This window comes from Homo sapiens, chromosome 10 (assembly GCF_000001405.40).
Source record: "Homo sapiens chromosome 10, GRCh38.p14 Primary Assembly".
In the NCBI taxonomy this organism is placed as follows: Eukaryota; Metazoa; Chordata; class Mammalia; order Primates; family Hominidae; genus Homo; species Homo sapiens.
The window spans coordinates 106,405,575-106,477,663 of NC_000010.11; the positions used below are offsets into that span (position 1 = coordinate 106,405,575).

The following is a 72,089-nucleotide window of genomic DNA, read 5'->3' on the forward strand; positions in this document are numbered from 1 at the left end:
GTTATATAAGGATTGGCATTAACTGAAAGTAGAGAGCTAAGCGTGTATTTCTATTTTAACTATTTTAATGCTTTGTATGAGCCTGCAAATATGGCCTGTTTAATCATTTAGTCAATTTAAATATCTATACAAGTAGATGAGTAATAAATGCCAAGGGAACTATATTGATTCAATTCAATTTGACAAACATTTATTGAGTAATTATTGTGTGCTGATTTCTGCAATAGGTCCTGACTGTGATATGGTCCCAGATCTTGAGGTGTTCACAATCTTGCAGAAAGAGAGAGTTTTATAAGAGAGGCATATTAAGAAAATGCTGTGGATAATTCAGATAATAAATTAATATGGATAGGCATGGGTGCATTTGTGTGTATTCATTTATAATTTCAGATGAAGATAAAGAATGGCTAAAAGTAGGTGAATAATGGGCAAAGGAGGTGGAAGTTCTAGCTAGGTGAGTCATATGAGGATTCTCTGAGGTGGTGAATTTGAAAAAGTGGTAAATAAAGTAAGAGGGGTGAGCGAAATGAAGATGTAGGGGAATAGTGTTCCAGGCAGAGAGACAGCATGCTGCTGGTCGGGAATAAAGTTGACGTGCACAAGAAGCCACAGGAAAGCCAGTGTGGCTGAAGCAATGAGAGAGAAAAGAAGGGTGGAAGAAGACTGGGTCAAAGAGGTAACCTGTGACAAATAAGAAACAGCCTTGTTCAGTCACAGTAAGGATTTCATTCTGAATATGATGGAAGCTCATTGAATGGTTCTGAGCAGATCAGTGGCATACTCTGATGTGCATTTTTAAAATGTCACCCTGGCTGCTGTGTGGAGACTTGATGTGAGGAGGGGGAGGAAAGAAACAGGGAAACCATATCAGAGATCAGGATCGCTGGCCAGCCCAGAAAGGACAGCAGCTTGGAGTAGGATGGAAAGTAGAAGTGGTCAGATTGGGGATATGTTTTGAAAATAAAGCTTAGAGAACTTGCTGATTACATATAAGGTATAAAAGAAAGAGAAGGATGGAGGAAAACTCACTATTTATTTTTTATTTCAACAATTCATTTAAAAGTAGTGCTTGCAATTATCCAGAAAGAGGAATTCTATAAGAAAATTACTAGGGACTGCCATATGTTCTCAATACTGTATCTTTAAGTGAGAGCTAAGCTATGAGTATGATACAGAGTGGTATAATTGATATTGGAGACTCTAAAGGTGGAGGAGGGTCTGAAGAGAGTGAGGGATGAAAAATTACCTATTGGTATTGGGTACAATGTACACTATTTAGATGAGAGGCACACTAAAATCCCAGACTTCACCACCATACAATTCTTTCATGTAACCAAAAATTACTTGTACCCCTAAAGCTGTTGAATTTTGTTTTAAAGGCTAACATTTACAGTTTGGTCTCACTAATTGAGACTATGGAAATCAAGCATACCTGGGTTTGAGTTCAGCTCGTCATTTGCTAGTGGAGTGATCTTAGGCAAGTAATTTCTATTCTAAGCTTCAGTTTTCTCGTCTATAAGAGGGAACAGTAACAGTACCTACTTTACGGGCCATTAAAACGTTTAAAAAGAGAATGCTAACACAAATGCTTTACATTTACTAAACACCCAATAAACATTGATGGAGGTTGTGGTAGTAGTCAGTTCTCAAAAAATGTTAGTCTTATTATGGTTTAGAAACTAGGCTAAATGCATTGAATCCTTGTAATAACTCTGTAAAATAACTGCAATTATTTTCCTCCTGCAACAAATGAAAAGACAGAGGCAGAGAAGATGATGGAGAGACTTGACTGTGAATATACAGCTGGTATGTGGTAGGAATACAACTGCAACCAAAGCAACGGCTGTAGTATCTGGGCTGTAACCAACAATGGCAGTAGAAATAGAGGTGGTAATAGCAACACTGTAGAAGTGTGGTAGTATAATAAAAAGTATTAATGTCATCCTTCTTCAATAAATCATTCGGCAATTCATTTATTTTTTCATAAAATATGAAATGAGTATTTGCTTCTTGCCAGGTAGTCTGTGACATTTAGAAAGCAGTGACTAGCTTCCAGAGAGGCTGAGGAAATGTGTACAGTGTACTCTGAGGTATCAGACCAGCCCCACTAGTGTTACGTGACATGGGGAATGTTGCCTAATTTTCTCAGCTTCTTTGGCAAAATTTCATAGGATTCCCAGGAAGATTAAAAAGGATAATCATGTAATGCACCTAGAATGTCATATAGCATTTGATAAATGTTAAACCTGCAGTCTTCTCTTCCCTTTAAAGTAATTGGGTAGATTTGTATTTACATTTACAAAGTTAAACAAATAAAAAAAGGGTAGATCAATGACACTACAATATGTTTCAATATCAAATATGCAGGCAATATCAAATTCCTTTCTTCCTTTCTTTCTGTCTAGCATTCCTCCTTCCTGTCTTCCTTCTTTCCATCATGCACCATGTACTGTATACCCACTAGAGGTTAAAAATCATCTCTAGGTCTCAGTTTAAATTTCTGCAAAACCCACTACATGCCATTCCTTAATAAAAATGCACCAGACAATAAAGATATGATTAAATGCCACGTTTAGCCTTCCAGAGCGATGACTCTGTGCTGAAGTGATTAGGAACAGTCTCCCACAGAAGATAAACCCTGAGCTGGCCCTTGAGGACAGAGTATCTAGATAGGAAAAATAACCTAGGAAGGGGCAGAAGCAAAAGGTGAGAAGCTAAAATGTGAGAGATGTTTGGTTTCCAATAAAGGATATAACTTGGCTAAATACACTGTTCACAGAGAACAGCCATCTTAATTCCATCACGTTTATAGAAACTTTGGTTTTGTTTTCTTTTTTAAGACGAGGTCTCGCTCTGTCACCCAGGCTGGAGTGCAGTGGTACAACCGTAGCTCACTGCAGCCTCGACCTCCCGGGAATCAAGCGATCCTTCTACTTCAGCCTCCAGAGTAGGTGGACCACAGGCACATGCCACCACAACTGGCTAATTACAAAAAATTTTTTCAGAGATGGGGATCTTCCTATGTTGCCCAGACTGGTCTCAAACTCCTAAGCCCAAGCAATCATCCTGGCTCAGCCTCCCAAAGTGCCAGGAATACAGGCATGAGCCACCATGCCAGCCTATAGAAACATTTTTTTAACAATAACCTTGCAGTGAAATCCAATGCATACGTCAGAAAAAGTGGAGGCACTCTGATTGAAGTTGGAGAAGAAAATCCAGAGACCTTCTCACCAGCTCGCCTTTTGCCCCAGAGGATCTGCAGAGAATCCTTAGCACCTTTGGAAGAAGAAACGTAAAATAAAGAAAAACAGGAGCTCCTTTAAAAGAGTAGTGAAAGTTTAAAAATTTACCCGGAAGCACCCTAAGGAGAATTTTGAATAGAAGTCTGAGTAATCCTGTACACAATGGAAATTGGATGAGGAATTAAAGCCAAAAAAAAAAAAACATAATTAGTTATGTTAAGAAAAAATAATCTGACTTAGATGGAGTCTGATTTAGCAGATTAAAATATTGCTTACAAGGTGATTAAATGAATATAACTAGAGTCTAGTTGTAGTGCCCCACAAAGATTCTTGTAGGGAAACCAAGATTATGTGAATGGCAATAAAGATCTAACCACAAATATGGATGTGCCTCTGAGTGTCTCCTTCCAAAGAGAAGGAAATGGAGCTCTACTACCTTTTATCAGTTTTAGAAGTTTGAATGCTTTTGTATATGAAATCAAAAACTATTCTTCCTTAGTTATTTTTCATAAATTCATGACAAAGTGAACCTACATTAGTTGTTTATATCTTTAACAGTAGTCCAAAATCCCAAATGAAGGCAAAATTTTACTGGTAAATTAGCATTTGATTTGACTCAAAACATGTCTCACTAAACAATCTTAATATGTTGCATTAGATGAATGGTGCTGATAAATTTACCTGTTGAGGAACGCTCCTAAATAAAACTTCTGAAATGTTTTCCCAATTTTTTTTTCCTTCTATTCTCTGTATAGACCATGTGGTAGGTAGGTAGAATAATGGACTCCCAAAGATATCCATGTCTTTTTTTTCTTTTTTTTTTTTTCTTTTTTTGAGATGGAGTCTTGTTCTGTCCCCCCAGGCTGGAGTGCAGTGGTGTAGTCTCAGCTCAATGCCACCTCTGCCTCCAGGTTCAAGTGATTCTCCTGCCTCAGCCTTCCCAGTAGCTGGAATTACAGGTGCATGCCACCACACCCAGCTAATTTTTGTATTTTTAGTAGAGATGGGGTTTCACCATGTTGGCCAGGCTGGTCTTGAACTCCTGACCTCATGTGATCCACGTGCCTCAGTCCCCTAAAGGGCTGGGATTACAGGCTTGAGCCAACATGCCCAGCCAATATCCATGTCTTAATCCCTGGTACCTCTGAATGTGATCTTACATAGCAGAAGAGATTTATAAATGTAATTAAGCTAAAGATCTTGAAACAAGAGAGTCTCCTGGATTATCTGGATGGTCCTGTGTAATGCTGAGAGTCCTTATAAATGAAAGAGATAGGAAGAGTCACAGAAAGAGATGTGATGAAAAAAGTGTAGTCTAGAGTGCTGCTATGTGAGAAACATTCCACTGGCCATTGCTGTTTTTGAAGATGGAAGCGGGGTCATGAGCCAAAGAGTGTGGGCAACCTCTGGAAGCTAGAAAAACCAAGGAGACAGACTCTTTTCTAGAGACCCTACAAGGAATACAGCTCTGTTAACACTTTGATTTCAGCTTAGTGAAACCCATTTTGTTCTTTTGACCTTTAGAAATGTAAGATAATAAACTTGTGCTGTTTTAAGCCACCAGGTTTTTTGGTGATTTGTTTTGCAGCAATAGAAAACTAATACAGAACCATTGCAATGACTTGAATGATGGTTAACAAAGAGAGCATCTTGGAGGTCAAAGAAGTTCATCATCTCATTCACAGAGTAAATTCTTACAACATTTTTTCTATTGGCCACCTCACCCCACTAAAATTTCCCATGACTATCTATGCCCTCACATTCTCAAATTATCTTGAAAATGCTACTTTGAGACGTGAATCAGTTGTGTATTCATGGAAGGTTAAAAAATCATCCTGAGGTCTCAGTTTAAATTTCTGTAAAACAAGATCAATAAAAACATCTATTTTATGGTTTGCTTTTTTGTAGAAGGAAGTGGAAGTTAGATTTAAGCAAAAGTTGTACGGTTTAATATGTGTACTTATCAAAAAACTCTGTTTGCAAGAAAGATAACTGCACTGTACTATGCATTTTGTTAAACTCTCAAAATAAAGACATGGCCTCTACCTTCAAAGAGTTTATAGTCTTACACACTTGGTGCTCAGTACATATTGACCCTACAACGTTGGCAAATAGTAAACTCTCAGTAATAATGACTTGTAGTAAGTTCTTATGGTGTTTGCATACAGTAAGTGTCAGTAAATATTTACCAGCATTGCTGGTAAGGATACATTTAGCTAATAAAGGCATGGTGGGCTACTCAATACTTTTAAGCTGTATTAAATATGTTGTATTATGCAATGATGGTATACAAATATGTATACATTTTCTCCATAACTATACGTAATTTACTTGATCAATTGTTGGAAATTTGCAACAATATGGCCTGTGTAATATGTCAATTGATAGTAAACCCTAGCATGGTTGTAATTATCTGCTTAAACCATCTTGGAAATACTCCTATGTAGTTGTGATGTACTACGAATTGTCTTTTCTGGTACCTGATGTTAGGGAGAGGCCTGAATATATAAATATTGCACTAAAACTAAAGCTAATGATCTGTGACACCTTGTCCTACATGTCAAATCGACATGGGAAATTTAGCAAATGCAGGAAAGTTTCCAAGCAAAGAGCAGATTCCTTACTTTTCTCACTTTTGATTTTTCCAATGTCCATGTCTGCCCAGCAACAGCAACATGCATCCTTCAGAAGCTGCCAAATGAAAACAGGAATACAAATAGAGTGGCACACTGTCACTTAAGTAAATCACACCAGCCTTGAATCCCAGGGAAGGTGGCAGGGCAAGTCGAACTTTCTTGAAGACAAGATTAAAGTGCAGTTCAGGGAAAAGTCACTGAAATGAATGCTTCATATTCGAAGGCAACATATATTTACAGAAAATGAAATCTTGGTTAAAACATTTTTGAATCATGCCTAAGTGTTCCCTATAAACTAGAAAGATTTTGCTTGATTTACTTGGTTCAATTTCTAGGCTTTTTCCCCCTCTGTGCTAATGGCAAGCTATCAATCATCAAAGCTGTAATCAGATTTTGCAGAAGGCCACCAGCATCATTTTCAATCATTTAAATTTTGCCAGACTGCCTCCCTTCTTTATGAATCACAGAGATTAATGTGAAAGGGTTTTTAAATGCATTTTAGGGAAATTAACAAATTATGATTGTTTCTTCTTAACTCACAGCTCACCATTTTACCAAACATTATGCATAGTCTTTGTTATGGCTGCTAACAGTTTTATTGCTCTGAGAAAGAAAAATAGTAAAGGCATCCTGTACTTAACACTGAGATGGCTCTTTGGACAGATAATACATATATTCAAAATAGAAATCATTAGGGAAAGGTGTTTTGGGGAATACATATTTTACCCCCAGGTATTTTCCTGGATAAATAGCTTCCAAATAAGGCTTTGGCTCAAATAGCAACATAAAAATATGACAAGAGTTTTGTCTCCAGGTTGATCTGGTCTTGTCTTCAGGCTGGACACATGGTCACACAAAGGAGTATGTGTGTGTGTGTGTGTGTGTGTGTGTGTGTGTGTGTGTGTGTGTATAAGTTTATCATTTAAGATATATTCAGCTATAAAACAGAAGATTCTGAGTGAGCTAGATAAAACAATATAGTAAATTAATTCTTTCAAATAGAAAGAAGTTAAGAGGTAGAGTAGTATCAGAATTGACTAATTCAGTATCAATACTCTTTCATCTGCTCTCCTCAGTGTGTACAATTGACCCTACTCATGGTCACACAATGTTGCTATGTCTCCAGATGATGCACACATGCATGGCAGCAATCAACAGGAGGAACATTCTCTCTCACTTTCTCAATTCAGTGAGAAAACTCTTTCCAAGAAGCTCCAGGAGACTCCCTTTATTTCCTCTTAGCCATTGGCTTGCTGAAGAGATAAGATGGAACCATCATTCTTAGCCTAAACCAATTACTATTTATTCCCTGAGTTAGAAATGGAATTATTTTAATTCCATGACCATGCAGAAGTGAGTGGATATCTCTACAAAATCACATTTACATTAGAATGTGTGGGGTTTGGGGGCTGAGCATGGACAGGGTGTTTGTGAATGGATGTTGGTTAGAGCAGGCATTCCCCAAGCCCCCAGTACTGGTCTGTGGCCTGTTAGAAACCAAACTGCACAGCAGGAGGTGAGTGGTGGGTGAGTGAGCATTACCACCGGAGCTCTGCCTCAGATCAGCAGCAGCATTAGATTCTCATAGGAGCACAAACCCTATTGTGAACTGCACGTGCAAGGGATCCAGAGTGGAACAGTTTCATCCCAAAACCATCCCCCAACCCACATTCATGGGAAAATTTGTCTTCCATGAAACCAGTCCATGATGCCAAAAAGTTTGGGGACCACTGAGTTAGAGCACTAAAACTATCTGCTATATGAACAATTGATCTTTTTCCAAAATGGAATTGTACTATATATTTTTTCAATTAAAAATATATACCAGATTCAATTAAGTCTCACAATATTTAATTATATGAATATACAACATTAGCTATTTTGTGCATTTGAAAAGTAACCCCATTTCAAAATATTCATTTCCATTGTCCAGAACATTTATATAAATATATATATCTTTAAATACTGATGCTTTTATTTTTTAATTAAAATATATTTTTTCAATTAAAAATATATACCAGACTTCAATTAAGTCTCACAATATTTAATTATATGAATATACAACATTAGCTATTTTGTGCATTAGAAAAATATTCCCTTTTCAAAATATTCGTTTCCATTGTTTAGAATATATATATATATATATATATATCTTTAAATACTGATGCTTTTATTTGTTTGCCATGAGATATATTTGTAGGAGTAAAAATGTTGGCTTAAAAGACATGTAATTTTGAAAACAACAAAGATATTACCAGATTATTTCTCTGAAATGCTGTAATATTTCTGTTTTGTCAAGAATATTTAAAACTACTTTTTTCCTCTGCACTCCTACCAGGAAAATAAGTTTTCACTCTTTGTTTTGCCAACTGGATGGGTGAGCAAATTGTTACTTTAGTTATATTTTAACTTCCACTAACAAAAGTAAGTAACTTTTCATGTGTTTTTTGACTATTTGGATCATTACTTTTATAAACTCTCATTGCATATTTTTAAACAGTTTCCCGACCCATGCCTAAATTCCCTAGCTTATCATTTAATACCATAAAAATATTAATAATAGCTATTTCAAAGGCAGTATTTGATCATTTCAATATTTGGATCTCCTATCTGCCTGACTTTACTATTTATTTTTTGCCTTGGTTTTTAGTCAAATCTTACCTTCTTGTTCATATGATGTCACCATATAGGAGACAGGGCTAATGTGCAGCTCCCACTTGGATGGACAGAACAGTGTATGGAGACTCACACCGTAAACTTTTGCGCCAAGAACCACCACAGGAACATAACAGGAAAACCAAAAGAATTCACAGATCATTTGAAAGAAGCAGCCCGCTGCTGCAAATTTCACAAGGTTACAGAGGGGGAAGCTTACACCTTAGAGCAAGGTCCGAATGGAGCACTGCAGGAGTGAGACTGGCCTCACCAACTGCGTGGGAGCTGAGTGAGGTCTTACACTGCCAGCTATCCCCCACTTCTCTGGTGAAGTATATGACAAAGCAGAGGCAGCCACAATCCCCTCTGGAACATAATCCCTCACTGGCCTGAGAACCACTCCACATGCCCCACTGTAGCCGTGGCAAGCCCCGCCCAAAGAGAGTCTGAGCCCAGACCCACCTAACCCTGCCCCCAACTGACGGTATTTCTCTCCCTGTCCTGGTAGCCAAAAGCAAAGGACATAAACTCCTGGGAACTTTATGGCCCTGCCCATCACGTGAGAAATCAGAATACTTACCCTGGCCAACTTAGGGCAAGCCTAGATCCTCTTACTACTAACCCATCTGGTGCTTTCTTGAAAGCACCATCTTCTGGCTGGAGGCCAACCAACTCAGGCCATCACAGCAACTAATGACGGAATAACCGTGTTGCCAGGAAAGAGAAAATAATATCTAATTCCACTGCCTTCAAAATCCTGGCTAACCAGTGGTCCTGGGTCTGTGGACCTCATAACAACATTACTGCTAGCATAAACAGCATTGAGAAAGCCAGCACACTAAACGTATCTACAACCAAGGACTCTCACAGTGAGAGTCTCCTTCACTCCCCTACCACCTCCACCAGAACGGGTACTGGTGTGTGCTGCTGGGAGTCATAAAGATGGATCACATCACAGAACTCTTTGCAGATATTCCCCAGCACCAACCCAGAGCCTGGTGGCCCCGCTGGGTGGCTACACCCCAAAGGGCATTAACAATCACTGCAGTCTGACTCTCAGGAAGCCCCATCCTTAGCGGGAGGGGGAGAAGAGCACATCAAGGCATCAACCTGTGGGACAAAAGAATCTGAACAGCAGGCCTTGAGTTCCAGACTTCCACTGAAATAGTCTACCCAAATGAGAAGGAACCAGAAAAGTAATTCTGGAAATATGACAAAACAGTGTTCTACAACACCTCCAAAAGATCACACTACCTCTCTGGCAATGGATCCAAACCAAGAAGAAATTTCTGAACTGCCGGATAAAGAATTAAGAATATTTATTATGAAGTTACTCAAAGAGATACCAGAGAAAACTGTAAACCAACTTAAGGAAATTTAAAAACAACACAGGATATGGATGAAAAATTCTCCAGAGAAATAGACATCATAAAGAAAAAACAATCCCAAATTCTGGAAATAAAAGACAGATTTAGAGAAATACAAAATGCACTGCAAAATTTCAACAATATACTAGAACAAGTAGAAAAAAGAACTTCAGATTTTGAAGACAAGGCTTTCAAATGAACCCAACTGGACGAAAACAAAGAGAAAATAATTTGAAAAAATGAACAAAGTCTCCAAGAAATGTGGGATTATGTTAAACGGTTGAACCTAAGAATAACCGGTGTTTCTGAGGAAGAAGAGATATCTAAACATTTGGAAAACTTATCTGAGGGAATAATTGAGGAAAACTTCCCTGGCCTTGCTAGAGATCTAGACATCCAAATACAAGAAGCTCAAAGAACACGTGGGAAATTCATTGCAAAAAGATCAGCTCCTAAGCACATAGTCATCAGGTTATCTAAAGAAGGAAAAACCCTTAAGAGCTGTGAGACAAAAGCATCAGGTAATCTACAAAGGAAAACCTATCAGATTAACAGCAGATTACCTAGCAGAAATTTTACAAGCCAGAAGCGTTTGGGGTCCTATCTTTAGCCTCCTTAAACAAAATAATTATCAGTCAAGAATTTTGTATCCACCAAAACTAAGCTTCATAAGTGAAGGAGAAATAAAGTCTTTTACAGATAAACAAATGCTGAGAGAATTCGCCACTACCAAGCCAGCACTGCTAGAAATGCTAAAAGGAGCCAAATCTTGAAACAAAACCTTTAAATACACCAAAATAGAACCTTTTTAAAGCACAAATCTCTCAGGGCCTATAAAACAATAACACAATGAAAAACAAGGTATTTAGGCAACAACTAGTATGATGAATAGAGCAGTACTTTACATGTCTATGCAAACATTGAATGTAAATGGCATAAATGCTCCACTTAAAAGATACAAAATTGGCTCACCCCTGTAATCCCAGCACTTTGGGAGGCAGAGGCCAGCAGATCACCTGAGGTCAGGAGTTCGAGACCAGCCTAGCCAACACAGTGAAACCCCATCTCTACTAAAAATACAAAAATTAGCCAGGCATGATGGTGGGCACCTGTAATTCCAGCTACTTAGGGGCCGAGGCAGGAGAATCACTTGAACTCAGGAGGTGGAGGTTGCAGTGAGCCAAGATCACACCACTCCAGCCTGGGTAACAGAGCAAGATTCCATCTCAAAATAAATAAATGAATAAAAAATACAGAATGGCAGAATGGATAAAAATCCACCAACCAAATATCTTAAACCAAGTACCTGCTGTCTTCAAGAACTCACCTAACACATAAGGACTCACATAAACTTAAGGTAAAGGAATGGAAGAAGATATTCCACTCAAATGGAAACCAAAACTGTATTAGTCCATAACAAAATGCTTGCTATAAAGAACTACTGCAATAAAGAACTAACTGAGACTGGATAATTTATGAAGAAAAAGGTTTAATTGACTCACAGTTCCAAAGGCTGTACAGAAGCATGACTGGGAGGCCTCAGGAAACTAACAGTCATGGTGGAAGGCAGAGGGAAGCAAGGACATCTTACCATGGCAGAGCAGGAGAGACAGAGTGTGAAGGGGGAAGTGCTACACATTTTCAAACAACCAGGTCTCATGAGAACTCTGTCTGGAGACAGCACTAGGGGGATGGTGCATTAGAAACCACCCCCATGATTCAGTCACCTCCCACCAGGTCCCTGCCCCAATATTGGAAATTATAATTCAACATGAGATTTGGGTGGGAATACAGGGTCAAACCATACCAAAAAGCAAGCAGGAGTAGTTATTCTTATATAAGATAAAACAGATGTTAAAGCAACCACAGGGGGAAAAAAAAGACAAAGAGGGACGTTAGGATGACATTATACAATAATAAAAGGATTAATCCAACAGAAAAATACCACAATCCTAAGTATATATGCACCTAATACTACAGCTCCCACATTTATAAAACAATTACTACTAGACCTAAGAAATGAGATAGATGGCAACACAATAATAGCAGGGGATGTCAATACCTCACGGACAGCCCTAGGCAGGTCATCAAGACAGAAAGTCAACAAAGAAACAATGGACTTAAACTATACCCTAGAACAAAAGGAGTTAACAGATATTTACAGAACATTCTACCCCAAAACTGCAGAATACACATTCTTTTCATCAGCACATGGAACATTCTCCAAGACAGACCATATGATAGGTCACAAAACAAGTCTTAGTAAAATTTAAGAAAACTGAAATTATATTCATTGAATATATAATTGTAGAAAACACAATCCTAAAATTCCCATGGAACACACACAAAATACCCTGCATAGCCAAAGCAAGACTAAGTAAAAAGAACAAATCTGGAGGCATCGCACTTCAAACTATACTACAAGGCTATAGCTACCAAAGCAGTGTGGTACTGGCATAAAAATAGGCACATAGACCAATGGAACAGCATAGAAAACCCAGAAATAAAGCCAAATACTTACATCCAACTGATCTTTGACAAAGCAAACTAAAACATAAAGTGTGGAAAGGACAACAAATTCAACAAATGGTGCTGGGATAATTGACAAGCCACATGTAGAAAAATAAAACTGAATCCTCAACTCTCACCTTATAGAAAAAAACTCAGGATGGATCAGACTTAAATCTAAGACCTGAAGTCATAAAAATTCTAGAAGATAGCATCAGAAAGACTCTTCTAGACATCAGCTTAGGCAAAGAGTTCGTGTCTAAGGACCCAAAAGCAAATGAAACAAAAACAAAAATAGATAGTGCCTAATTAAACTTAAAAGCTTCTGCACAGAAAAGAAAATCAGCAGAGTTAGACAACCCACAGAGTGGGAGAAAATATTCAAAAACTATGTATCCAAAAAAGGACCAATATCCGGAATCTACAAGGAACTCAAAGAAATCAACAAGAAAAATCCAAATAATCCCATCGAAAAGTGTGCAATGGACATGAATAGACAATTCTCAAAAGAAGATATATAAATGGCCAACTAATATATGAAAAAATGTTCAACATCTCCAATTATCAGGGAAATGCAAATTAAAACCACAATGGGATACCACTTACTCCTGCAAGAGTGGCCATCATAAAAAAAAATTAAAAATAATAGATGTTAGTATGGATGCGGTGAAAAGGGAACACTTTTACACTGCTGGTGGGAATGTAAACTAGAATAACCACTATGGAAAACAGTATGGAGATTCCTTAAAGATGTAAAAGTAAAACTACAATTTGATCCAGTAATCCCACTACTGGGTACTACCCAGAGAAAAAGAAGTCAATGTGTGAAGAAGACACTTGCAAACTCGTGTTCATAGCAGCAAAAATATGGAACCAGCCTAAATGCCCATCAACCAATAAGTGAATAAAGAAAATGTGAGAGATATATATATCTATATATCATATATATATAGATATATATATATATATGCCATGAAATACTACAAAATCATAAAACAGAATGAAATAATGGCATCCACAGCAACCTGAATGGAGTTGGAAACCATTATTCTAAGTGAAGTAAATCGGGACTGGAAAACTGAATGTTGTATGTTCTCATAAGTAGGAGCTAAGCTATGAAGGCACAAATGCAAGAGAATAATAAAATGGACTTTGGTGTCTTGTGGGGAAGGGTGGGAGGAAGGTGAGGGATAAAAGGGATACAACACTACACGTTGGGTACAGTGTACACTGCTTGGGTGACAGGTGTACCAAAATCTCAGAAATCACCACTAAAGATGTTATCTCTGTAACCAAAAACCACCTGTTCCCCCAAAACTACTGAAATAAAAAAATTAAAAAGAAAAAAAATAAAAGATAAGTAAATTTGTAATTAATTTCATATCATAATTTAATTGCATATTAGAATTTTACTAAATTAGTATCCATATCTGTACCTTATTCTCACAAATCAAGCAAAAATCTCCTCCTCATCTCATTTTTAACAAAGAATATTTAATGATAACCTGCCTGTGAAATATTTAATGATAACCTGCCTATGAAATATTTAATGATAACCTGCCTGTGAAATATTTAATGATAACCTGCCCGTGCTACAGAAATGATGAACATAACAGTCACAGTTCCTGACCTGGTGGAACTTAAAACCTAGTGAGAGAGGCATAAAACACGCAAATATTTTCGTAAACATTTAAAAATAGAATTGTGGGAAGGGTGGGAGGGGTACAAAAATATAGTTAGAAAAAATGAATTACTATTTGATAGCACAACAGGGTGACTATAGTTAATAACAATTTAATTGTACATCTTAAAATAATTAAAAGAGTATAACTGAATTGTTTGTAACATAAAAGGTAAGTGCTTGAAGCGATAAATAACCCCCTTCTCCATGGTGTGACTATTAGGCATTGCATGCATGTATCAAAACATCTGGTGTACCTCATAAATACATATACCTCCTACACCTCTATGGCAAGTGCTGGAAAGAATAACACCATTTTAAAGCTAAAAGAGAGAGAGAGAGAGTAAAAGATTTAATGGATTATGAGAAAAAGGTAAAGACTCTGCTCATCACAGGCAGAAAGCGGTGATGAAAACTAAAAGTAACATCAACATTCTGTTTTTGCACAAGTAGTAAAAAATGCTCATTTGTTATGAACACTCTAACTAAATGCTTTTCACATTTAATGTGATGACATGAAAGATCTACCTAAGGATGGCTTTGTAGAAACAGAAAAATCATTCCTACCAATGCTCTCTAATCTCCCCACTCTCTAATGTTTTCTGCTATTACTATTATAAATTGCCAGGATGTGTGACTCCTTTCCTCAGACAATACCTCTTCTAAAACAATCTTTCTATATGAAGAGGAAAATGCATAACCCTTATTCATATTTTAACCAGTTGGTTCCTTTCCCATATTTGCCATCTCCTGACTTATATACTCTCTAGATTTGCATGTCTTCTGAAACACTAGTTCTAGAGGACCATGACTTTAACTTGCCAAAATTTCTGCACAGCACCTAGATAAACCTTACGTACTAAAGGGTTTTTTTGTTTGTTTGTTTTGCTTTTTTTTTTTATCATACTTTAAGTTTTAGGGTACATGTGCACAAAGTACAGGTTAGTTACATATGTATACATGTGCTATGTTGATGTGCTGCACCCATTAACTCGTCATTTAACATTAGGTATATCTCCTAATGCTACCCCTCCCCGCTCCCCCCACCCCACAACAGGCCCCGGTGTATGATGTTCCCCTTCCTGTGTCCATGCATTCTCATTGTTCAATTCCCACCTATGAGTGAGAACATGCGGTGCTTGGTTTTTGTCCTTGCAATAGTTTGCTGAGAATGATGGTTTCCAGCTTCATCCATGTCCCTACAAAGGACATGAACTCATCATTTTTTATGGCTGCATAGTATTTCATGGTGTATATGTGCCACATTTTCTTAATCCAGTCTATCATTGTTGGACATTTGGGTTGGTTCCAAGTCTTTGCTATTGTGAATAGTGCCGCAGTAAACATATGTGTGCATGTGTCTTTATAGCAGCATCATTTATAATCCTTTGGGTATATACCTAGTAATGGGATTGCTAGGTCAAATGGTATTTCTAGTTCTAGATACCTGAGGGATCGCCACACCGACTTCCACAATGATTGAACTAGTTTACAGTCCCACCAACAGTGTAAAAGTGTTCCTATCTCTCCACATCCTCTCCAGCACCTGTTGTTTCCTGACTTTTTAATGATCGCCATTCTAACTGGTGTGAGACACGGTATCTCATTGTGGTTTTGATTTGCATTTCTCTCATGGCCAGTGATGATGAGCATTTTTTCTTGTGTCTTTTGGCTGCATAAAGGTCTTCTTTTGAGAAGTGTCTGTTCATATCCTTCGCCCACTTGTTGATGGGATTGTTTGTTTTTTTCTTGTAAATTTTTTGGAGTTCTGGATATTAGCCCTTTGTCAGATGAGTAGACTGCAAAAAATTTCTCCCATTCTGTAGGTTGCCTGTTCACTCTGATGGTAGTTTCTTTTGCTGTGCAGAAGCTCTTTAGTTTAATTAGATCCCATTTGTCAATTTTGGCTTTTGTTGCCATTGCTTTTGGTGTTTTAGACATGAAGTCCTTGCCTATGCCTATGTCCTGAATGGTATTGCCTAGGTTTTCTTCTAGGGTTTTGATGGTTTCTGGTCTAACATTTAAGTCTTTAATCCATGTTGAATTAATTTTTGTATAAGGTGTAAGGAAGGGATCCAGTTTCAGCTTTCTACATATGGCTAGCCAGTTTTCCCAGCAGCATTTATTAAATAGGGAATCCTTTCCCCATTTCTTGTTTTTGTCAGGTTTGTCAAAGATCAGATGGTTATAGATATGCAGCATTATTTCTGAGGGCTCTGTTCTGTTCCATTTGTCTATATCTCTGTTTTGGTACCAGTACCGTGCTGTTTTGGTTACTGTAGCTTGTAGTATAGTTTGAAGTCAGGTAGCATGATGCCTCCAGCTTTGCTCTTTTGGCTTAGGATTGACTTGGCGATGCGGGCTCTTTTTTGGTTCCATATGAACTTTAAAGTAGTTTTTTCCAATTCTGTGAAGAAAGTCATTGGTAGCTTGATGGGGATGGCATTGAATCTATAAATTACGTTGGGCAGTATGGCTATTTTCATGATATTGATTCTTCCTACTCATGAGCATGGAATGTTCTTCCATTTGTTTGTACCCTCAATAAAATTTCATTGAGCAGTGGTTTGTAGTTCTCCTTGAAGAGGTCCTTCACATCCCTTGTAAGTTGGATTCCTCGGTATTTTATTCTCTTTGAAGCAATTGTGAATGGGAGTTCACTCATGATTTGGTTCTCTGTTTGTCTGTTATTGGTGTATAAGAATGCTTGTGATTTTTGCACATTGATTTTGTATCCTGAGACTTTGCTGAAGTTGCCTATCAGCTTAAGGAGATTTTGGGCTGAGACGATGGGGTTTTCTAGATATACAATCTTTGATTTGTTGTTTTCTCAGATTCAAAAGGTTCTTCAAAGGGCATTTTAAATTTGATGTTAGAATGAAGCGTGCCTTTGAAAAATTAACTTTTATACACAGATGTACCATTTGTTCTTGTTCTGAAGCAATATTGTATAAGAATAAAATAATCTTCACTGAATTCTATTAAGACTATATAACATTCTAGACAACCGAAAAGGCTTTTTCCTGGAATTAGATATGGAACATTACAGAACATTTTTGTCTCCTTGGTTGCAGGGATACATCATATGTTAAGGCCAACACATTTATATCTCAAGAAAGTCATGAACCAAATCATCTGGAGTTGAGAAAGTTGTTTAAATGTGTCAGAGAAGGAATAAATTGTAGGCAAAATGTGGTGTAAAGATTAGCATGCAGGAGCTCATCTATGGCATTGGTAGTCTCCAGTGTTCATTTGTTTTAAAGATAAGTCTAATGTATTACAAATAGAAATCCAATGCCTTTAGCAGAGTAGATGCTGACAATCTAAAACTAAGCGAAACAAACCACCTCCAATAAACTCATCAGTCAATGATCATTATTCTTTCATTTTATCATCATATTCTCAGAAACACAGTTAATATTAATTCATGGAACAGCAGGAATCTGATGTTATAAGAATAAAAACAGAACCTGATTTTATAGGATACATTATTCACATAATAAAATGATGAAATGTTCAATACCCAAACCATGAACATGAGCTCAAAACTAGTCACTTGATGAAATTTAAAAGAAAAAAAAAAGAGAAATAGTCTCTTCGTTCAGATATTTACTATTTCAGTAGGAAAAAAAGAAGAGAAAATATTGGCAAAGTATTTTAATGTACTGTTTTAGGTCATTTGTTTTTGTATTTGGAGAGTGTATTTTGAAAGCTTGGATCCAATTGGTTGAAGCTTTGGAGTCATGAGGAATTCTTACATTTTTAATCTGGAAAAGTTCCTCACAAAGGAGAGGATTTAATGTGGGCTTTGGAGTTCATATATGGTTGGACCAGAAGGAGTTTTCTAAAATGTTCATTATGTTCACTTGTCAAATTGCCAAATTATCTCCTTGTTACTACAGGTCAGATAGTAATCCCAAATGGATTCAGTTTCTTCTTCAGCTTCCCCCAATTAAAATTAGCATATGCAAACATCAAAATTATTTTTTAAATTTCATCAGAAGATAGATTTGTTGGTAATTTTATTAGTCTTATGATAAGCTAGAGTCAGAAATGGGCCCCTAATGTCATTTATGCAACCCCACTGTTTTGCTTATGAAGAAACTGAAGCCCACAGGCATTTGAAGTCATACAGTTAGTGATCCAATTGGATGGAATCTATGGTTCTCTTATTCTTAGAGCAGGACTCTTTCCATCCTAGCACACATGTTCTCTAGCTCAAACTAGACAAAAATAAAAAATTTCATGCCGAGCCTTCCGGTCTACGTTTCTCAGGCTCAAGTTTGATCTGCTTTTGAGAAACTATGCTGTTTTGAGATTTTCATGGGCAAAGATAGAAACAGATTAAGTAACTTTGCCTTACAGTCGTATATGATATTTCTCTTAAAACTTGATCTTTATATCTATGTCCCCATTAAATTCTAATAGAGTTGAGTCATAATTTTTAGAAATTACTTGTTTGAAGATCCTCTGAGTCAATACAATGGATTGGGATTCAGAGGACTCATGGTATTATCATGTGTTGGTAACAACCTCTTCCCTCATAGTACTTACATAAGTAAGCACTTACGTAAGTAAGCACTTACGTAAGTACTTACATAAGTAAGTACATAGTGATGTACTTACATCACTGAATCATAATGACTTTTCCAATATACCAAAAAATAGCTAATCATTTCTTGTGACATGTCAGCATATGTTTGAGGGTGGAGGGTAGGATATGACTATGACCTAAGAAATGTTCACAGGCTTATGTTATATTCTTGGAAAAGATGTACTTTACTATCTCTATCTATTTTCATTCATACAGTGCTTAATTTTACTGGAGGCAAAAAAAAAAAAGGACAATGTGAGAAGAAGAGTTCAGCCATGCATTACTTTTTAAAAAAAGAAACTCTGGAAGATTTTTAAGAATAAGATGGCATGAATATTCCTGCTCTATGAAAGCAACAGAACTATTTTCTCTATGACCTCTTATCTAAATTTTACCAGAAGCTTCTGAGGTTAAAGTCAAATTTTATAATTCATTATTTCTTATCCTTAATTGCAGAAATATTTATAAAATCTTGAGTCCAAGGCCATAATTTGGAAGTGTGCAGATGTAGCCCACCCTCATTTAAAGTTGATAAGAAAAAAATGAGTTAAAAAAATAGAGGTATCCCAAATGACTATACTTCATTCCTCAATATTAAATAATAGACATATCCTCACCACTCTACTACAGTTCTGTTGGTTATGGGTGATTAATTCATTAAAATAAACAGATATATGTTGTGTCTTTGCCATGGCCCAGGCATGGTTCTCCTCATATGTTAGTGGGAAAAGACAGAAATAATGAAATAATTGTATCATATTGCAGGTGATGATAAAAGAGAAGAAGAAAAATTAAGCAGGAAAAAGAATATGGAGAGTAAGGCGTCACATGGGTGCTTTTTTATATAAAGCAGTGGGGAAATAACTGTCTAATAAGGTAATGTTTGAGCAGAGATTGGAAAAAAATGAGTCATATATATGCCTGGCAGAAGAGCATTCCAAGAAAGGAAAAGAAAAGCTCAAAGCCCATGAGGTGAGCAGGTGCTTAGCATGTTAAAGGAACAACAGAGGAGGCCAGGGTAGCTGAAGAAGAATGATTGACAGGGCTAGTGGTAGGAATTGAGGTTGGAAAGATGATAGCAGTTACATCAAATTGGACTTTGGTTTTTACTCTAAGTGGAAAACCATTGGAGAGTTTTGAGCAGAGGGTTAACGAATATTTGATGCTGTATGCAGGATGGACTGCACCGGGACAAAAGGTAAAAACAGGGAAACAAGAGTCTGCTGAAGTGACCCACATGAGAAATATGGCAGCTTGGTCCAGGTGGTAGCTGATGAATGTGTGGTCTTTTTTCTTTTTTAAATTTCAGCTCTTGAACATATTCAGTGGGCTCTTTCTAACCTCATAGATCCTACCTACTCAAGCAGCCTTCTCTCTGCTGAATCTAGCTAGCATCAAAAGATCACATAATATCTCATAAACATATAATTATTATTTGTTAATTAAAGATAATACATATTGTTTTAATTAACAATAAAAAAGACCTTCTGGAGCTGGCCATATTCTCTTTCTAGCCTCAGGCTAGGTTGTCACTACTACACTGATGAGCATTGTTGCGGATCTACTGATTCTCAACTTTGTGTTCAAATATACAGAGGCTTCCCTAGGAAGGATGGTGAGGGCAAACTATTAAATTCTTTCTCTTCTCACTATGAGACACATTTCCCATTTAACTCTGCTTGGGCCTCACATTGTAAGGTAGGGGTCTAGGCGGAAAAGTTTCTCCCAGAATGTGAGGGAAAGCCACTCATTCTTAGAGAGGTAGCTAAGGGTATATGTGGGAGACCACATTCCCACGGCTTTTTCCTCTCTTCCATCCTTTTAATCCACACTGGGTTAAAAAGGGTTGGCTTATTTTAACAGCCTTTGTGTCATGTCATTCTAGTATTTAGCAGCGAGACTTTGTCTGGATGTAACAGGCAAAAGAACTTTGGAGAAGTCTCTCTGGTTACCAAACTGATTGTCTTGCTAAAGAAGTCAAGTAGCTACTTTTCCTTATTTGAGGCAAAAAACTTGGGAGGTAGGCCTCGGAGACGGAAAGCTACAAGGAAACATGATTTAAGATCAAAATACATCAATTTGTTGTTTGCTAAATATTATTCCTGGAACAGCTATGATAAATGCTGAATATTGGATCGGTGAAGAAAATGATAATTGTTCAATAAATGGTATATATTAGCTTCCTAGTGCTTCTATAACAAATTATAAAAAAAAACCTTATGGCTTAAAACAACATAAATTTATTCTCTTACAGTTCTACAGGTTAGAGATCCACAATTAGTCTCAATAAGCTAAACTCAAGTGTCCATAGGGCAGTGTCCATTTTGGAGATGCTAGGTTTCCATTTCCTTGCCTTTCACAGCTTTTAGAACTTGGTGGCATTCCTTGGCTCATAGCTCCTTTACCACTTTCAAAGCACATGACTCCAACTTCTGCTTCTGTTACAATACAACCTTCTCTGACTTTGCCCCTCTTGTCTCCCTGTTACAAAGACCCATGATTCCACTGAGCAAAGCCAAATAATTTAGAATAATGTCCCATCTCAAGATCCTTAGCTTAATCACATCTGCAAAATTCCTTTCGCCATATAAGGCAACATATTCACAAGTTCAGGAGATTAGGGCCTAGACATCTTTGGGTGGGTTCTATTCATCACATGACGCAAGATAAATTGCCTAACTTTCTTTCTCTTTCTCTCTTTTAACAGCCTTTGTGTCATATCATTGAATTGAAATTGATCCATCAATTGAAGTGTGAAGAATTGAAATTGATCCATCAGTTGAAGTGTGAAGAATTGTCATCAATTCTTCAGATTGCCATTGATCCATCAATTTCAATTCTATGAATTTCTCAAAGTAAATTTTTAAATACACAAATATATATTGAAGCTAATTTACTGCCATGATTGGTTGCTAATGATTGCTAATGATTGTGATTAGTGTGGGAAGTCTATAGACCTGATAGCTATGATTCTCTAAATTTATTTTACTATATACACTAAATATAGTGTGTGTGTGTATATATATATAGAGAGATAGCAATATCTATATGTAGCAAAATATAGAAATATATCTATATATACACACTATATATATAGCTCTCTCTATATATATAGTGTGTATATCTATACACACACACACACAAACACACCTAATTGTATTTAAACTTCACACTGTATACCTCAGTAAATTATGCAGAGATTAAAATTTGAATGTTAATTATGACAGCATCATTTATAAAATTTTTCTTCCAGGAAGGGTCATGACAGATAGGGTCCAAACATAACAGAAGTCTCCAGAACAATATAGCAACTCATGTTGGTTAATGTTATGTGTCAACTTGCATGGGCCATGGTACCCAGACATGTGGTCAAACAATGTATTGAATATTTGTGTGAGGTTATTTTTGAATGAGATTAACTTTAAATTAGTGAAATTTTAATAAAGCAGATTGCCATCTATGATGTGGGTGGGTTTCATCCAATCAACAAGGGACTGAATACAACAAAAGACTGACCTCCCTGCTAGCAAGAGGCAACTCTGCCAGCTGATATTCTTCACGCTTGTACTGCAACATCATCTCTATCCTGCCAGTCCTCTCTACAGATTTTGGAATTGCCAGTCTCCTTAATCATGTAAGCTAATTCCTTAAAATAAACCTCTTTCGATATATACATCCTGTTGGTTCTGTTTCTCTGAAGAATACAAAACTAACATACAACCTTAAAGGCCAAAAAAACTATATGTATAAAACAAAAAGGATAAATATCCTAAATATATAAAATGTTTTGCAAATTAATAGGCAAAAATAACCCCAAATGCTACAGGAAAATGAATAGAAAAATACTGGGGGAAAAAGAAAAATACATCTAAAAAAAGCAACGGATAAAAATAATTAGAAGTGCTCTAGTTTTCAAAGACTTATTGTTTAAAAAAGCAAAACAAAAGATTGGCAAAGACTGAAAAAAGTGGGAACACCCAGTATTGTTTAAAAGGGAAATCAGTATTCACAACCTATTGCTTAAAATATAAATTGCTATGCTATTTTCTAGGAACATACTAGAAATTTAGTTATACATATCAAGGGTCTAATAAAAGACATTGAATCCATCAATTTCAATTCTATAAATTTCTCAAGGTAAATGTTCAAATATGCAAATATATATTGAAGCTAATTTATGGCCATAATTTGTTACTAATGGTTGCTAATGATTGGGATTAGTGTGGGTCATCTATATATCTGATAGCTGTGATTCTTTAAATCATAGGAATATAAATGGAATAATACACAACCATTAAAAATGTAAGAATATGTCACATATAGAATATATTTTCTATTAAAAACAAAATAATGGGTATAATATATTTTGATGCATTGTACATAAATTTATGTATATACATGGGAAAAATCAGAAAGTATATATGACAAAGTTTTAGGAGTGATCATCTCTTGGTGATATAATCTGAGGTAGTTTTAACTTTTTTCATTTCCTACAACTGTATTTCTTTTTTACTATCCATAGATTTTTTTATTTGCATATTTTAAATTTTCAAAAAATAGGTTAACCTGGAACAAGAATTTTTTTAACGCTATTCTGCATGAGAAATGTAATGTTGTCAAGTTGCTTTAATTTTAAGTTAGTAGTTAATAAATAAAAAATAGGGAGTACAGGAGTAAGGTGGAGCTACCCACTTTAGGAGTAAAGCAGTAAAGAGCACTGATGATACTCTCTGTGACAAGATGTTCTTTATAGTTGGCACTTTGTCTTCCCTGTTATGTAAATACATCATTGGAAGCCTAAGTTCCATTTCAGTTTAAAGAGCTTAGCTGAGTTAGCTCAACTTTTTTTAACAGAAAACTTAATCAAATACTGAGATATCAACAGACCAGGGATGTTTTGATATTGTCACAAACTGAAAATAAAGGGCTCACAAATGTCATTCAAGAAATTAGTGAAAGTTAAAAAATACAATAACTGAAACATTTTAAAAATCACGAGAGGGGTACAACAGCAGATTTGAACAAGCAGAATAAAGAATCAGCAAAATGAAGAGAAGTCAGTTGAGATTATCCAGCCTTAAAAACAGAAAAAAACAGAATGAAGAAAAATGAAGCAATAATTAGAGACCCATGAGACATCATCAAGTTCAACAAGTATGCATACACATTCTGCGGAATCCCAGAATAGAAGAGAAAGAAAAAGAGGAAAGAATGTTCAAAGAAATAATGACTAAACTTTTACCAAACTTTAAGAATAACATTAACCTACACATCCAAGAAGCTCAGCAAATTCCAAGTAGTATAACACAATGCTAACTACACTTAGACACATGATAATTAAGCTGTCAAAAGATAAAGACAAAGAGAGAATCTTGAAAACAACACAAGAGTATCTCTTTATGTACAAGTGTTTTTCAGTAAGATTAACAGATGATTTAATATCAGAAAACATGGAGATAGATAGAAATCTGGAGATAGATAGAAATCAGAAGATAGTAAAATGACATTAAGACAGCTAAAAAGAAAAAGACTGTCAACTAAGAATTTTCTATATCAAGTATCACTATTCTTTAAATATAAAGGTGAAATTAAGAGGCTGTGCAATAAACAAATCTGAGATAAATTTGTTTTATAGCAGAGCTACCATAAAGCCTTGTCTAAGGGAGTCCTTAAGGCTTAAATGAAAATACACTAGACAGTGACATGAAAAATTAAAGAGAACCATTAAAGATAATTATGAAGATAAATATAAAGAACAAATTATAAATATATTTTGGATTTTAATAATTGTTTTTCTCCTAAAAACAATTATTTAAAAAAACAACTGCATAAAATACTAATTATAAAACTGAGTTGATATACATACTTTTATATGCACAAATACGTAATTTTGTGCATGACAATAACAGCACAAAGAGGGGAAGAGGGAATGGGGTTATATAGGAGTAAAGTTTTGGCATATCCAATTGCAAAATATTGCATTAAGTTGGTATTAATTCAAAGTAAGTTGTCATAAATTATGATGTTGATTGCAACCTTCAGAGCAACGAATAAAAATAATTTTTAAAATAATATTGTCAAAGAAATGAAAATAAAATTATACACTAGCACATATCCATTTAATACACAATAAAATAGTAATGAAGAAATAGAATAATAAGAATGTGTGACAAATAGAAAACAATAACCAATGGAAGATGTAAATCCTACCTTATCAGTAATTACATTACATTTAACTGTAGTAAATATTACAATTGAAGTAAACAGAATGATAAAAAGAGTAAAAAATAAAAACAAACATGATCTAACTATATATCATCCATGACAGATACACTTTAGATTCAAAGACAAAAATAGGTTGCAATTAAAAAGATGACAAAATATATACCAGGAAATAGTAACAAAAGTAAACTGGAATGGGTATAATAAATATTAGACAAATCAACTCTAAAACAAAACCTGTTACTAGGGATTAAAAAGCACTTTAAAATGTGTTAAATCTATCAAAGCTTTAAGAAGACATAAATATGGCCAGGCGCAGTGGTTCACGCCTGTAATCCCAACAGTTTGGGAGGCTGAGGCGGGCAGATCACCTGAGGTCAGGAGTTCGAGACCAGCCCGACCAATATGATGAAACCCTGTCTCTACTAAAAATACAAAAATTAGCCAGGCATGGTGGCATGCGCCTGTAATCCCAGCTACTCGGGAGGCTGAGACAAGAGAATCCCTTGAACCTGGTAGGCAGAGGTTGCAGTGAGCCGAGATCACGCCATTGCACTCCAGCCTGGGCAACAAGAGTGAAACTCTGTCTCAGAAAAAAGCAAAAAAAAAAAGAAGAAGAAGAAGATATAAATATATAAACATATAAGCCTCTAACAAAAGAGCCCCAAAATATGTGTACCAAAAATAGGCAGAACTGCAGAACCGGAGGCAGCAATAGACCGTTCAATAATAATAGAGACTTCAATTACCCAGTTGTGATAAATATTGAACAAGACAAAGATAATCAAGGAAATAGAAGACTTTAAGAAAACTATAAACCAATTAGACCTAACAAATATCTATAGAATAGTTCACTCAGCAACAGAATACACATGGTTCTCAAGCACACATGTAACATTCTCAAGGAGAGAGTATATATTAGCCAATAAAAATAAGTCTCAATCTATTTAAAGGAATGAAGTCATATAGAGTATGCTCTCCTACCACAATAGAATAAACTTAGAAGTGAATAACAGAAGAAAATTTCGAAAATTTGAGAAAATGTGGAAATTAACACACACCTAAATAAGCAAGGGGTCAAAAAAGAGATCACAATAAAATCAGAAAATTTGTGATAAAAAAAACAAAAACACAAAGTACTAAAACTTTTTGGATCCAACAAAGACAGTCCTTGAGAAAATTATAAGAAAAAATATAGTAATAAAAAATTATAAGAGAAAATTATAGTATAAACACCACATTTAAAAAGAAAGTTCTGAAATCCATAACCTATACCTTCACTTTATGAAACTAGAAAAAGAAGACTAATACCCAAAGCAAATAGAGGTAGAAAGTAATAAATATTAGAGAGAAAATAAATAAAATAAGAAATAGAAAAACTAGAGATAACTGACATAACAAAATATTTTAAATAAATTAGCAGAACTGACAAAACTTTTAGCTAGAATAACCAAGAAAACAAGAGAAAATCAAAATTAGAAATGAAAGAGGAGATATTACTATTGACCTTAGAGAAAAAGAAAGGATTTTGAAGAATTGTCTTTTTTTATGTCATCAATTAGATAGCTTACATGAAATGGATAAATTCCTATACATACACAAACTACTAAAACTGATTTTTAACAGTTGAAATTCTGGATAGACATATAACAAGAGATTGAATTAGTAATTAAAAAAACAACAAAAATTTCCCACAAGTAAAGGTCCAGTACCAAATTCACTGGTGAATTCTACCATACATTTAAAGAAAAATTAGCACAAATCCTTCACAAAGTCTGCCAAAAATTAGACCAGAAGAAAACACTTTTCAACTCATATTATGAGGCCACTGTTACTCTGATGGGAGGCATCAAAGATTTCAAAAGAAAAAAAACAGATCAATATTTCTCATGAATATTGACACAAACATCCTCAACAAACAAACTAAATCAAGAAACACATAATATATATCATAACCATGTGGAATTCATCTCAGAAATCCAGGGTTGAGTCAACATATGAAAGTCAACTACTATAATACATCATATTAATAAAGTATAGGACAAAATCTATGTTATTAATAAAAGTCAAATACACACATCTCGAAAGGCACAGAAAAATCATTTGATGAAATCTAACACATTTTCATGAGAAAAGCACTCAAAAAACTAGAAATAGGACATGATAAAGTTTTCTCTGAAAACACACAACTATTAGTCGGGCATGGTGGTGTGTGCCTGTAGTCCCAACTACTCAGGAGGCTAAGGCAGAAGAATTGCTTGAACCCAGGAGGAAGCGTTTGCAGTGAACCGAGATCACACCACTGCACTCCAGCCTGGGCGATAGAGTGAGACTCTGTCTCAAAACAAACAACCAAACAAACAACAACGAAAAGAAAACACACAACTGACTCCATACTAAATGGTGAAATACTGAAAACTCTGTCCCTGATCTCTCCAAGATCAGGAACAAGGCATAAATGTCCTTCCTCGACACTTCTATTAACATTGTCACTGGAAGATCTAGTCAGGAAATTAGGCAAGAAAAAGACATAAAAGATATCCATATTAGAAAGGAAAAAAGAAAATTATCTGTATTTGCAAATGGCACAAACTTATATACACAAAATCCTGAGGAATCCACCAAAAAATTTTTAGAATTATTGACCAAATTTAGCAAGTTAAAAAATACAAGATGCATATTCAAAATTCAATTGTAAAAAGCAATGTTTTCACGAAATAGAAAAAAACTGAATTGTATTTCTAAACACTAGCAACTAATAATCTTAAAATTAAATTAAGAAGATATTTTCATGTACAATAGCATTAGAAAGAACAAAGTAGAAGTACACTTATCAAGAAAAGTACAGGATGTATACACTGAAAACTGCAAGTACTGCTGAAGGGAAATAAATGAATATGTAAATAAGTGTTTTCATGACTTAGGAGACTTAATATTGTTAAAATAGCAATATGCCCAACACTGATCTACAGATTTAATGCAGTCACTAATAAAATTCCAACTTCATTTTTGGATGAAACTCACTAGCTGATCCTAAAATTCATTTTGAAATGCAATGGACCCAAAATAGCCAAAACAATCTTGAAAAAGAAAAAAAACAAGGAGTCACTCTTCCCAATTTCAAAACTTACTACAAAGCTACAGTACTCCATAGAGCAGTAGTACTGGGATAAGGAGAGAGGTATAGATCAATGGAATAAAATTGAGTCCCCAAAGGTGTGTGTGTGTGTGTGTGTATGTGTGTGTGTAGATAGATAAATCTTCACACACTCATTCTCTCACATACCACTTACATGTATGTGCTAGTAATGTATATCATTGTCAATTTTAAAAAATATGTTATTTTATTATTTTTGAAACAATTATTTAGGCTATGACTGAGGACCAATGGCCATCTGGTAGAAGAATATTTAAATTTCAAGGTTACTCATTTTGTGTAAAAGGAAAGCAGCCCTGTGAAAGGCTATAAGTGCTTCTATGCAGTTGGTAAAAAAATCAACCTAGATCCTGATCCAAATAGAACTCTTGATGAAATTACATTTTTTCCTGCCTTGATATCAATGGACACTTTCAAGTATTTTTGTTAGCTTTTATATAGATACTTCCCAGATGATAATAGAAAATAAAATTAGTAGTATCCTAGTAAATATATAAAGAAACAATTACATTACTTTTTAAGAGCGGTGAAACGGAAAAATATTATTGGACAGAGAAAGCAATGAATAATGTCTTTCTAACAGCTGGACTATATGTATGAAATAATATAGAGCTTCTTCTTTACCAACCAATGCGCTTAATTGAATTCCACATCATGTGGGATGCACCCTTTTTTCTATCCACTGATTTGGATTATATTATATCATTGTCCTACTATAAAGATGGAGGCACCTTCCTTGAGCTCTAACAACTGAACAGTGAATAAAAAGATGGACAAATTATCAAGCCCCAGAAGCCCAGCTTCTGTAATAAAACCCTTTGTTACTTTTCTAAAGTGATCCTTGAGAAATGCAGATGGGAAACAATACTTTCATTGATGAGAAATGAAAATTACTCTCTCTTCTCTATGATGAAAATTTATGAGAACAAATAGCAAAAAGATAGCATAATGTCAAAGTGTTATAGTGAGAGCAGGTAAGAATATAACAGAAAAGTTTATTTCCACACTGTCCCCCTACCCCAACCTTTGGTTTCTGGTAGGAATGAGTGAAAGTTCTCCTTTTTATTAGACTCCACTGTCAAGTCAGAGCATCATATATTGTTGCAGATTTAAATTGCTATTTTTCTTAATTACCTGGTTCAGATAAGCAAATGCCAGCTAGGCAAATTTTTTCGTTTAAAAGCCTTCAGGAGGTCTCTGCTTATATTAGTCTTCTATTGCTACATAACAAATTACCACAAAATCAGTGGCTTTAAACAAAATACATTTATTTTCTCACAGTTTGTGGAAGTCAGAAGTCTAGATGTGGCTTAACTCAGCCTTCTGCTTTTGGTCTCACAAGGCTACAATCAATAACTCAGGTGAGCTGTATTCTCATCTGAAGACTTGACTGGGGAAGCATCAGCTTCTAAGTTTTTTTCAGTTTGTTGGCAGATTAATTGTGGTTGTATGACTGATGGGCTCAAGCTTTTTGTTGGCTCTTCAGCTGGAGACTATCCTCAACTCCTAGAGGCCACAAATAGTTGGTAGAGGCCCCCTGCAATTCCTGGACACATGAGGTTTTCCAACATCACTACTGAATTCATGAACCCTACAAAGAGTTTCAGTCTGCTTAGGTGGAATCTTATGCAACATGAGTTAAATGGGAGTAACAGCTCATCATCTTTGCTATGTAACATAAACCAACCAGGGGAGTGATACTCATCACCTTTGTCATATGCTATTGTTTTAGTTTAGAAGAAAACTACAGTTCCTGCCTACGCTCAAGGGATGGGGATCACATAAGGGTATGTACACTAAAAGCTTGGGGTAATGGGAAGTAGTCCTAGTGGCTGTCCACCACACTGCTCTTTGGCTATTTTTGCACTCAGCAACTCATAGACAACACTTTAAAGTTTAAAAACATATCCTTGAAATAAGACAGACATTTTCTGGGACTCGTTTTGTGCTGCAATAACTAAAGGGCATTGCTTCCTTCAAGAACATCACTGCAATAACAACCAGACAATTGGGGCTGAAAGGCTGGAGCTCTACAAGCAAGTTCATCATCAACACCCCATTGGTTATATCCATAAACCTCACATCAAAAGCCCCTGCAATAAGAATACAAATGCAACCCTAGACAGAGGCCAATTTAAAGAGACAAACCACAAGCTGCATTATAATCTCCCACGAAAGGGGGTAGTATGCATCCTTACACCTTTGTATTCTGAGACATACTTTATTTTGCTTCTAAAACTTGTAGGCTCAGCCTTTGGTTCCTTGAGGACCCAATTAATTGAAGGTCAAAGCATAGAATTTCCTCTTTATTTCTTTTTTTTCAACTGCAATTGTCTGAAGTTAAAAACTCATGTATCTATGATATTCTAGAGATGAGTGGACCTGTGTTTGTCACCTGTGCATATCTGTAAGGAGACAACAGTGCCCTTCAGGTGCTTGGTTCACTTTAAAAAAAAAAATAGATACTTTGTTTTCTTTTATTTTGAGAGAATAAATTATGCCTCAAACTCAGGTCTCAAATTGATGACAGAATGATTAAAATGTAAGCGTTTGTTCCTGCTTTTGACCTAGCATTGAATCACTTCCAAGGACAACTCTCAATTCTGGAAAAAGTGATCAATTACTAGGAAAGAAAGCACATGGGTCTCTGCTGAAATAAGGGCAGTTGTGGATTAAGAGAACAAGTGAGCTTGGGTTGCCAGGAAACAGGCAACATGATTCATAAGTATTTATTTTTTTCCTTTTAGTTCTTAAAACTACCTTTCATGGTGACCTATTTTAGACATGCTCAAAGACTTAATTCCCACTATTAGGTAAGCCCAGGGAGTTAGTTATTTTGGTAACATAAAGCAGTTTTAAAGACTTTGTAAGCCACTTTGCTCATTGAGAAGATAAATAGGATGGTGGAATGAATCATGCTGTAAACACCTCACCACCCATTATCCACCCCCCACCCGCCCGGAGGCCTTCCCAGGTGAACTCATTCCAACAGGCATTTGCATAAAAGACAAACTCATAAAAACTAAGTGGGAAAAAATTCACTCCAGCAAAAAGAAAGTATGTCCTGGCTTGGGTGGGAGGTGGAGTGGGGTAAGAGAAGGCAAAGGAAATGACTTGAATTACAGGCCAGAGAGAGACATTTCCAATAATTTCCATGGATTGAATTTAAAATGATGTCTATACAGTAGTTCTCAATCTTGGCTGTACACTAGAATCACTCTGGGAGCATTTAGGAATGCAGATACCAGGGCCTAGTCTAGACTAATTATATGAACATCTCTAGAGATGAGGCCTGGCATGCACTGAATTTGAAAGCATCCCAGGTGTTTGTAATGTGCAGCTATGGTTGGAAACCCTTGCCTAAAGCCAGAAAATAACAACTTTTTATGAATGCAAATGACCACCTCAGTGCTCTTTTGACTACATTTGCAAATTGTGGGACACATCCACAAACCAGCATCAAGTCCTCTGCGACAGTGCTCTGAATTATTTAAGTCCTCAAAGTGATTATGACACAGCCCCTTTAGCTGATCCATGGTCCATAGGCTTTTAAGAACCACTGCTCTAGGCTGGCGATTTTGCCTCTTCCTTCTTGTCATCCACTAACGACTGAGGGGTTTAGGATGCACCACTGTGTGTTGGGAAAGTTACCCATTGTTTACTAGATTCACTAACATTTACATTGCTTCTACTTTGGGCTTTTATATACAGAAATATATAATCTTCAGTCCTTGTCCACATTTTGCCAAAAGTCACAAAAGCTGCACATTTATTAATAGGAGCTATTCCTACAGGGATTCAAAAAAAGGAAGAAATCATGGGAAGTTTGTGAGGGCAGAGAAAGCTTCATGGAGTTTGCACACATTAAGGGTAGCTAGGATGAGAATTACCAGTGAAGGAAGCGAGTATGGAGTGAGATAGTTCTAGAAGTGACATAAACAGAGAAATAAAATGCTAGGACATGTTTAAGAAATAGTAAACATGGTTTATGGTGAGGAATAGTATGAGATGATACTGAAAATGGAGACCAAGAGAGGATTGAATGCCAGCATTTAGGATTTTGTCCTACAGGCAATAGATCATGGTGTTACATAACAAATTAATGAAGACATTTTGATGTTCATTAAGGCGGAAAAAAACAACTCTAACCACAAATAGGCACATTTTTTGATCACTTACTGACAGCGATATTAGCCAATGGTTAAATGAATATTACACGTAATAGACTCTGTGTAAGTAAACTTGACAATTTACTCAGAGTCCAGGGTTTGTTCATTTATAGCATTTTTCATCTGCTTCCCCTGTCATATTTTGGCAAAGCAAATACACACATACGCATACACATATACATAATATCATCCACATGCAAAAACATATATAATTACTCATTTGAAGTAGAAAAACAATTTTCTTTATGTTACTTATTCTCTAAAGGGATCATGCAAAGAGGGTGCAATAAAGATGTTCAAAACTCAACAGAGACATTGGAGATTTTGTGGAAAGATGAGTGGATTTTTAGATTGCTTTTGCTACTAATTAACAGTGTGACTGTGGGAAAATCACTTCCAACACAGGGAGTAAATATCTCCAGTGACAGAGAGACAACTATAGCAAGCCAGTGAGTGAGACAGAGAATTAAGTCCTTAATATTTGCAGGACTATACAGCATACAGTGTGTGTTTTTAATAAATTAGTAAATGTAGTTGAGTACTTTTCAATTAATAAACTTACTTTCTCTCAACAGTAAAGTAGTAAAATATCTACTTTAAAGCAAATTATTTGAGTACAAAACTTGGGATCATCTGGCTGACATCATGATTATTCGTAGTTTGCCAAAAATTAAACCTTTACTCTCACTGTGGCCATATTTTCTCTAATACTCTTGCAAAACACAGAGAGGTGCAGAAAAAAAGGGGAAAGAAGAAATAAATATGAACTAGTCAGAACAGGTCATAACACATTTTCCTAAAGCAAGTCACACACTACCAAATTAAGACCAAACCATTTTCACAACACTAGAGGTTTCTATAGATTTACTTAGAATTTAAGCAGCATTTACTGTCATCTTTTAAAAATTGTATGAAGGAATAATTGAAGTGATTGCCTAGCACAGAGAAAATTTTCAGAGAAAGAGATTTTTATTCCACACACAGACAGATATGTACATAAACATATCTAAGTATTGGTGAATAAGAAAGAGAACATTAATAGAAACCAAAAATAATTGATGTCTGTTTTTAAAGAAAGGCTTTAAGGCTCATTTATAAACAAAAACTCTTTTTGCATCCCTTTCCATGAACTTATTCAGTGGATTATAAATTGGTTGGGAGACCAGTACTATGGATGATTATGGGACAAAAATATTTTCAATGCAGTGGTTTATAAGTAGTGAAATCAAACATTTTCCAGAGACTGAACTTCCCTTTGCCCTCATAAATTATTCTAAATGTGAGAAATACACTTGTTTCTAGACATCTAAAACCATTTAGGACATAAGCTTCCTCAACACTGGATAAACTTAAGAGTAAAATTCAGAATGTATTTGCACTACATTCCTTGCAACTCACAACAGTGGCTTTTAACTTATACCTAGTAATTCTTTCATTTTCTTCCATATATTGTCTCTCAAACTTAAAAAATAAAAAACTTGTTTTGGTTTTTTAAAACATTTAAAATATATACAGAAGTAGAGAGAATATATAGTAAGCTACCAATACCCATTACCTACTTTCAACAATTATTAACACATGGCCAATCTGCTATTGGCACCCTGGGTTCTTGCAATCTCCCAGAACAGAAATCAGGAAAGGTCTCCAGACATAGCAGCAAAGAAAAAGAGAAAGATTCATTTAGCTTGTGCACAAGAGACGTCAGCAACAGGAAAGGAAAAATGTGAACTCCTCTCAGAGGCCAGTGTGGGTTACTTTCATAAAACTTTCCTATAGGAAGGGATCATGTCAGGGCATGTATAGAAGGGGTTTCTCTAGAATTTATATAGTGGCTTTACATGCTTCAACATACACCGCATGTAACATTAGCATTTTAAATTTCTATACTTGGGCGTGGTTTTTATTATTAAAATAAGGAAAAGTTCACTATGAGTTGAAACTTAAGCCTAGCTGCACATACAGGGCCTCATGGAAGTCACTAGCCCCCTAAAGCAGATACATGTGGTTAATAGTTTCTTGGGGCCAGGCACAGTGGCTCATGCCTGTAATCCTAGCACTTTGGGAGGCCCAGGCCAGCGGATCACTTGAGGTCAGGAGTTCGAAACCAGCCTGGCCAACATGGTGAAACCCTGTCTCTAATAAAAATACAAAAAAAAAAAAAAAAAAAAACTGGGCGTGATGGCAGGCACCTATAATCCCAGCTACTCAGGAGGCTGAGGCAGATGAATCGCTTGAACCCGGGAGCCGGAGGTGGCAGTGAGCAGAGATCGTGCCATTGCACTCCAGCCTGGGTGACAGAGTGGGACTCCGTCTCCAAAATAAATAAATAAATAAATAAAAATTTTAAAATATAGCTTCTTGGGCCTTTGATGCTGATTATCTGGAGATTAAATAAGCTACAGCTTGAGTAAGGGGCTTTTGTTCTTTTTCTCCAGACCATATTCAAACAGGAAATCAGCAAACTTGCCTGTCTCATTCCCCGCTTGAGAGATTTTATGCTCCTTACTGTTAAGGAGTGAAGGTCTTTTCTTCTGGAGCTACTTTCTGCTGAGCAAGGACATAGTCCCTATATCTGTTCCTAGGTTGAGTAGAAATTTCTTGTGGCTTAGTGGAATGGGCTATATCGCTCTTGGATGTGGTTTCTGGAACAGGCTGGAAGCCTTGCATGACCATTCACTTGGCATAAAACTGTTTTAGTCTAGAAGACATAAATTTTACCAGAAAGTTAAACAAGCATGGTTCAAAGATTAAAAGAAGAAAGACAGCTAATACAGGTCCTAAGAAAGGAAGGAACCAAGTTATAAAGGGTAAGGCTGATTTGACAGCATTCCACACTGAGTCAGTTCTTGCGTCCTCTTTACCAAAAGAGTATAACTACATTGCCTGAATGTTAACCTCTACTTGCTCTGTAGTATTTATTTAGTGGATCAGGCCATAAATAAAAGATAATATAGTGATAGCATGACTAGTACTTAAGGCAAAATGTAGGTGGAATCAGTATGTAACAGTTTATCAAAAAAAGCATCCTTTCAATACAGCATGTTATAAAATTTAGTCAACCCAGGTATTTGGGAGTGGAGTGTGTACGGGTTGGGGATTATAGGATGAATGGGAACAAATGAGTCATTTACTGCCTAAAGGTCTTCAACAAATCGGTATTCCCCAGGTAGGATTGGAGTATTACAGGGGGATTGGCAGGGCTGAATTAGCTCATGCTATAGAAATGTTTCCAGGAAGGGCCATATCCTCTGTTGGGCTTCTGGCCTGCAAGGATATTGGAGTTTGCATGGGTAGTATATGGCTGGCTTGAGTTTTATTTTAACAGGCTTTGTACTGATGGCCTTTCCGGAGTACTAGCGTCCCATACAGACTTTGTCACTTTATTTAGTATTTTCTCTGGGACAGGGGATGGTTGCTGACTTTGGGGAGCCAAAAGGTCCAGTAAAAAATGGATTTCTTTCTCAGGGGATACTGAGACTTGTATGTCTTTCTGTTGGAGGGAGACTGAAGCTTCCAAATTGGATAAAAATGTCATGACCCATTGAAGGAAGGTAACACTCAGAGACATACAGGAAGGAAGGAATGATAGCCCTAGATCCAGTTTCACAAGTCAAAGGAAAGACAAACATCTTACATTTGTATGGTACACTTGTTATCATTAATGAACCAATATTGATATTTTATTATTAGCTAGAGTTTGTATTTATTTAAATATCCTTAGTGTGGATATTTAGGGGAAAATCACAGAGATGAGTGATGAAAGGTGTCATTTTTATCATGTCATATCAAAGGTACATATCTATACAGCTTATCACTATTAATGTTAACCTTGATCTCCTTGCTGATGTTGTGTTTGTCAGCTTTCTCCATTATAATGTTATTTTTTTCCTCTTATTCCATACTTCGCCTTTTGGAAGGAAATCGCCATGTACAGCCCAGACTTAAGGAGTGGATAATCACACTTTCCCTTCTTAAAAATTGGATAATCATGCTTTATCTTCTTGAATGCAGAGGATCCACAAAGCTTATTTGGAATTCTTTGCATGGAAAATGTGTCATTACTCTCCCATTTATGTATTCATTCCATTATTTACTTTTAACAGCGTGGACTTATATTTATTTTATACTTTGGGTTATAATCCAGTATACTCTATCTGTTTTGTATTTGCAATCCAATACGACTTCATTTTGCTTTTCTAAGTGTTTCAGCTGTAGCCCTTGGGAGCTCTTTCAGTAGGCTTCTGTGCCCCTTTGATACATACCTTCATCGCTGCGTTTTATTTTGTTTTTGAGTATTTCCTTACTTTCTAGCACAACAAGATACTCCATCCTCATCTTGCGTATTTTCTGCCACAGAAAATACACGATTTCTCCAAGTATTTCTTGTTCCTTTATTGGAGAATGGTATTAAAAACTAAGCTACTGGGTGTCATTTCTTTTATGCCTTCTTAGCTGACAGAGCAAAGAAACATATATGCATATATTAAACACTCTGAATTCACGTATCTATAAACATATTTATATGTAACCATCCATATCTATATTAAGCCAAACATAAATTTATACTGATGTCTCTAACTCAAATTTATTACCACATGAGTCATTCTAGGCACCTCCCCTTTCTCATCTGTAAACTCCCACTGCAACAGTGACAAACCTGGCTCACACCATCTGCCATCCATTTAATTGTTCAATTCCAGGATACATATATAATAAAATTAGATATGTTAACTCATATCTCTATGGAAAACAACTTTATCAACCGGCATATAGTATTTATGCACAGTTTATTTTGCTTTGTTTTGATAGACCCTACTCAGTTCCAAAGTTACTTAATCAGCACCTTTTCCACAAATCCTTCAGTGAGCTGTTTCATATACTTATAATGCAGTTATACTTTTTGCCAAATTCTGCATTTTATCATGGGCTTCCACCAGCTTCCTAAGTTATTTTTTTAAATTTGCATACATTAAGCTTTATTCTTTGTGCTGTGAAGTTCAATGGGTTTTGACAAATGCATACTACAATATATCAACAATTATAGTACACAGAATAGTTTAATAAACCTAAAAAAAAATCCTGTATCACCAATTCAACCCTCCTTCCTTCCCAAATTTTCTACAAGTCCTGATCTTTTTAATGTCTCTATAGTTTTTTCTTTTCCAGATGTTATATAAGTGGAATCACATAGCATGTAACCTTTTCAGGCGGCCTTCTTTCACTTAGAAATGTGAATCTAATATTTGCCCATGGAAAATATTTGCAAACTACCCATCTGATGAGAGATTAATCACCAGAATATATAAGGAGCTCAAACAACCATATAGGAAAAAAATCTAATAAATTAATAAAAAATGGGCAAAAGCTCTGAATAGATATTTCTCAAAACAAGACATACAAATAGAGAGCAGGCATATGAAAACGTGCTCAACATCACTCATCATCAAAGAAATGCAAATCAAAACTACAATGAGATTGCATCTCACCCCAGTTAAAATGGCTTATATCTGAAAAAACAAAAACAAACAAACAAACAAAAAACAGGCAATAACCAATGCTGGCAAGGATGTAGAGAAAAAGGAACCCTCATATACTGTTGGTGGGGATGTAAGTTAGTCCAACCACTGTGGAGAACAGTTTAGAAGTTCCTCAAAAATTTAAAAATTGAACAGCCATATGATCCCGCAATTCCACTGCTTGGCTTATACCCCAAAGAAAAGAAATTTGTATATTGAAGAGACATGTGCAGCCTATGTTTGTTGCATCACTGTTCACAATAGCCAAGAATTGGAAGCAACCTCAGGGTCCATCCACAGGTGCATGGATAAAGAAAATGTGGTACATATACACAATTAAGTGCTATTCAGTCATAAAAAAGAATGAGATCCAGTCATTTGCAAGAATATGGATGGAACTGGAGATCATTATGTTAAGTTAAATAAGCCAGGCACAGAAAGGCAAGCATCGCATGTTCTCACTTATCTGTGGGATCTAAAAATCAAAATAATTAAACTCATGGACATAGAGAGTAGAAAGATGGTTACTAGAGTCTGGGAAGGGTAGTAGAGTGATGGAGGGGAGGTGGGGATGGTTAATGGATACAAAAAAACAGGAAGAATAAGATCATCTATATGGTTGCACAACAGGGTGACTATAATCAATAATCAAATGTGCAACTTTGTACATTTGCAGAACTTGGCAAAAAGTATAACTGCATTATAAATATATGAAACAATTCACTGATACAATAATAAATGTACAACTTAATTGTACATTTTAAAATAAATATAATTGAATTATTTGTAACACAAAGGATAAATGCTTGAGGGAATGGCTACTCCCATTGTTGATGATGCCATTATTATGCATTGCATGCCTGTATCAAAACATTTCATGTATCCCATAAATATATACACCTACTATGTACCCACAAATTTCAAAAATAAAATATTTTTAAAAAATAAAATTTAATTTTGAAAATTCAGGAAAAATAAACCTAAAAATAAAGCATCACATATTAGAAACAGAAGAGATTTGTTCATGTCATTTCATGGCTTAAGAGCTCATTTGTCTTTATCACTGAACAATATTGTATGGATGTACCACAGTTTTGTTATGCATTCACTTATTTAAGTACATCTTTCAGTTTGGGATGATTTATGAGTAACACTGTTATAAGCATTGTTTGCAGGTTTATATGTGCACATAAGTTTTCAAATAAGTTGGGTAAATACCAAGGAGCACAATCACTGCATCATATATGAAGACTTTTTTTTAGCTTTGTAAGAAAGTGATGAACTGTCTTTCAAAGTGCATGTGTAATAACAGTTTGAAATTCACCAGTTACATTCAGTGGAATAAGCCAGGCACAGAAAGACAAATACTGAAAGATCTCATTTATATGTGGAATTTAAAAAAGTTGAACTCATAGAAATAGTGAGTAGAATGGTAATTACTAGGAACTAGGGGGTAGGGTGGGGTGGGGAGATCCTGTTAAAAGGATAAAAAAATTCAAGTAGGAAGAATGAGAGGTCTATTCACAATCAATAACAATGTACTATATTCTTGAAAATTGCTGAGAGTAAGTTTTAAGTGTTCTCACTTGATATGATTTGGATATTTGTCCCATCCAAATCTCACTTCAGTGTGATTCCCAGTGTTAGAGGTGGGGCCTGGTAAAGGGTGATTGAATCATGCGGGTGGATCTCTCACAAATGGCTTAGCACCATCTTCTTGATGATAAGTGAGTTCAGGCTCAGTTAATTCACTTAAGACCTGGTTGTAAAAAAAGTTTGGGATCTCCCCTTCTCTCTCTTGCTCCTGCTCTCACCATGTGACAAATCAGCTCCCCCTTCACCTTCCACCATGAGTAAAACTTTCCTGCGGTCCTGACTAGACGCGCATGCCGGCGCCAAAGTTCCCATACAGCCTGCAGAACTGCGAGCCAATTAAACCTTTTTTCTTCATAAGTTACCTAGTCTTAGGTATTACTTCATAGTAACACAAGCAGACTAATACATTATCACAAGAGATAAGTGTATGTGAGATGACATATAGGTTAATTAGCTTGATTTAGTCATTCCATAATGTACACATATTTCAAAACATTATGTTTTACATGGTAAGTATATTTAATTTTTAAGTCAATTTAAGAAAAGAAAAGGAAGAAAGGAGGGAAAGAAGGAAGGAATAAAGGCAGGAAGGCAGGAAGGAAGGGAGGGAAGGGGAGGGGAGGGGAAGGGATGGGACGGGAGGGGAGTGTAGGGGAAGGGAAGGGAGGGGAGGGGAGGGGAGGGGGAGTTCCTGTTGCTTCACATTCTCACCAGCAATTGGAGTTTTACCTCTTGTCTTTTCTTCTTTTTTTTGAGATGGAGTCTCACTCTGTCACCAGGCTGGAGTGCAGTGGCACGATCTTGGCTCACTGCAACCTCCACCTCCCGGGTTCAAATAATTCTCCTTCTTCAGCCTCCCGAGTAGCTGGAACTACAGGCACGCATCACCACACCCAACTAATTTTTGTATTTTTAGTAGAGATGGGGTTTCACCATGTTGCCCAGGATGGTCTTGATCTCTTGACCTTGTGATCCATCCACCTAGGCCTTCCAAAGTGCTGGGATTACGGTCTTGAGCCACCACCCCCAGCCTCCCTCTTGTCTTTTACTCTGTATGTCCCTTTTGTTCCTTTTCTGTTTTCTTTTCTTATAGTTACTATTTTAAGGAAACTGAATCTTTATTTTCTAGACGTTTCTATTTTCTTTATTTTTCTGATTTTCCTTCCCGTTTCTCTGTCCCCCATATTGTTTGTATCTGAAAGTTAAATCTAGAAGCATGATTAGATCTAGGTTTAATATTCCAAGATTCGATTTTTTGGACAAGAACACTTTATAGGTGATTTAGTATGTTACCCATTGCATCCCATCCAGGACCACCAAATTTCTAGTTCCCTCTTTTTGTGATCTTAAGTCTGATAGGTAGGCTTAGGTGTGGTCAGTCTGATGCATCACTTATAATGGTGCCTGTCAGCTTGTCTTCTAATGGAAGATCTATTCATATGGTTGTCTCTTTTAACTGGTGCCCCAGTGGAAATTACTCTGTCTTCTGCACCTTCTTACTTGTTCTTAGGATTTGTCCAGTTTATCTTGCTATTACAAAACAAGAGCTTTGTTAACAAGTATTAATATTTATTTATTTATTTGTTTATTTTGAGAAGAAGTCTCACCCTGTTGCCCAGGTTGGAGTGCAGTGGCATGATCTCAGCTCACTGCAACTTCTGCCTCCCAGGTTTAAGTGATTCACCTGTCTCAGCCTCCCAAGTAGCTGGGATTACAGGTATGTACCATCACACCCAGCTAATTTTTGTGTTTTTATAGAGAAGGCATTTCACCATGTTGGCTAGGCTGGTCTTGAACTCCTGACCTCAGGTGATCCAACTGTCTTGGCCTCCCAAACTGCTGGGATTACAGGCATGAGCCACCATGCCTGGCCCCGAGTATTAATTTTTAAATACTAAATAATTGTTTTCAAACTACAGGCTCCTCATTAGATTCTGACGACAACCTAGATATGCTCCACTATCACATGATAATTCAATTTCTTCCACTAATTTTACCCAATCTATACTCTAAATAATTTTGCCATTTTATGCTCCTACTTTGTCTCCTCTTGACCACATTTATGCCTGACAGAACTGTGTATACACTCTGTCTTGCATCATAAATCAATACCTGAAGCTCTTTAATCATTCTCTTTTCTAAACAATATCTGATTTATTCATTTGGCATCTTTTGAGCAATATGTTATCCCAAACCCAAAGCCATATTGTGAAGCAATCATTAGAGCTGACATCTATCTCAAATGGTTGTTCTAAGACTAAAGGAAATAACATACATAAAGCCCTATCACATTTTTGTCACATAATAAATACTTAAACATTACTCATTCTTAACTCCAACTTCATGTTCTATCCCAGGGAATTTCTAGTGGTGTGTATAAACATTTTATTTGTTCAGGGGGTTGATTAATGCTGATTGCATTTTCATTGTAGAAATTTGGAAAACTCATCATAAAAAAGAATATAATGGTCACTTATAATCCTAACATGCAATAATAATGATTGTTATAATTTTAACATATCTCTTTCACTTTTTATGAATATTTTTACATAGTTGAGCAAATGCTATAATATACAGTTTCACATTTTTTCATTTAATGCATCCCTTAATTTTATGTCTTTTGAAATACTTGGTGGATATTATGCTTAATGCTACACTATCTTACATGCAATGCTGTGGATGAACTTTTTCTCAATTGAAATTCTTTACCTTTCTGATTCTATTTCATCTTCCCCCTGATACAACCGTCTAAGTCCCACCAAAGTAAGTCATATCCTTCCAAACTTAAAAACCTCTTTCCATCCCAGCACTTTGGGAGGCCAAGGCAGGTGGATCACGAGGTCAGGAGATCGAGACAATCCTGGCCAACATGGTGAAATCCCATCACTACCAAAATGCAAAAAATTAGCCAGGTGTGGTGGCACGCACCTGTAGTCCCAGCTACTCGGGAGGCTGAGGCAGGGGAATCACTTGAACCAGGGAGGTGGAGGTTGCAGTGAGCTGAGATGGCACCACTGCACTCCAGCCTGGCGACAGAGCAAGACTCCATCTCAAAAAAAAAAAAAAAAAAAAAAAAACCACCCCTTTCCTCTTTTTTGGACCAAATCTTCTCAAGGCAATCTCACTTCAGGATCAAATATAGTTAAGTCTTCAATTAATGTTGTGCATAGGTTCTTGCGAGACTTGAAGCAAAATAACATGATGAAACCAATTTTACCACAGGCTAATGGATATAAACAAGAATTAAGTTCCTGTAGCATATTTCTGGTCACAAAAACATCACCAAACTTCTAAATCAAGAAAGACACAAGACACTTTTAATATCAAACATTAGAATAAATGCAAGTGAAAGAATGCACCAAATTTTTGTTCAATCTGTGAGTGATGGCAATGGTAGTGGTGGTGGGTTAAATCAAGGAATAAATGTTTGCAAAGCAAAAATTGGAAGGAGCCTCTTCTACCATGTAGTTCAAAAACAAACAAGAATAAATACGGCAGGCTCACTGAATGCCTTCATACCATATTGTTTATTGTTGTGCATCGGTATAAGTGTCATATACTTCAAGAATTTTTATTTTAAAATAGTTTATATTAATTAATTAAATCATTCATCTGCCACTCTGCTTATTCTAGTTAAGGTTAGCAGGAACCTGTCCCAAAAGCTCAGGGCCATGGCGGGAACCAGCCTCGGACAGGACATTATCCCACTCTAGGACGTACTCACACACACCCACTTTCACTCAGACTGGCACCATTTAGACATGCCAGGTCACCTAAGGGGCACAGCTGTGGGATGTGGGAGAAAACTGGACTTCCCAGAAAAAAACCCACTCAGAAATGGGGGGAAAGTGCAAACTCCAGCAGACTGTGGTCCTGGCCAGGAATCGTGTTTTTTCCCCCTTATTAATGTTATAATGAAATGACCTTGAACAAAACATTACTCAAGGATCTGCTGTATACCCTAAAACTAAAAAACGTCTTTATAAAAAAATTCTCTTTAAAAAAAATAGGGGATACAAAACAGCAGAGAGCCTTCTAAAGTAAAATATAGCATCCACAACTAAATTAAAGCCCAGGTTGAAATTATTTTTCTTCATTTTAGCTGCTAGATTGTTCACCTTCAAATTCTATCGCCTTCCTACTTCTTATTTTTTTTAAGTAAGAGAAAATGGCCGCAGTGTGCTAGTCTCACTGGCATGCATTAATGTGTTATGTTTTTCATTCTTCTAAACTGATAAAAGTTTCTAGCAACAAAATTGTCTCTTTGAGATCTCAAATGGGTTATTAAAATTCAGCTTTACTTTAAATCTAAATGGATCAGAATAGCTTACTCGTCTTCAAACTAGAGATTTTGCAGTTGATTTTTTATTGTTTGAGACCTTAAGTAGTTTTCAAACCACAAGGTACTATTCATTTTCCAGAAAATTTGAATTGATGTAAATTTCACTAGAGACTATAACATATAATAAAATAAAAATATATTACAATCACTTCCTTTCCATAGTCTATTAATTTGGTAATCCTATCAAAAAGCTGTTAAACTCCATTTGTCACAATTTTTTTCTTTATAAACCAATTCTATTCACTGTTCATGATTTTGTTACCTTTGAGAGGCTTTTACAGGTTCTTTTTTTAATAGTTGTTCCGTTACTAAAGGATTTAAGTTACATTCACTGAACCATAATTACCATGATAGCGGTTCTTTCTATTCTGGAAAATTGATACAATGTTGGCATTCCATCCTATCATTTCCCAGTTCTCAGTAAATTTTCATAAATAACCATCAGCAGTAGTTCAGTAAGTTTTTCAACAAAATCCATTAACACCTTAGATGGTAAATCATTCAGACCTTGCATGCTTATTTTGCCCAAGTGTACCCTTACCTGTTTTTAATCAACAGCTATTTTTGAAAGCATTATGTTACACTGAAATCCTAGAGTGAAAATAATGATTTTGTGTAAAACAATTTCTTTCTGTGAAATATAATTCCTATATTCACACCGTGTGATAAAGTAGCAATATTCTAAGGAGACAGACATATGCATCAGTAACACACAGCATGAAATCTGTCTTCAGAGACTATCTCCTCCCCTACTATGAGTGCTCCAACTTTACCTCTTCCTTTGGTTGCATAGGAGAGACATCCTGTTCAGGTCCTGGGACATCTTCTATGGCTTCTGAATGTGAAAATGAATCACATTTACCTAAGTAAATAATAGACTTTGTAGTTGGTTGAATAGTGCATACTTCACACCCCCACCCCCACCACAAAAAAAGATGTCCATGTCCTAACCTCCAAAACCTGTGAATGTGATCTTGTTTGAGAAAAGTATCCTTGCAGATATTAGTAAGTTAAGGATCTCAAGATGAGATCACCCTGATGTAGAGGTCCTTGTAAGAGAAAGCAAGAGGGAAACTTGTGCATAAAGACACACAGAGGGGAAAATCATGCGAAGATGGGAGTAGATTAGAGTTATGCTGCTACCAACAAAGAAATGCGAAGGATTGCAGGCCGCCAGAAGCTAGGAAAAGAGACATAGAGGAGGCATTCCCTGAGAAACTCCAGGAGGAACTAATCGTGCTTACACATTGATCCTGAAGTCTGTCCTCCAACACTATGAGAGAACACATTTCTGTGGTTCTAAGATACTCAACTTGTGGTGATCTCTTACAGCAGCCATAGGAAATTGGCTCTTGGAGTGGATATGCAAAACTGTAGATAATAATATTTAAATATAAAAATTATCTACTCTTTCATTCTTTTATAATCAAGTAAAGGAAAAGTGTGAAATTATCTTTTAATTAGAATCTGCAGAAAGCTATTATTGTTTGTAATGATAGCTTTTAATTTCTTTCAAAGGCAGAGTCCTATCTACAGTGCAATAATTTTACCTAGAGGGTGAGTTGGAAAGATGGATTTTTCCCTAGAACTGGCTAACAATACTAGTGCTCAGAGTCAATTACTTTAACCATTGAAAAGTAAGATTAGTGAGGGATTTATAAGTTTAGCTATTTGTTCCTCTCACTAGACATTGGCACAATTCTGATTCCTAGCCAACAGACTTCAATAGAGGTTGACTACAAATGAAGAAAATACTTGTAAAACTTTAAAAGTGATGTGATGAGGTAAAAATGAAGGCCTTAGTTGAATGTAATTGCTCTATGAAGAAACTAAAATATTCATAGGTCATGAGTGGCACATGTTTTACTGCAAAGTCATAAAGCAACTCATCCAAAACTATTCTTCTAGGTCTTTAAAACATGGTGAATACAATCCCTTCTAAGACCTGCCCTTGATTTATCACAGTTCATTCAGAGCACCATGACAGATAAAGTCATCTAACTGCTTCAAAGTCAAGGCACTTTCTCTGAGCAAACACTTCCTATTCTTTCTTATGGGTGAGGAATCCAATAAACCACGTTCAAACTAATATAGAATATTAAGCAAACCAAAAATGATAATATTGAGAGATGGTGAGGGCACTAGGAAACAGGATACCAGGATATGCAAAGGAAATAGAAGGAGATCTGTACAGATACCCAATAAAAATTACCATAAATTTTAAAATGATTAACGGTAGTGATGTCTATCATGATAACATATCAACATACTAAAAATACAGATATAGAAAAACAGAGTACAATACTTTACTTGGAATTAAGTTTGTGTAGTTAACAGAAAACCTAAAATAATAGTGTTTTAAACAAAACAAAATCTATCTAGTTGGCAATCCAGGCCTGCAATATGATTTGTTTTACAAAGTCTTTAGAGACCCACATTCCTCTAGTTTTGTACTCCTCTGTCATAAAGGAGTGATATTCATTCTTATGATATAAGATAGAGTTCCAGCAATCATTCATATTCCAAATTGTAGAATGGGAAGACTGAGGGAAGCAGGCCAAGAATGTCTCATATATATCTCTTAAGAAATTCCTAGAAATTGAAAGATGACATGCTTATATCCCACTGACCAGAAGTGTATCATATTACTGCATTTAGGCTAAATATAGTATCTTTATTCTAAGAGGTCATAGGCCCATCAAAAAGTTATATTACAGAAGGGAATAATGGACAAATAGTCATCTCTGTCAAATATATAAATCCTGATATAAGAGAAAATATTTTTTAAGCAATCTATGAAACATTTACTAAAACTGAGTACATATTTATTTAAAATACTGATAGATTTTCCAAAATAGAAATAAAAATGGTATTCTCTGAATGATATTCAATACAATGAAAACATTATATCAAATGATAGAGTATCAAATAATAGAACATCTCTTCTAACTTTAAAAGTAAATCAAAATTTTAATTGCAGTAATGAAAACACAATTTCACTGACCAGCTAAAGCAAAGCTTATTGAAAATAGAGTAGCTTTAAATACTTATATTGTTGAATTAATAATAAGAAATACTTTTTAAAATGGGAAAATTTAAAACAAGGAGATAGCTGGAGTGGCTCATTAATATCAGGTAAAGTAGACTTAAAACAGAACTTAAATTATTGATTTAAGAAAGCTTTTTGCTGATTGATTTGACAACTTTTCTAATATGAGTTTTATTGCTATAAATTCCGCACCCCCATACACTGCTCTAGCATCTCACAAAATTTTATGTGGTACTTTCATATTTCTTCAGTTAAAAATATTTTCTAATTTTCCTCAAGGCTTTCTCATTAGCCCATAGGTTATTTAGAAATATGTTGCTTAATTTCCAAGTGTTTGCAGATTTTCATCTTTTAGTAATTGATTTCTAGATTAATTCTATTATTGTCAGAAAACATATTTTGCATGATTTCAAAACCTGACAAAACTTGATTTTGTTAAGGTTTAGCTTATGGCCCAGAACATGATTTATCTTGGTGAATGTTTCATTTGCGCTTGGAAAGAATATGTATTATACTATTGGTTGGAGAATCCTACGTGTCAATTAAATCCAGTTGGCTGATGTTGTTCCATTCTTCCATATATTTAACGATTTTGTATGTACTAACTATTAATTATACTGGGAGAGAAGTATCAATGCCCAACTGTAATTATGAATTTGTCTTTTTTCATCTTCTTTTAAATTTTATGGTTTAAACAAAAAACATTTAGGCATGATGCATTGAACTAAATACTGATAAGGTATACTTCCAAAGAATTACATTTTTTTGCTCTGCAGAAAGATAGGTTAAGAAAATGAGGTTAAGAAAATGAAATTACAAATAATAGATTAATTTTTAAAAAATTATAAATCACTCAAAAGAGAGAAAAAAAAAAACCCAGTTAAATAATCAGCAAAATACTTGAACAAACACTTCACCAAAGAGAATATATGAATGGAGAATAAGCACAAGAAAGAATACTCAATACAATTAGTCATTACAAAAATGAAATTAAGACCATCATGAGATATGACTACAAACCTATCAGAATGTCTAAAATAAAAATTACTGACAAGACTAAGTGCTGAGAGGATATGATGAAGCAACTGGAATTCTCAAAGATTACTAGTGGGAATCAACCTTTAGGAAAAGCTTTCCAGTTTCTTATAGATTATACATTTACCATGTGGCCCCTGAAATTTAACTCCTAGGTATTTAACCTTTGGAAATAAAAACTTAAATTCACACAAAACCTCTGTATAAATCTTTATAGCAGCTCTATTCCTAATTATCTGGAAATTAGGCCAAACTGGAAATAAGCCAAATTGCCTTTAATGGGTGAATTGATAAACAAACTGTGATATATCTATGTAATGGAATACTACTCAGGAATGAAAAGAAGTAAACTGTTGATAGATGCAACAACTTGAATACATCTCAAAGGCATTGTGTTCAGCAAAAGAAGACAGTGCCTGAAGGTTATAGTCTGTTTGATTCCCCTTAGATGACATTCTTGAAAAGACAAAACTGTGGTAATTATTCAATCAGTGGTTGCCAGATGAAGAAACTGATCTTTCTCCTGACTGGGGTTGTGTTAACACAAAAATATTTGCATGCTAAAATTCATAAAACTGTAAACCAATATAAGCTAAATTTTATTCTATATTAATTTAAAAATAAAATAAACAGTTTAACAGAACAAACACAAAAGACACACATTCATATATGCATATAAGATTTCTGGAAAGGTGCACAAAATATGTTAACTAATTGAGTTTTTTGGAGGGGTTAAAGTTTACATTTTTATTGTACATACTTTTAAATTATTTTCATATATTAGCATGTGTGTATAATTATTTCAATAAAAGTAAAATTTAAGAAATAATATTTGGGATTGGATCAAAAGATAAAATAAGATTTATAAAATTGTGCAGAGATCTACACATGATTGGTTCTAGATCATTGATACTCAGTTTCCCGTAGTCTGTTCCTCCGATTCAAACTGAAGTTCTTATCACCCAAAAAAGTCAAGAGAAAAGAATCAGCCTTCATAAAATGTTCTGAAACTGCAGGTGATCACGATCAAATGTAAACTGGTTGTTCTTGGCTGGATAAGGTCAAGTTAAGAGCTTTGGAAGCATTTGTGAAACAAGAAAATCAATAGTTTTGTGTATTAAATGTCTGCACTGCAAGCAAAGTCAGAGAAGAAAAACAATACCACTTTGTATGTAGTGTTCTACAAGCCAAGAGATAAATCCTTTCAAATGATCTGAGTTGGAGGTATACATTATCTGAGAATTGGCAATTTAGCACAAGCTGATAAATCATTTCATTTGACCTAAAAAGTATAGAGAAGATATGATAGAATGGCACTAAGTGCATGCTCTCTTGGCATGCATATTTTATATGGGTGACTGAGGACTTTTTACATTCCTTTTCTGTATCATAAATCGAATGTACTATTTCAGATATGGGAATCAGAAGTCTTTTATTCACGATTCAGCCACATTGAAAGTCTTAAATGGCAACAAGTTGCTTATTTCCTCTTTTATTTCCTAACAGCAATGCATTTCCAATGTTGTTGTCAAATATCCAAGTAAAATGCCCAGTCACTTCAGGACTTAGTTTTTCACATGCAAGTATAGATCTAAACTATTTCAGCAATCAGTATAATCCACAAATTCTAATATGGGATCCCTTTACAATATAACTCAAATTTGTAATGTTCTTTATGCCTAACCTTGGTACTTTAATTCGGGTCCTAGACATACTTGCCCTATTCTAGTAAGTACTTTTTAAGGAATATTTCTAGACATTATTTTTCAACTCCAGCTTACTATATATATAAATTGCAAAGTTTTCTTCTTAAATCACTGTTCTATTAGCACCATTCCTTCTTCAAGATTAACAGTTCTCTATTTTTTCAATCAATCATACACACAAAAGCATAACACTTAAAAACATGCCCCAAGCATGTTCCATATAAATGTATGCCCTAAATCTGGCCACACTGGGCTCTTTACCATGTCCTGAAGATATTTGGCATATTTGCATATGTTGCTCCTATAGTTGTAAAGTTCTCTCCCTTTTAATTTAATCCACATTATTTAGAGCCTTCCATTTTCTTAAGGCAAATTTCATACGCCATCTTCTTCCATGAAGCCTTCTCTGATTAGTTCACAGTTAAAGATGATCTTTCAGGTCTCGGAATACTTACCATTTAAGTTCTGTGGTAACCACTGGCCAAATACTGCACAGAGTCTAATTCTTGTCCATTTCTTATTTCCCTTAGCAATTAGAAAGGACACAGTCTCCTTCCTAGAATCTGTAGTACTTAGCCCAGCCCTGGCACACAGAAAATATTCAATAAAAACATGTCAAATTATGGAATATAAGATTTAGCACTTGTGGCTACAACATAGGGGTTGTATACAAGAAAACAAAGTGAATTAATTAAGCATAAAGACCCACACTAGAGTGTCTGTGCAGAGGACTTAGGCTCCAGCTGTGGCTACAACATAGGGTTTTTAACCCATGAAATCAGATTTATAGTATATATAATTTCTTTCCTAACACCTAAAATTCTTCCATTTGATAACGTTTGTTTTAGCACCTTTTTCTCACACATAGAAAAGCATTTTAAAGTACAGATATCTCTTGGAGGCATGAAGGATTAACTTTCTTATATATTAAATTTATCAAATTCCTGTCTTTTGACAAAAATTCAGAGTCTCCTATTAGGAGACTAGCTTAGACTTGCATGAAAGGCAGGAGGTTTGACTCAAAGTAGAGAGCAGACTCCAAAGACAAATGTCTCCTGATTTCAACACTCATGAGAGCAGAGGTGAGCAACAGCTCTCATTCAAGTATAGATCTAAACTATTTCAGCAATCAGTATAATCCACAAATTCTAATATAGGATCCCTTTACAATATAACTCAAATTTGTGATGTTCTTTATGCCTAACCTTGGTACCTTAATTCGGGTCCTAGACATACTTGCCCTATTCTAGTAAGTGCTTTCAAGGAATATTTCTAGACATTATTTTTCAACTCCAGGTTACCATATATATATATATATATATATATATATATATATATATATATATATATATACACACACACACACATATATATATATACATATACATATATATATATAACAATAATAATTATATAAATTGGATGGGGAGAGGTAGGGAGGGATGGAACGTTAATCCATGGAGAAAGGTGACAAAAATAAGCCTTGAGTTCTATGAATGATCCACTAAGTGAGCATCCTGCCAAAAATGGCTGCTGAGCCTTGGAACAAAAAAGGTCTTTCCAAGAGATATTAGGGAAATGGGAAGGAAGTTAAAGAAAGCTAATGTTTACCAAGTTTAAATTATCTACTTACATCCATGATCTTCTTTGGTCACCATTTTAAACATCAAAAGTAGATAGTGCTGTCCCCCTTGTGTAGAGACAGTGATGTGTACATACTTTTAAAATCACACACACTTAGAAATTGTGTAGCAAGGATTTGAAGATGATTCTGTCTGATATTAATCACATGCTGATTTCGGTACAACATATTGCTCTATTAGAGGCTAGTTTTTCAGGGTATTTTACTTTAGGTGTGATGAACTTTTGGCGCACTACAGTTTCCCTTTCCTCATTTTAGCAGACATTGGTAGTTGATCGCAGTATTCTTTGAGCCTAGATTCTATGGTAGCGCCTCCTAACATACTGGTCTGAGAGCCCACTAGAAATCAGAGTTCTTTGTCTGAGATGAAACTTATTAGAAATGCCTAATACCACTGACTTTTATTTGTTAATTTATTTTAGATTTGGGGGTACATGTGCAGGTTTGTTACATGGATATATTATATAACGGTGAGGTTTGGGCTTCTGGTTAATCCATTACCCAAACACTGAACAATGTACCCTAAATAGGTAAAATTTTCAACCCTCACTCCCCCACAATCCTCCCCCCATTGAAGTCCCCAGTAACTATTATTTCCATCTTTATGTCCATGTGTAGCCATTTTTTAGCTCCCACTTACAATGAGAACATGCAGTATTTGATTTCTGTTTCTGAGTTATTTCACTTAGGATAATGGCCTCCAGTTCCATCCATGTTGCTACAAAGGACATGATTTCCTTCTTTTTTATGGCTTCATAGTCTTCCATGATGCATATATTGAAGCATATATACCAAATTTACTTTATCCAGTCAACCAATAATAGACACTTACATTGGTTCCATGACTTTGCTATTGTGAATAGTACTGCAATAAACATACAAGAGCAGGCGTCTTTTTGATAAAACAATTTCTGTTCCTTTGGATAGATACCTAGTCATGGGATGCTGAGTTGAATTGGTAGTTCTATTTTTAGTCCTTTGAGAAATCTCCACACTGTTTACCATAGTTTAACTAATTTACATTCCCACCAACAGTGCATAAGCGTTCCCTATTCTCCACATCCTCACCAACATCTGTTACTTTTTGACATTTTAGTAATAGCCATTCCGACTGATGTGAGATATCCCATAATAGTTTAAATTTGCATTTCTCTTATGATTAGTGATGATTGTTTTTTCATGTTTGTAGGCATCTTGTATGTATTATTTTGAAAAATGGCTATTCATGTCCTTTGCCCACTTGTTAATGGGCTTGTTTTTTCTTATTGATTTGAGTTCCTTACAGATTCTGAATATTAGTCATTTGTCAAATGCATAGTTTGCAAGTATTTTGTCCTATTGTATAGGTTGTCTGCTTACTCTGTTGACTGTTTCCTTTGCTGTGCAGAAGCTCTTTAGTTTGATTAAATTCCATTTATCAATTTGTGTTTATGTTGCATTTGCCTTTGAGATCTTAGTCATAAATTCTTTGCCTAGGCTAATATCCAGAAGAGTTTTTCCCAGGTTTTCTTCAAGAGTTTTTATATTTTAAAGTCTTACATTTAAGTCTAATCAATTGTAAGCTAATTTTTTTATATGGTAAGACAGGGGTCCTGTTTTATTTTTATGCATATGAATAGCCAGATTTCCCAGCACCACTTATTAAATAGGGTGTCCTTCCTGCATGGTTTATTTTTTTCAACTTTGTTGATGCTCAGTTGGCTGTAAGTAAGTGGCTTTATTATTGAGTTCTCTATTTTGTTCCATGGACCTATGTGTCTTTTTTTGTACCAGTATCATACTGTTTTGTTATGATAGTCTTGCAGTATACTTTGGAGTCAGGTAACATGTTGTTTTGCTTTGCTCTTTTTGCTTAGGATGCTCTGGCTATTCAAGCTCCTTTTTGGTTCCATATGAATTTTAGAATACTTTTTTCTAATTCTGTGAAAAAATGATGTTGGTAATTTGATAGGAATTACATTGAATCTGTAGATTGCTTGGGCAACATGGTCATTTTAACAATATTGATTTTCCCCATCCATGAGCATGAAATGTTTTTCCATTTGTTTGTGTCATCTACAATTTTCTTAATCAGTGCTTTGTAGTTCTTCTCGTAGAGGCCTTTTACCTCCTTGGTTAAATGTATTACTAGATATTTTTGTTTTTGTGTCTTTATTGTAAATGGGATTGAGTTCTTGATTTGGTTGTCAGCATGAGTATTGTTGGTGCATAGACATGCAACTGAATTTTGTATGTTAATTTTGTACCCTAAAACCTTACAGAAACCATTTATCTAGTCTATGAGACTTTTGGAAGAATCTTTAGGGATTTTTAGGTATAAGATCATGTCATCAATGAACAGAGATAATTTGACTTCTCTCTTCCTGTTTGGACATCTTTTATTTCTTTCCCTTGATGGACTGTGCTGACTAGGACTTATAATTAAACTAAAGAGCTTCTGCACAGCAAAAGCAATTATCATCAGAGTGAACAGGCAACCCACAGAATGGGAGAAAATTTTTGCAATCTACTCATCTGACAAAGGGCTAAGATCCAGAATCTACAAAGAACTCAAACAAATTTACAAGAACAAAACAAACAACCCCATCAAGAAGTGGGCAAAGGATATGAACAGACACTTCTCAAAAGAAGACATTTATGCAGCCAACAGACACATGAAAAAATGCTCATCATCACTGGTCATCAGAGAAATGCAAATCAAAACCACAATGAGATACCATCTTACACCAGTTAGAATGGCAATCATTAAAAAGTCAGGAAACAACAGGTGTTGGAGAGGATGTGGAGAAATGGGAACACTTTTACACTGTTGGTGGGACTGTAAACTAGTCCAACCATTGTGGAAGACAGTGTGGCGATTCCTCAAGGATCTAGAACTAGAAATACCATTTGACCTAGCAATCCCATTACTAGGTATAAACCCAAGGGATTATAAATCATTCTGCTACAAAGACACATGCACATGTATGTTTACTGTGGCACTATTCACAATAGCAAAGACTTGGAATAAACCCAAATGTCCATCAATGATATAATGGATTGAGAAAATGTGGCACATATACACCATGGAATACTATACAGCCATAAAAAATGATGAGTTCATGTCCTTTGTAGGGACATGGATGAAGCTGGAAACCATCATTCTCAGCAAACTGTCACAAGGACAAAAAAACAAACACCACATGTTCTCACTCATAGGTGGGAATTGAACAATGAGAACACTTGGACACAGGAAGGGGAATATCACACACTGGGGCCTGTCGTGGGGTGGGGGGAAGGAGGAGGGACAGCATTAGGAGATATACCTAATGTAAATGACGAGTTAATGGGTGCATCACACCAACATGGCACATGTATACATATGTAACAAACCTGCACATTGTGCACATGTACCCTAGAACTTAAAGTATAATTAAAAAAAAAACCCCAAAAAAACAACAAAAAAAAGACAAATCCCTACCAAAAAAAAAAAAGAAGTAGTGAGAGTATATATCCTTATCTTGTTCCAGTTCTTAGAGGGAATGCCTTCAACTTTTCCCTATTCAGCGTGATCTTGGCTATTGGTTTGTCATATATTTTCTGATATGTTCCTTCGATGCCTGTTGAGAAATTTTATCATGAAGAAATGCTGGATTTTATCGAACGCTTTTTCTGCATCTATTGAGATAATCATATGGTTTCTGTTTTTAATTATGCTTCTTTGGTAAATCACACTTATGATTTGCATAGGCTGAATGATCCTTGCATCTCTGAAATAAAACCACTTGATCATGATGGATTATCTTTTTGATGTGCTGTTGGATTTGGTTTGCTAGCATTTTGTTGAAGATTTTGGCATCTATATTGATGAGGAATATTGTCTGGTAGTTTGCTTTTGTTCTTGTGTCCTTGACAGATTTTGATATCAGGATAATACTGGTTTTATAGAATGAGTTAAAGAGGAATCCACCCTTCTTGAATTTTTGAGATACTTTCAGTAAGATTGATACCAGCTCTTCTTTGTAAATCTGGTACAATTTGACTGTGAATCTGTCTGGTCCCGGGCTTTTTTTCACTGATAGATTTTTTTTATTACTTATTCGATTTTATTACTAGTTATTGGTCTGATTAAGATTTCTATTTCTTCCTGGTTCAATCATGAGAGATTCTATGTTTCCAGGAATTTATCCATTTCCTATAGGTTTTCTAGTTTGTGTGCTAGAGATGTTCATGGTAGTCTCTGACGACCTTTTGTACTTCTGTGGTAACGTCCCCTTTATCATTTCTGATTGTGCTTTTTTTTTTTTTTTTTTTTTTTTGAGATGGAGTCTCACTCTGTCGCCCAGGCTGGAGTGCAGTGGCACAATCTTGGCTCACTGCGAGCTCCGCCTCCCGGGTTCACGCCATTCTCCTGCCTCAGCCTCCTGAGTAGCTGGGCCGCCACCATGCCCAGCTAATTTTTTGTATTTTGGTAGAGACGGGGTTTCACCGTGTTAGCCAGGTTGGTCTTGATCTCCTGACCTCGTGATCCACCTGCCTCGGCCTCCTAAAGTGCTGGGATTACAGGCGTGAGCCACCGTGCCCGGCCCTGACTGTGCTTATTTGAATCTCCTCTCTTATTTTCTTGGTTAACCTAGCTAGTAGACTATCAATTTTGTTTATTCTTATAAAAAAACAACTTTTTTTTCATTGAAGCTTTGTATACTTTTTTTTTTATTTTAATTCCATTTAGTTCTGCTCTGATCTTTCTTATTTCTTTTCTTTGCCTAGCTTAGATTTGGTTTGTTGTTGTTTCTCTAGTTCCTTGAAATGTGACTTTACGTTGTTAATTTGAGATCTTTCTTTTTGATGTAGGCACTTATAATTGTAAACTTTCCTATTAACCCTGCTTTTGCTATTTCCCTGAGGCATTGGCATGTTGCATCTCTATTTCTATTTCTTTCCATTTTTATTTTTATTTCTGTCTTGTCATTTGCTCAAAAGTCATTCCTGAGTAAGTTGTTTAGTTTCCGTGTACTTGTGTGGTTTTGAGAGTTCCTCTTGGTATTGATTTCAAATTTTCAAAACCACTGACCTCCAAACTCATTATAAGAATTCATAATAATAATCACTACCAATTTACGCAGCACATTTGAAGTGCTGAGCATGATACAAGACTTATAAAATATATCATACCTAATAAAATTGAGTGAGTTTGTTTGCAATATTTGCTACTCCTTGATTTCCAGATCAGCAGGCTTCCTTTTTTTTAATTATTTTTATTTTTTTGACACGGAATCTCACTCTGTCACCCAGGCTGGAATGCAGTGGTGCAATCTTGGCTCACTGTAACCCCTGCCTCCCAGGTTCAAGCAATTCTCCTGCCTCAGCCTCTCGAGTAGCTGGGATTACAGGCACATGCCACCAGGCCCAGCTAATTTTTGTATTTTTAGTAGAGATGGGGTTTCGCCATGTTGGCCAGGCTGATCTTGAACTCCTGACCTCAGGTGATCCACTCACTCAACCTCCCAAAGTGCTGGGATTACAGGCGTGAGCCACCACGCAGCAGGGTTCCTTTGACAGATGATTCTGATTACAAAAGTGTTCCTGTCTCCCCAATTTGTTTCCGTGTGTCTTTTTCCACATCTGCACATTTGTTTGAAGAAGAGGTGCTTTCCAAATGGAGAAGAATTCTTTGGCCAAAGCTACCTGTTATACACCTGAAACTCTGATAAAGCTTCTTCAAGTTTATTTTTAAGAAATAAAACTAGAGGTCCCATAGCAGTCTGTGTAGTTCCTGGACCAGCTAAGGTGCCATCCCAGAATAGACCATTATTTGGTAGTGACAGAATATATGGCAACTAAAAACTGGGCCCATTAATTGACCAATCATTTTCCTCTTTATCTTTCTTTTCCTTGGAGTATAAATCACATTTATCAATTCATGTTCTTTAAAATATTTCAGTGGATTCCTATTTCTCTTAGAATATCCAAAGTACAAAATGTTTTCCTGATCCAGCATCCCTCCCACTTCTTCCACTGTGTCTTTCACCTTTTTGTCACCATTCTTCCCATTGCTCCCACTGGCTTCACTTTATCATTTAATCTCTGCTGCCATCCCTCTTGCTGCGAGCCTTCACTTCTTTTTTTTTCTTTTCTTTTTTTTTTTTTGAGACCGAGTCTCACTCTGTCACCCAGGCTGGAGTGCAGTGGCGTGATTTCAGCTCATGGTAACCTCCGCCTCCGGCGTTCAAGCAATTCTCCTGCCTCAGCCTCCCAAGTCACTAGGATTACAGGCATGCGCCACTGCACCTGGCTAATTTTTGTATTTTTTTTTTTAGCAGAGACGGGCTCTCACCGTGTTGGCCAGGCTGGTCTTGAACTCCTGACCTCAGGTGATCTGCCCGCCTCAGCCTCCCAAAGTGCTGGGATTACAGGTGTGAGCCACCATGCCCAACCAAGCCTTCACTTCTTATTCTCTCTGCCTGGAATGTTGTTTCCTTATTGCTGCTCAGGTATGGCTTATTCTTCTCCTCTTAGGACTCAACTCAAATGACAACACCCCTGCTGACTGGTTGTTCTACCTCATTAACTTGTACATCAACTTCAGAGAGGGTTTCACAATTTCTATTTTTAATTGGTTTGTTTACCAGTTTACAGAATTTTTCTCAAACTACTTATTGTAATTCTTTTACAATGAGAATTTCTTTCTTTCTTCCTTTCATTATTTCATTAAATATTTATTGAGTACCTTTGAACTTACAGGATGAACACAAAGTCCTTGCTCTCATAAGTTTATTTTTTATCAGAGGAAAATAAAGAAATAGAAAAACCAGCTATAATCAGTTCTCATTATTTGTGGTAGTTATGTTCTATAAAGTTATCCCAAACACTAAATTAGTGAATACTAGATCATCACTCCTAAGGGAAATATACATTAGGTTCCTGTAGGCCTCTGGTCACAAAATTTTCATCAAGAAATCAATATGTAACTTTGTTTTAAAGTGTGTTTCTGTTTAAAGGCATGTTATTTAATATATATTGTTGACTTATTAACATTGAACTCATGGCCAGTAGCACTTTAACTCATGCATGATGAAGCTTGTCTAACACACATATTTTCTCTGGAAGGCATACCACAGCCTTCTTGCACTTAGAAACACTAGACAGTACTTTAGCACCACGTTTGGAGGCCCTTTTTAACAGCAAAATCAAGAAGAAAAAGCACAAAGATGGTAAAAATGGGGCACTAAATAGACTGAAAAAAGGACATTTGTTTGCAGTACGGGAGCTGAAAAAAGAAGGCAGAATGTCTCCTTGTTAGACCTCAGCTGAAAATGTACACCTTACCCTACTCAAATTTTTCACCACTGCCCTTGTCTATGAATAATGATAAAAGTGCCATGATTATTGATTTTGGGGTTACAAATAAATTTTAGCGAGTAAGAAAATTCACAAATATTGAATCCTCAAATAATGAGAATCAACTGTAATGACAGATAACTAGAAGCATGAGAAATACTATGAAGAAAGATTTAAAGACAGAGTAAGGAGGGTGGATGTATTATTCTAGATGGCTTGGACAGGGAAGCCATCTGTCCAAGCCATCTAGACTTGGACAGAAATTTATCAATTTCACTCTGATAAAGTGAAATTTAAATGAAGTGTTAAATAAAATGAAAGAGTCATGCAGGTATATGAAGAAAAGAACATACCAAGCAAAGCAAAGACCACATGCAAAATCTGGGGGAGAAAATGTGCTTGAAATGAAAGGAGCTTGACAGAAAAGCAGGAAATAATATAGAGTTGGGGGTTAGGGGACTGATATGTGCAGACCATTTTGAGCCTTGGAGTTCATTCTTGTGGTATAGTCTTTTATCTACAATGGGATAGAAAATCACTGGAAGGTTTTGAGTTGAAGAGTATCAAGAGCTAACATTTTTTAAAAGGTCCTTCTGGCTGCTGTATGGAAAACAGAATGTACGGGTCAGTGTTGGAAGCTAAGAGACCAGCTGGAAGTGATCACAATATTCCAGGTAAGAAAACATGGTAGCTTAGGTAGGGTAACAGTAGAGATAATATTTAGGAGTCATGGAATTTTGGTTATGTTTCATGGTTGCCATTAAGAAAATTTGGTATAGATTGTATATTAATACATCAAAGTGCAGGAGACAGATGGGAGAGGGAGGGACAGGGATAAAAAGAGAGATTATAGATGACTGCAAAATTTCCTGCCAGATTGACTGGAAGAATGAAGTTAGCATTTTGGGTAGAAGGGTAGAGAAAGAATAGATTCTCAGAGATGTGGGTGGTGAGAGGAGAATGCATTCCATTTGAGACAGTTAACTGGAGGTGCAAAATAATCATCCCAGTGAAAATGTCAATTAGGGAGTTAGATATAGGATTATGAAATTCAAGGGATAAGTCCTGACTAAAGATAATTGGGGAGTTATTTTTTGGGCTTTGACTTTTATCTAGAATGAGATCAAGAAAATTATTGCTTTTAAGCTATGAGATAGATGAGATCAACTAGGGAGTAACTAGAAGTAACGCTATGAAGAGATCTGAGGACAATGGAATGTACGTTTCAAGAGAGCAGGAATTAGGTGGGGCGCGGTGGCTCATGCCTGTAATCCCAGCACTTTGGGAGGCAGTGGCTCAGGCCTGCAATCACAGCATTTTGGGAGGACGAAGCAGGTGGGTCACTTAAGCTCAGGAATTTGAGACCAGCCTGGCCAACATGGTGAAACCCCATCTGTACTAAAAATACAAAAATTAGCCAGGTGTGGTGGTGCACACCTGCAGTCCCAGCTACTCAGGAGGCTGAGGTAGAAGAATTGCTTGAACCTGGGAGGTGGAGGTTGCAGTGAGCCAAGATCATGCCACTGATCTCAAGCCTGGGTGACAGAGTGAGACACATCTAAAAAAGAAAAAACAACAAAACAGGAGAGCAAGAATAATACCATTTTCAATGTCTGTCCAATGATATCCACAGTAAATAACATTGAACTGTTTTGGAGAATACATTAAAATTTGTATATGGATAAAAAGGTGCACTGGAGATTTGTTTTCCTTCTTTTTCAATTAACTTTTAAATATGTATTTCATGTGTCTATGGAGCCAGAAGGAATAATTTTTTAATAGCTAAGTACTTTGAATTAGATGTGATTTTTCCTTTATTTCACTTTATTCAAACAGAATTCTTACCTTATTGGAACTTGCTTGTGATTTTTCAGAGAGAGATTGTTTCCGCAAATCTGAGTTGATGATTAGGGTAAAGAAGAATTGCTCCGAAAATGTCAATCAAACAGAGGAAGTTTATTCTCCAGTTTGACTTTCCACACCCACTATGAGACTCACAGCTTTCTAAAATAACAATGATAATTACTGTTGTTGTTACCAACGTTGTGAGCTGGTACAGAACAATTTTTAAATGTTAATTCCTGTGTTGGGTCATCAGCACTTCATCTTTCTCTTTCAAAGCTTGTAACCCTTAATTGAGCAGCCTTCTCAGGAAAATAAGCCCACGTGATGGATTATGCTCTAGTCTCAGAGACATCAAAAGGAGAAATGAAAGAGACAAGGCCACACATGGCCCTGTTGTAAGCTTTCCCCTATTGCATTGTACACATCAGATAACTAAATTTTCAAAAATAAAAATATGTGATGTAGGCCAGGCGCAGTGGCTCACACCTGTAATCCTAGCACTGTGGGAGGCTAAGGCAGGCAGGTCACCTGAAGTCAGGAGTTCGAGACCAACCTTACCAACATGGAGAAACCCCATCTCTACTAAAAATGCAAAATTACCCGAGCATGGTGGCACATGCCTGTAATCCCAGCTCCTCAGGAGGCTGAGGCAGGAGAATCACTTGAACCCGGGAGGCAGAGGTTGCGGTGAGCTGTGATCACCCCATTGCACTCCAGCCTGGACGACAAAACAAAACTCTATCCCCTCCCAAAATAAATAAATAAAATAATAAAAATAGGTGTTGTCTTGAAGATTTTGAAACCAAATTTAAATTATAAATCTCCCTGTTGTCTCTACATTTGTTTGGGCTTTTGGGGACTTAATAGCATAATACATACTTTCATTTAATAACTGCATTTCCAAATCAGATCTCCTAACATCATTGAATTATTTCTCCAGGCCCCCTCACTTTGAAGAAAGGTCCCTGTTCAGTACTGGAGACATATTCCAAAGGTTTACTAGTTTCTATATAGCTGCAGAAACACAGACTCCTTTTGTTTTAATCAAACGTGCTCATTACTGTGTTATGTGAACTTTGTCAACTTATAAGCTCTTAGTGGACAACAATATTTTGCTCTTCTACCTCTAAAGCTCATGAAAGAACTTCCAAAATGTTTGTCAAATGAATAGCTTCAAATCATCTATATCATAATTTCACTTTGACACTTTTGAGTTCTTGGGGGAAAAGCAAGTAGCCTAGTTACTATTCTCCAGTAATCCTTAGTTAATAGACCAGCTCTGAAGGGATCATGGGAAATTAACTAACAACTTGAGAAAGATAGGAGATGATGGTTACATGCTATTTCAATGAGTATTTAAATCGCACCTTGGAGTTGCTTCCAAGATGGCCAAATAGGAACAGCTCTGGTCTACAGCTCCCAGCAAGATTGACACAGAAGATGGGTGATTTCTGCATTTCCAACCGAGGTACATGGTTCATCTCATTGGGACTGACTGGACAGTGGGTACAGCCCATGGAGGGTGAGCCAAAGCAGAGCAGGGAGTCACCTCACCCGGGAAGCACAAGGGGTCAGGGGATTTCCCTTTCCTAGCCAAGGGAAGCCATAAGTGACTGTACCTGGAGGAACAGTACACTCCTGCCCAAATACTGTGCTTTTCCCATGGCCTTAGCAACCGGAAGACCAGGAGATTCCCTCCCGTGCCTGGCTCACTGGGTCCCACGACCACGGATCCTTGCTCGCTGCTAGCGCAGCCATCTGAGATCAACCTGGGACACTGGAGCTTGGCAGGGGGAGGGGCATCCACTATTGCTGAGGCTTGAGTAGGCAGTTGAGTATGCTCACAGTGTAAACAAAGCAGCAGGGAAGCTCAAACTGGGTGGAGCCCACCACAGCTCAGCAAGTCCTACTGCCTCTCTAGATTCCACCTGTGGGGGTAGGGCATATATGAACAAAAGGCAACAGACAGCTTCTGCAGACTTAAATGTCCCTGCCTGATGGCTCTGCAGAGAGCAGTGGTTCTCCCAGCATGGGGTTTGAGCTCTGATAACGGACAGACTGCCTCCTCAAGTTGGTCCCTGACCCCTGTGTAACCTGACTAGGAGACACCTCCCAGTAGGGGCCGACAGACACCTCATACAGGCAGGTGTCCCTCTGGGATGAAGCTTCCATAGGAAGGATCAGGCAGCAATATTTGCTGTTCTGAAGCCTCCGCTGGTGATACCCAGGCAAACAGGGTCTACAGTGGACCTGCAGCAAACTCCAACAGACCTGCAGCTGTTAGAAGGAAAACTAACAAACAGAAAGAAGTATCAACAGAAAGGACATTCACACCAAAACCCCATCTGTAGGTGACCAACGTCAAAGACCAAAGGGAGATAAAACCACAAAGATGGAGAGATACCACAGTAGAAAGGCTGACAATTCCAAAACCAGAGCACGTCTTCTCCTCCAAAGGAACAAAACTGGACAGAGAATGAGTTTGACAAGTTGACAGAAGTAGGCTTCAGAAGGTTGGTAATAATGAACATCTCTGAGCTAAAAAAGCATATTCTAACCCATCTCAAGGAAGCTAAAAACCTTGAAAAAAGGTTAGACGAATGGCTAACTAGAATAACCAGTGTAGAGAAGAGCTTAAATGAACTGATGGAGCTGAAAACCACAGTACAAGAACGTTGTGAAGCATACACAAGTTTCAATAGCCAATTTGATCAAGCAGGAGAAAGGATATCAATGATTGAAGATAAAATTAATGAAATAAAGTGAGAAGACAAGATTAGAGAAAAAAGAATGAAAAGAAATGAACAAAGCCTCCAAGAAATATGGGACTATGTGAAAAGACAAAATCTATATTTGATTGTTGTACCTGAAAGTGACAGGGAGAATGGAACCAAGTTAGAAAACACTCTTCAGGATATTATCCAGGAGAACTTCCCCAATCTAGCAAGGCAGACCAACATTCAAATTCAGAAAATACAGAGAACACCTCAAAGATACTCCTCAAGAAGAGCAACCCCAAGGCACATAATTATCAGATTCACCAAGGTTGAAATGAAGGAAAAAATGTTAAGGACAGCCAGAGAGAAAGGTTGGGTTACCCACAAAGGGAAGCCCATCAGACTAACAGCGGATCTCTCGGCAGAAACCCTAAAAGCCAGAAGACAGTGGGGGCCAATAGTCAACATTCTTAAAGAATTTTCAACCCAGAATTTCATATCCAGCCAAACTAAGCTTCATAAGTGAAGGAGAAATAAAATCCTTTACAGACAAGCAAGTGCTGAGAGATTTTGTCACCACCAGGCCTGCCTTACAAGAGCTCCTGAAGGAAGCACTAAACATGGAAAGGAACAACCAGTACCAGACACTGCAAAAATATGGCAAATTGTAAAGACCATTGACGCTATGAAGAAACTGCATCAATTAACAGGTGAAATAACCAGCTAGCATCATATGACAATTCACACATAACAATATTAACCTTAAATGTAAATGGGCTAAATGCCCCAATTAAGACACAGACTGGCAAATTGGATAAAGAGTCAACACCCATCAGTGTGCTGTAGTCAGGAGACCCATCTCACATGCAAAGACACACAGGCTCAAAATAAAGGGATGAAGGAAGATCTACCAAGGAAATGGAAAGCAAAAAAAAACAGGGTTTGCAATCCTGGCTTCTGATAAAACAGACTTTAAACCAACAAATATCAAAAGAGATGAAGAAGGCCATTACAAAATGGTAAGTGGATCAATTCAGCAAGGAGAGCTAACTATCCTAAATATATATGCACCCAATACAGGAGCACCCAGATTCATAAAGCAAGTTCTTAGAGACCTACAAAGAGACTTAGACTCCCACACAATGATAATGGGAGACTTTAATACCCCACTGTCAATAGTAGACAGATCAATGAGACAGAAAATTAACAAGGATATCCAGGACTTGAACTCAGCTCTGGACCAAGCAGACCTAGTAGACATCTACAGAATTCTCCACCCCAAATCAACAGAATATACATTCTCCTCAGCACCACATTGCACTTATTCTAAAATTGACCACATAATTGGAAGTAAAACACTCCTCAGCAAATGTAAAAAACAGAAATCACTACAAACTGTCTCTTAGACCACAGTGCAATCAAATTAGAACTCAGGATTAAGAAACTCACTCAAACCACACAACTACATGGAAACTGAACAAACTGTTCCTGAATGACTACTGGGTAAATAACAAAATGAAGGCAGAAATAAAGATGTTCTTTGAAAACAATGAGAATGAAGACATAACATACCAGAATCTCTGGGACACATTTAAAGCAGTGTGTAGAGGGAAATTTATAGCACTAAATGCCCACAAGAGAAAGTAGGAAAAATCTAAAATTGACACTTTAACATCACAATTAAAAGAACTAGAGAAGCAAGAGCAAACAAATTCAAAAGCTAGCAGGAGAAAAGAAATAACTAAGATCAGAGCAGAACTGAAGGAGATAGAGACACAAAAAACCCTTCAAAAAATCAATGAATCCAGGAGCTGGTTTTGTGAAAAGATCAACAAAATAGATAGACCACTAGCCAGACTAATAAAGAAGAAAAGAGAGAAGAATCAAATGATTGAGGTGACATCACCACTGATCCCACAGAAATACAAACTACCAGCAGAGAATACTATAAACACCTCTATGCAAATAAACTAGAAAATCTAGAAGAAAGGGATAAATTCCTGGACACTTGCACCCTTCCAAGACTAAACCAGGAAGAAGTTGAATCTCTGAGTACACCAATAAAGGGTTCTGAAATTGAGGCAATAATTAATAGCCTACCAACCAAAAAAAGTCCAGGACTAGACGGATTCACAGCCAAATTCTACCAGAGGTACAAAGAGGAGCTGGTACCATTCCTTCTGAAACTATTCCAATCAACAGAAAAAGAGGGATCCTCCCTAACTCATATTATGAGGCCAGAATCATCCTGATACCAAAGGCTGGCAGAGACACAACAAAAAAAGAGAACTTTAGGCCAATATCCCTAAGAACATTGATGTGAAAATCCTCAATATAATACAGGCAAACTGAATCCAGCAGTATATCAAAAAGCATATCCACCAGGATCAAGTCGGGTTCAACCTTGGGATGCAAGGCTGGTTCAACATACACAAATCAATAAACATAATCCATCACATAAACAGAACCAATGACAAAAACCACATGATTATCTCAATAGATACAGAAAAGGCCTTGGACAAAATTCAACAGCCTTTCATGCTAAAAACTCTCAATAAACTAGGTATTGATGAAACATATCTCAAAATAATAAGAGCTATTTATGACAAACCCACAGCCAATATCATACTGAATGGGCAAAAACTGGAACTATTCCTTTTGAAAACCAGCACAAGACAAGGATGCCCTCTCTCACCACTCCTATTCAACATAGTGTTGGAAGTTCTGGCCAGGGCAATCAGACAAGAGAAATAAATAAAGGACATTCAGTTAGGAAAAGAGGAGGTAAAATTGTCTCTATTTGCAGATGACATGCTTGTATATTTAGAAAACCCCATCGTCTCAGCCCAAAATCTTCTTAAGCTGATAAGCCACTTCAGCAAAGTCTCAGGATAAAAAATCAGTGTGCAAAAATCACAAGCATTCCTATACACTAAGAACAGACAAAGAGCCAAATCATGAATGAACTCCCATTCACAATCACTACAAAAAGAATAAAATACCTAGGAATCCAACTTACAAGGGATGTGAAGGATCTCTTCAAGGAGAACTACAAACCACTGCTCAACCAAATAAAAGAGGACACAAACAAATGGAAGAACACTCCATGCTCATGGATAGGAACAATCAATATCGTGAAAATGGCCATACTGCCCAAGGTAATTTATAGTTTCAATGCTATCTTCATCAAGCTACCACTGACTTTCTTCACAGAATTGGAAAAAAAAACTACTTTAAATTTCATATGGAACCAAAAAAGAGCCCGCATAGTGAAGACAATCCTAAGCAAAAAGAACAAAGCTGGAGGCATCACGCTACCTGACTTCAAACTCTACTACAAGATTACAGCAACCAAAACATCATGGTACTGGTACCAAGACAGATATATAGACCAATGAAACAGAACAGTGTCCTCAGAAATAACACCATACATCTACAACCATCTGATCTTTGACAAACCTGACAAAAACAAGCAATGGGGAAAGAATTCCCTGTTTGATAAATGGTGCTGGGAAAACTGGCTAGCCATATATAGAAAGCTGAAACTGGATCCCTTCCTTACACCTTACACAAAAATTAACTCAAGATGGATCAAAGACTTAAATGTAAGACCTAAAATCATGAAAACCCTAGAAGAAAACCTAGGCATTACCATTCAGGACATAGGCATGGGCAAAGACTTCATGGCTAAAACACCAAAAGCAATGGCAACAAAAGCCAAAATTGACAAACGGGATCTAATTAAACTAAAGAGCATCTGCACAGCAAAAGAAACTACCATCAGAGTGAACAGGCAACCTCGAGAATGGGAGAAAACTTATGCAATCTATCCATCTGACAAAGGGCTAATATCCAGAATCTACAAAGAACTTAAGCAAATTTACAAGAAAAAACAAACAACCCCATCAACAAGCGGGCGAAGGATATGAACAGACACTTCTCAAAAGAAGACATTTATGCAGCCAACAGACATGTGAAAAAATGCTCATCATCACTGGTCATTGGAGAAATGTAAATCAAAATCACAATGAGATACCATCTCACACCAGTTAGAATGGCAATCATTAAAAAGTCAGGAAACAACAGATTCTGGAGAAGGTGCGAGAAATAGGAATGCTTTTACACTGTTGGTGGCAGTGTAAATTAGTTCAACCATTGTGGAAGACAGTGTGGAGATTCCTCAAGGATCTAGAACTAGAAATGCCATTTGACCCAGGTATCCCATTACTGGGTACATACCCAGAGGATTATAAATCATGGTACTATAAAGACACATGCACTCATGTTTATTGCAGAACTATTCACAATAGCAAAGACTTGGAATAAACCCAAATGTCCATCAATAATAGATTGGATAAAGAAAATGTGGCACATATACACCATGGAGTACTATGCAGCCATAAAAAAGGATGAGTTCATGTCATTTGCAGGGACATGGATGAAGCTGGAAACCTTCATTCTCAGCAAAATATCACAAGGACAGAAAACCAAATACCACAAGTTCTCACTCATAAGTGGGAGTTGAACAATGGGAACACATGGAGACAGGGAGGGGAACATCACACATTGGGGCGTGTTGGAGGGTGGAGGGCTGGGGGAGGGATAGCGTTAGGAGAAATAACTAATGTAAATGACGAGATGATGGGTGCTGCAAACCAACATGGCACATGTATACCTATGTAATAAATCTGCACATTGTGCACATGTATCCTAGAACTTAAAGTATAATAAAAATAAATAAATAAATAAATAAATAAATAAATAAATAAATAAATAAAAATAGCATCTTGGCTATTCTTGACATTAGTCACTTTTTCCCATGTCAAATATAAGATCTGGAGTGAGATATCACTTTTCTCTCCCTAGACATAAGTATCCTGACATAAGTATCCTGAGACAAGAATGTCTTTGAGTGACTCACAATTACTGAATTTATTTATCTAGTTTTCAACAAATATCTACTGAGCATCATGGATAAGCCTGGGATGTTATGTGTGTAAGTTCTTTGTCATAGGTATTATTATTTTATGGAGAAGGTATCTCTAACCTGTGGTGCTATCATTATGAGGGATCCAACAAAGGTCCCTTTCTATGTAGAGTAAATAGAGTGTTGGCTTATTTGAGATATTAATATGTCCTTTAAAATCAGCTAAGGATAAGAATGTTCCTTTGAGTAGGAAACCCAAAGGGAGCTGAAGAAGTTCAAGTAGGCAATAGAGTTAAAATTAGATGTTTATGCTCAAATGATTTAGAAGTAAAATGAACAACTGACAAACTTTTATGTGGCAGGAAATAAAGTGGAGCAGTCTCACAGGGTAATCCTTTGCTGGGAATGAAAATAATCCAAGAATGGCCCTATAAAGATGTCCTAAGTTCAAAGCCTACCTTGCATTTACAGTAGCAGCAGGACCTTCATACTGTATAAGCTTAACTAATTGTATGACTTCCTTATTTTATATCTTTTCCATCGTTACTTAGCATTAAAAAAAAATTCATTTTGAAAACAGCAGCCTCTTGTGAATGTGCTAGTAGTAGGACAGAAAAGAGCAGGGCATGATGATGGAAATAAAAATCAAAGAACAAAAAACCCTGTACTTACCTGGGTGGCATGTTACAAATTCATATTCCTAGGCCTCCCTCCAGACATACTAAATCAGAATTCATGGAGACAACCCAGAAATTATTATTTTTAAACAGCATGATGAGTGATTCTTGAAGTCACTAAATGTTGATCCTTCTGCCTAAGGGGACAATGACATCATCTTCATCATCTTCCCTTTCCACTCAAAGTGTCATTACACTAGACATGTAACTCTGCCAAGTACTCTAGATTCAATGTTTTCATTACAAAAATATATTTGTTTCCTCTTGGGACTTTTTCAATGAACTTTAATTTCACCACATTCTTTTAATTAGTAAGGAGAGGTCATTCAAAACATCAGAAAAATAAATTTCTACAACTCTTTATTTAGCCCACATATACTTACCTTTTGACATTCAATTCAGTTGTCAACTTTTCCCGGAATCTTTCCCTTATATCGCAGCCCAGTTCAGTCTAAATTAGGTGTTCTTCCTCTATATTATTAGAATACCTTATATTTAACACTGAGACACTGTGGTGGAATTATCTATTTACATGTCTGTTTCCTAAGCCAAACCTTCTTCAAATCAGATCTCACATTACTTGTCATTCATATTTTTCCAGCATCTCAACCAGGACTTAGAATATGATAAGTGCTCAATAGATTTTGGTTGAAAACAAACATGTATGCATGAATAAATACATGAAAATATGGTTCTGAAAGAAGCATTGAACCAAGCAAACCTGAAATTACAATTTTAGGAACTAAAGTTTTATAGTTTACTTGACACTTAAGGACACAGACTTATCTGGGAAACAGTTCAGATTACCTGGCTGTAGAACTTTGAGAAAATGAAACCTAATACTTATGTTGCCACCACACTATTTCCCAAAGCAATTGAAGGGAATAGCTAAACCCTATTATTTTTTTCATTGGTTCTAAGATGACTAATGTCTTCAGTGTTTTACCAACCTCAGCAACTAACAGATGTTTTTTCACTAAATGGGTTTACTATTTGCCATGCAATGTACAGACTGAAAATACAATTAACCAACCTGAAAACTATAGAGTAATGAAAGAACCCAAGAAATGGGGGAAGAAACAGAATTATTAGACTTTCAAAGGCTATTTGTGCTCTTGGAGCATCGTGTCTTGCCAAGTAAGAGGAAAGAATATATATATATATATATCACCATACACACACATACACAGACATATATATATTATGTATATAGCAGTACATTTAACTATACATAACACATACATTTAAGAAAAACAAAGTGTTTTCCCCAGTGCTGAGGTTATTATATTTGTTTTTACATGGGTTAGATTGTGCTGTGAGAGAGCAAGTTTGCAATGAAAGGACAACTTTCTCAGCTCATTTCCAATGGGTTGCCTCAGAGTCACCAGCTTAGCCACTAATAACTCCTAGTCTAGTTGCTTTTCCACAAATCACCAATTCAAAGTAGTCTCTCATTGCTCTAAGTACAGCAGAAGAAAACAAAACAGATTTCCCAGCACCAATATGCTGAAATAAGTGAGATAGAGATTGGCTCACAGTGGCTCCTTGAATAAATTCATAAACAAAGAATGTTTTTGAAGGATCAAACTGAGAACAATGATAACAGCTTATGTTAGCCACCTAGGTAAGGACTGACATTGAAAGAGTCTAGTTTTTCTGTTTCTATTTTGTGTGTGCATGTTGCGGGGAGGGTGTACACACAATTTAAACACTTTCAAGCTACACATAGTGTCCCTGGTTTTTCTAGAAAATTGCTTAACAGAAACAATCCAAGGCTTAAGGGAATCTCCCTTTTTCTGCCACTCTAGTTTGAAGAACCAAAATTAACTTATACACTATTAGCTTTAAAACATGTATCCCTCTTCTGAGATTTCCTCCTTAAATTGAAAACTTTTACCCTAGAATGAAACAGGATTACAGCTCTCCATTGGAGCCAATCTGTAGACCTTGGGGTCAGGAAGCCTCCTGTTAGCGAAGAGTCTCAGGAGGCCTTCTCTAAACTTTTCTAAACTGATAATGTGAAAATGGGTGCCCTGACATGAATCAATGTCATTAAAAGACCAGGAAGCCATGGAGGTAAGCTAACATTCACCATACCTGTAAACCACACCATGCAAAGTGTGGTTAATCATACCCCCAAAAAGAAGGCAGCTGAGCAGCTCTGGCAGCATCATTGATGAGCCCAATGCCTCCTTCTTCATAAACATCCCCCCTTTTTTTTTTTTAGCATTCAATAGTTACACTGAAAGTTAAAGATGACTTTATTAATAATAGTAATAATTATTGTAGGGCTTTTTAATTGTCAGGTACAATGCTAACTTTTATATATTATCTCATTGAATCTTCTCAAACTATACAGAAGCTAGTTTTACTTTTCTGGGTTTTTTTTCATTTTTTACTTTATTTTTCATTGAAAAAATAATACATGCAAATAATAAAATTTCAAATACAACAAAGAGGAATACAATAAAATATGACGTTTTTTACTCTGGTTTTCCAGATGACTTCCACAGAAGAATCATTATAACCAATTTCTTGGTCATTCTTTCAGAAACAATCTACATATATAAATCTGCAAGAAAATATATCATTTTTCAAGGCAATGGGTAGATATTATGGACTATCTTACACAAGTCTTGTTTTGTACTTAACTGTTTATATTGAACATTTTGCCTCATTGACACATGAAGCCTTACCAGATTCACTTTAATGCCATTATAGAATAGATATACCATGATTTATTTAATCCTGTCCTCTTGATGAATACCCAGCACAGTAATAATTCATGAACAGAAACAACCTAAGTTTTTTGTGTATTAGCTAGTTTAATCCTCATAATTAGCTCAATGAGATAAGTGTTATTATTAACTTCATTTTATAGATGGGGAGCAGAGTCTTAAAAGAAGTTGGTCATGTGCCTGAGGTGACAGAGCTAGGGTTTAGAACCTGTGTACTTAACAATAATGCTGAGCATCCTTTGATTTGTTTATTTGTTTATTTTGCTTATTTTTTCTCTGTCTCTCCTCTTTTTTATTCTTTTTATCACTTCTCCCCACGGCCTCCCAACTGCATACAAATACTTCCAGATATTTTCTCTTCTTTCTCCCTTGCTTATTGGTCAAGTACACTGGCAGAGCACAGTTACATTAAGCTCAGAGTGAATGGATTCACAAATATCAAAGCAAAAGCTCCTCCTTGAAATGAAATTATGTTGGTAAAGGTTCCATCATGCCTTCCTGAGAAATTATGCTGAAGTACTGTGTTCGCAATAGAAGGAACTGCCTGAATCTACAAGGCTGATTTCCACACACACTCCTCTTTCTCCTCCTCCTCTTTTCTCTCCTTCTCCTATTTTCTTCCTCTTATTTTTCCTTTATATTCTTCTTCTTGTAACTGTCTTTAGTTCTGGTCAATACTATATAACAAATAAATATCTGTGATTCATGTTAAAATAAGATACAGAAGCACACAAGCATCTTATCAATA

At 36.2% G+C, this 72,089-nt stretch overlaps 2 annotated features.

The window, feature by feature from the left end:
* Window positions 61,481-62,006: an enhancer, noted in NCBI's record as "OCT4-NANOG-H3K4me1 hESC enhancer chr10:108226813-108227338 (GRCh37/hg19 assembly coordinates)". NCBI's record gives its function as "activates a minimal SCP1, AML or CMV promoter by ChIP-STARR-seq in naive H9 embryonic stem cells {active_cell/tissue: H9 hESC(naive)}" and the evidence as "EXISTENCE:reporter gene assay evidence [ECO:0000049][PMID:30033119]".
* Window positions 62,007-62,532: an enhancer, noted in NCBI's record as "OCT4-NANOG-H3K4me1 hESC enhancer chr10:108227339-108227864 (GRCh37/hg19 assembly coordinates)". NCBI's record gives its function as "activates a minimal SCP1, AML or CMV promoter by ChIP-STARR-seq in naive H9 embryonic stem cells {active_cell/tissue: H9 hESC(naive)}" and the evidence as "EXISTENCE:reporter gene assay evidence [ECO:0000049][PMID:30033119]".